General features: G+C 41.2%; 2 protein-coding genes across 4 annotated transcripts; one reads left to right on the forward strand and one right to left on the reverse strand.

Annotated features, from left to right (window-relative positions):
* The first annotated feature begins 1,021 nt into the window (after positions 1-1,021).
* Positions 1,022-46,386, forward strand: KAT2B (lysine acetyltransferase 2B). 3 transcript variants are annotated; one of them, XM_063325167.1, is made up of 18 exons: positions 1,022-1,262; positions 9,926-10,052; positions 14,631-14,776; positions 15,276-15,365; positions 17,116-17,297; positions 19,600-19,791; positions 22,321-22,427; positions 24,183-24,308; positions 26,660-26,796; positions 28,203-28,411; positions 31,427-31,553; positions 35,033-35,143; positions 36,796-36,939; positions 39,757-39,871; positions 40,626-40,662; positions 41,013-41,076; positions 41,174-41,258; positions 44,358-46,386. In XM_063325167.1, exons 1-18 carry the CDS (start codon positions 1,038-1,040, stop codon positions 44,549-44,551), a joined length of 2,418 nt encoding a protein of 805 aa, XP_063181237.1. In that variant the 5' UTR covers positions 1,022-1,037; the 3' UTR covers positions 44,552-46,386. The 3 variants fall into 3 exon arrangements, with proteins under 3 accessions (XP_063181237.1, XP_063181240.1, XP_063181238.1); XM_063325168.1 differs by having other exon boundaries at positions 1,124-1,262; positions 14,608-14,776; XM_063325170.1 differs by lacking the exon at positions 41,174-41,258 and having other exon boundaries at positions 44,358-44,522.
* Positions 46,387-46,412: 26 nt separating this feature from the next.
* SGO1 (shugoshin 1) lies at positions 46,413-53,357 on the reverse strand. The gene is made up of 9 exons (XM_063325171.1): positions 53,254-53,357; positions 52,130-52,272; positions 51,852-52,048; positions 51,407-51,511; positions 50,842-50,906; positions 50,530-50,681; positions 49,071-49,937; positions 48,412-48,583; positions 46,413-48,170 (listed from the first exon to the last, which is right to left on the reverse strand). The coding sequence occupies exons 2-9, from the start codon at positions 52,263-52,265 to the stop codon at positions 48,029-48,031; spliced, it is 1,836 nt and encodes a 611-aa protein (XP_063181241.1). The 5' UTR covers positions 52,266-52,272; positions 53,254-53,357; the 3' UTR covers positions 46,413-48,028.
* Positions 53,358-71,241: the final 17,884 nt, after the last annotated feature.

Below are 71,241 nucleotides of genomic sequence, written 5' to 3' on the forward strand. Positions count from 1 at the left end.
AAACCACAAAAAAACACGCCTCAGCCTCATATCCCAACCTTTTAAACCCTGGTGCCGTACTATAGAATTGCCATTTGTGGTTTCCTTACAGCTCAACCGCATTTTTTACATACGTGCAGCGGAGCGTAAACCGCCTCAAAACCGAAGCGCTTGCTCCTGCGCACCGCGCGCACTTTCTGCGGCGGGACCATTTATTTAATTTTAGCTTTCCATTAAACGGTAATCCCTGTAAGGCCTGAAGTTGACCTGCTGTCAACATTGTTCCTGTACCAAAAAAAACCCCCCAAAACCCCCAAAACCAACCAAAAAACCCCAGCCAAACCCCAAAATAAACACAACACAAAACAAAAAAAATAAAAACCCCAAACAAGTCCCAAAACCATGACACAAGGAACTGAGCAGAGAGTCTTTGAATTCTCCTGGTATTTAAAACTGGTTGAAATTGGCTGAAATAGAAATTATCTGTGGGGGAAAAAACCCAAACGAATCGTTTAAAAGCGGCTGAAAAGTGCATAACGTGGAAACGCAACGGTTAAGTCAAGACAAAGTAGTGCCACTACGAAGGGGATCGGTGCCCGTGGCCCCCACCGCGGCCTCGCCGGGACTCGGGAGCGCGGCCGGGGCTCCGCGCCGGCGGCGCGGACCGCGCAACCCAGGCGACACCCCCTCCTTCTGGGGCAACTTTCCCCGCAGCCTCCCGGGATGGCTCCGTAGCGGCTTCCCGCACGCAGCGGGCGGTGCTGCCCCCCCCCCCCGGCTTTCCGCGGGGGCGCAGGGCACCGCCCGCCCCCGCGCAGGGACGCGGGCGCGCGCCCCCCGCGGTGCGCAGCGGCGGGAGGCGGGGAGCCTCCCCCCCCCCCCCCGGCACCTCCGCCCGGCGGGGCAGGAGCCGCCCGCGGAGCGGCGGGTCCCTCCTCCCGCCCCCCCCGGGGAGCAGCCGGCGGCGGCGCGGCGGCGAAGGGGAGGGTCTAGGGCCGGGCGCACCGCACCGCACCGCGCCGGCCGGCCGGACGGGCGGCTGCCGCCGCGCCGCGGGCATGGCGGAGCCTGGCGGGGCCGGGGCCGGGGCGGCGGGCGGCGGCGGCGGGCCGCAGCAGGGCTCCCCGGCCGCCGGGGGGGTGGCCGCCGGGGGACCGGCCCGCAACGCCGCCGAGAGCCCCGGGGGACCCGGCTCGGCGCGGACGGCGGGGAAGAAGGCGCAGCTGCGCGCCGCGCCGCGGGCCAAGAAGCTGGAGAAGCTGGGCGTCTACTCCGCTTGCAAGGTACCCGGCCGCGGGCGCCCACCCGCCCACGGAGGGTGGGGATTGACGGGAGGGAGGGAGGGAGGGAGGGAGGGAGGCGGTGGGGAAGGGCAGGGCCGTGCCGGGCGGGGGAGGCGGCCCGGCTGCAGCCCGGCGCTCCCCGCGGAAGTGGCGGTGCCGGTGGATGCCGCTCCCCCCAGAGCTTTCCGGCCGGCGAAAATAAACCCCAAACGCGCCGAAGACCGGGGGGGGGGGGGGGTTGGACACAGCGCCGCCCTCCTCCTGCCTGAGCCCGGGGAGGCAGCGGAGGTGCCCGGCGTCCCTCCGTCCTTCCGCGGGAGGCGGCGGCGGGCGGGGCGGCTCCTGGTGCCGGCGGTGAGCGCCGGGTGAATCGCGCCGCCGCGGCTGCCCGGCGCGTAAACATCTCGGCGGGCAGCGGGGACACCCCCCTGCCCGGGCTGCTGCGGCGTCCTCCGGCCCCGCTCCGGGGGCAGCCGGTGGGACGGGGCGCGGCGGCGGCGGCCTCGCAGCCCCGGAGCTTGTTGACACGGCAAAAGCCGCCGGCCGGAGCTGGCACCGTCGCCAGCCGCTTTCGGGCGCGGCCTCTCGGCTTGGGAAAGTTGTGTCCCCGCCGGTCACAGAGCGCCGGGCCGGTGTCCGGGGGTCTCCTCTCCAGCGCCTGCCCTGCGCTCCCCTCTCCGATTCGGGAGAGCTGCCCTGGGTCTCCCTTCGCAAGCGCCTTCCCTCCACCTGCGGTTTTCCCCTGGGTGGGAGAAGCAGGGCTTGCCTGTTTGTCGGAGGGAGCCAGGTCAGAGCTGTTGCTCTGGGACAAGGACTGGGACAACTGGTGTTGCGATGGGGTGCGCAGAGCAGGACCAGCGCTGGGCTGGCAGCGTGGGCCACTGGCTGCGCGGCTGCTGTCAGGGCAATTCCTGGATGCACAGCGGGTCTGACATGTTCAGGTTGGCAGTGCTGATGTCAAATCCCCCAGGAACACTTTCAGTGTTGAAAATAGCTGCTTGTGAGAGATGTCCATTTTATTTTCTCTGTTGCCTTACTTTGGAGCCTCAAAAGGCCAAATAATGACTGAAAGGCCAAACTAAATGCTAACGTACATGAGGAAGCACCACAGCATGGCTTGGCAGCCCTGTCTGCTGGTGTGAGGATCTTTAACTGTGTGCTGGAGGCATGGCGCAATGCTGTCATGTGAGGGCAAGTTAAGGAAGCTGCACACATTTCGATTTCTTAGCTGCCTCCAAATGCGCACGCGCCTCCGTTTCAGCCTTGGTTGCGTACGCAGGACATCGCAAGATGACACAGGTGTCCATAAGTTAAAAGAGCAACTACTGTACTTGAAATTTGCGGCCCACACGGCAGGCTGGGTGACACGGTTTGAAGCTTTCCCAGTGCTGAGTCCTCTTCACACCTCCACATTTTAATGTTACCAAGGCTGGCTGTTAAATGATACTGGATGTGGCGTGGGTATGATTTTCATGGGCTGTTAGGAGGGTGTGCGTGTGTGTGAATTGCTTTTTTCATCCCTGGTCAGTTCTTTATTCTTCCCCTGATGTATGTCCAGATGATCTTTGTGAGGGCAAAAGCCTTCTTCTGAGGTGCTTTGTCCCACAGAGGTAGCTGTGCTGTGAACAAGTGCAGGCAGCCTTGTCTCTTCACAAACCTTTTGCTTTTTTGGGGACTCGCCAGCCCTACGTGTGCACTGCCGCAGGTGTGTTGTTGGAAGGGGGACGGGTGCCATTTGGGAGGGCAGGAGTGCACGCCGTGGCCTGCCATCAGCCCTTCTTTCCCTCTCACAGGGCTCTCAGTGGTGGGGTATGGTGTGATGACAGCTCGTACTGCCAGTGCTCCGCTGGGGTGTCCTTGGTGTCCCTCTTCTGTGGGAAGTCCTGGGTGCGTGCCCCGTTGGCACTCCAGTGATGGATGGGAGCTGGACCCATGGCCAAGGGCATCCCAGGGCCTCTTCCTCCTGCCAGGATCTGGGACAGCTGCAGCGCTAAATGCTGCTCTGTGTTCAGATTAAAATGCAGAACCCACCTTTGCTACTCCTCTTCAGTAATTCAGCGGCAGGCAGCTTGCTTTCAGGTCTCAAAACAGAAGCAAGTAAGCAGACGGGAAGCTCCTTGTGAACTAATCAAGAGGCTTCTCCTGTGGGATAAAGGGGGAAGGATGGAGCGGGGTGGAAGAATGTGTTATTTTTCTTCCTGAACACCTGGCAGGTGCTCCAAAACGATGCTGCTTGGCTTGTAACATTAGCGGTTTGCAATAAAATGTAGCAGTGCAGAGTGTTAACTTTGAACTTTTTCTTACTTCGGGTTGCAATTTCTCTCTATTCCATTTATTTTGTGTTTCTGGGCGTGAGTGCGGGGGAGTGAGAGAAGGCAAACACACTCACACCATCTCCAAAGGGGACGTCTGTGTTCATTCAGGTAGTGGCCATACATGAATCCTGTGTAGGTCCGCATAGAGCTCTACAAGTTGGAGTGCGGAAAATACCTAACGGCATCCTTAGCCTTGATCGCCTTCTCCCACGTAAAATTCACTGCAAAATTCACCGTGCAGGACTTGTTAGGAATAGGTGGGAGTAGCAGGGGCAGGGAGCCTGCGTTCGCTGGGGATGAAGAGCAGCAACGCAAGAAGATGGAGCGGTCAGTGGCTGTGTAAAGGGCGAGTCTCACTGGTGACAGCAGAAAGGCCGAGCAGAAAAGGGTGGAAGCCGCTGCTCTGGGGTAGGGTGCTCAGTCACCAAGAGGGACCTCCTGGTCCTTCTTCAGCAATCCCTTTTCTTCGCGGGAAACTCGTACAAAGGCTGCTGGCAAAGACATCTTCGGTGTGAGCGTATTCTGAGGCGAAAGAGAGTGAAGTTCAGGGAGCTAAAAGAGAAATGTGGGATTTGTTCCTTTTTTCCTGATAAAGGATTGGGACAGGAGAGTTGTAGCTGTTGAGCTGCTCTGCTTGACTTTTTCCCCTGTGAGAAAAGGTCGGGGTGGAAGGGAGAGAACAGGCTCCTCTGTGTAAAAAAAAAACCAAATCAAAACAAAAAAAAAACCCCACAAACAAAAAAAAACACACCAAAAACCAACCAAAAAAAAATCCCCCAACCCAAAACCTCATTAAATGCCCAAGTTTGTGTGTGTGTGTGGTGGGGAAAAGCATGTACTGAACAATAAGATATATATTAGGAATTGGCACGGTGTTCACGACTTTTGGAAGTGCGCAGTAGTGCTGTGTGGGGTTTTGTATTTGGCAATTGGCGGTATCTGTGCACATATGAATGGCCGCATACATGGTTTTGGTTTTGTCCAGTGTGAAACTGAGCATTTAGCCATGCGAGCCTGCAGCACTTTTTATATAAAGCAGCACTGTGTGACTTACACACATAAATATATTTAATGAAGATGTAGGAGGAAGTCTCCTCGGCTTTTTTTCCCTATTGGTTTACAGTATGTGAAAATACAGCGCTCTCTCTAGTCCCACTGGGAGTTTTTCTTATAAACAAGCTGAAATATGTACTGTTTTAGTACACCAAGTTTTCTGTAAAATTGGTTATTTCTCATTATATATCTTACAGTAATGTCTGGATGCTTATAAATATAATTAGAGCCCGGTAGCCTAAGGCGTTTGCACAAGTGACAGGGCATAAGTCCTCCTTCGAGAAAGACCTTGTGCTTTAGATCCACAACATGGACAGGGAGTGAGGAGGGTTATGACGAGATGACGTGGCCGAGGCCCTGCGGCAGGTGAGCGAGTGGCAGAGGTTGAAGTAAAATCTGGGTCCCGGGCTCCAGACCAGCTGCTGACCCTTGGTAGAGGCACTTCTTGCCACGTCTCATCCTGGAGTGACCTCTGTGGAGTTTTCCTGCTCCTACACGTCAAAAAAGAGTTCATAGGGTAAATATGTACCACCATTTCCATAATGAAGTATTTTTTTCCCTGACAAAATTTTATAAGGCAGATTAAGGTGAGGCAGACTCGGCCCTATTACTGCTGGACTCTGCGTAGTGCGAATGCAGCTCCTTGAAGCTCAACTGGAAATGTATTAAAGTTACTTTCTGCAGAAGCGTATAGGAGACATAGAAGATGTCTAAAGCTTTCTTATCATCATTTTCGTAATGGTGTGAATCTGTTTTACAGTGTCTTACAGGCCAAATTAGAGCATCTTCCTTTAAATTAATTAGGAAATCTACTATTACCTTTACAAGGTAGGAATCAGGCCCCTATTATAATTAAAAGCTTTATATGGTAGCCTACATCTATTCTCTGAGCGAAACTGGAAAATACAGGCAATAAAATACTTGGATTGATCAATAAATGAAGAACATGCCCTTAGAGCTGAACATTGAACTGATTATTTTGTATTTAGTTAAAGACAAATGCGTCAGCAAATTTCCTGATGCGTATGAGTGTCTCTCCAAGCAGGGTCCAATTGTCTGGTTGCTGGGGACTGGATATTTGAGTAGGAAAAACATGTATTTTAAGTTCACCAATGTATTTGTTGTGGTTTCTGTGATGCCGTTTGTTAAAAGCATCAATTTGAGATTATTGCTTGCGGGAAGAAACATGCAGGGTATTTTACACGGCTTCGGTGTCGGGAGGAAGAATATTTTTTCTAGAGTAATTACACTTGCTGGAAATAGAAAGACCTGTAATGTTGTGTATGTATCATCTGTTGAGTCTGCTTTGCATCTCCGATAGCAGGCAGGGCAACCTGTAGGATTTTGAGTTGGAACGAGAGCCCAGCACAACAGCTGTTTTGAAACTCAGTTTTAAGACTGTTGGGTTTTTTTACTTCGTGGTTAAGTTAGTTTGAAGTTTGCACGTTCCTGTGCTCATCTCACTATCCAAAAAGGGGAGGAATGCTTTGGTCCGTAAGTTACTGTGACATTCTTTGTTTGTTTGTTATTATTTAGACACCTGAAACCCGCTTAAAAAGGGGACGAGATGTGCAATGTTGTAACTCTCAGGTGCTTCCTTGTTAAATAAAAATGCTAACAATGCATGCTGTATTTTTTTCACGGTCCATTTTTGATCTGCTATCAGTATATTCAGTATTTTAAAGGAAACAGTAACTTTAGTTTGTCCAGAGTTGCAGTTTTCACTGCCCAGAGCTACCAGACAATTTGATTTCTCACATTGTAACACTCCACCAAACATGGAAGGGGTCAAAAAAATGATCGAAATTATATTGTACAGCGCAAAATGTACATAATTTCTGAACTGTTGTTTGTTGTTTTTTTTTTTTTTTGGGGGGGGAGGGGACAGGCAACAGTGTGCAATTGTTGTGTTTTATTATACTGCACTCATCCAATTTTATTAAAAACCACCAAGGAAGATGCAGTGTTTGTGATCCCCGGGCCTTCAAAGATGAGCCTTCAAGTAAGGCAGAAGTCCCCAGCTTTCTCCAGGGGCTTTATCAAGGCTCAGCAGATGTCCCAGAAAACAAGGCTCAAAGGACTGGATGTACTAGTTCAAATGCTTCTTTTCCTTCCTCCCCTCCAAACAATTTTTGATCTTAAATTAAGTTTTTGCAGAGGTGAAGTCATACTTTATTTTCTAATGAAAAGCAGATGAGTGATGTTAAAAAAAAAAAAAAAAGGAGCAAGAAAGGAAAAAGCTGAAGATAGTCAAAAAAAGGATTGAATGAAAAAAACACACTGTGGAAGACTGAAAACAACTCAGCAATTTAAGCCACTGAGGAATGCACATTGCGTATTCACTGCAAAATACTTGCACTGTCAACACCTACAATGAAAGCTTAGTTTTAAAGAGGACCTTTTCGGGTTGTGTTTCCCCTTGGCTAACAGAACGTTTATGCTGATTCTGGTGTTTTATCGAGAGATTAACGGGGAAAAAAAAAAGCCACCCTAATAGTTGTTTGAGAAAGGTCTCTGGAATAATTTGACAATATAAATTAACAGCTGCTTCAGAAAGATCTGGCGAGGAAATACTACCGAGGGCAGAAAAAATCTGCCGTTGAACACGCTGTTTTTATTCTTCTGTGGGTGGGTTGATATTTATTTTTGGCAGTTTAACTGAGCTGTTACCACGATTTGTACATCTGTTTGTTTGCATCTTTGCTGTTAATTATTGTGTGACACTAAAGTTTGTGTAGTTACTCACTGTTTATGGTTTTTAGGCTTGATAGTAAACATCGTGTGGTGAGCTTCTGTGAAATACTGCTTCCAATTGGGGAAAAAATTCTCAGAAAGCTTGTGCCTAGTTGAGGGGTGGGTTTTTTTGGACATGTTAAATTGTAGTATGATTTAAGGCAATTAATGATAAGCATGATGATATGTCGGTAATTTACAGTGTTGAACATTTGTCCAGACAGCTGCATGGGAAGGATCAAATCTTGCTTCCCTAATATAATATTCAGTCAATTTTTGTTTGAGGACTTCTTTGTGATTGTCTCTTGAATTTTCTTTGGCAATAGTCTTATTTTCTGACAGTTTTTTTTTTTTTTCCTGTGGCAGTTTCTCTATCCTTGTCATAACTGCAAAAACTTTCATGGCAACGTTGCCTCTCCCACAAAGCAAATACGGATAGCTTATTTGGCGTTGGTTTTGTCTAGCTCGAGACGCTAATTGTGAGTGGGGTTTCACATCATCTCACCGATGTCCAAAGTCCCTGCAGCAGGGCAGTCCTTGGTTCGCAGGTGTCACTCAATCACTGACTTCTCTTTCTGGTCATTAAACTTTAAGAGGTCCCGTAGGTTTGGATAACGAACAAAAGTAAACTGTCGCAGTGCCTGTGAACGTGTAAGAGGCGGTTTCTGCTGTAAAATGACACTGGGCCTTCTTCATTTTTCGTGGTAGAAAAGTAATATAAAATTCACTGTAAATCTATCCAGATTACGTTTTATGAGACTTAATAAAAATAATGTTTTAATTTTCTCCACATACCGTACTGAAACCTCCCTGATGCCACCCTGATGCCACGTGCGGTGGCAGGGAGTCTGTGCCCCCGCAGTGGGTTTGCAGAGCCAGGGGCTTCAGGCAGCGCAGGTTGTCCCCCTTCCAAGGGACATATGTGGAAGTGGATTCGCTGGGCACTCGCAGGTGGATTTCTGAGTCATCCTGGTGGCTTTGGCTGCTGAAAACACCACTCGCGCCCCTTCGTACCTGCCAGAGCCCAGGAGCCCAGCCGGATAAAGACTTAAGCATTAGAGATGGTAAAACCATCACGTGGTGCTCAGCAAACTGCAGGCAGCAGTTTTCTTGGTGCTCAGATTGCTGAATATTGAAATTAGTTTGGAAGCACGATTTACCATCAGTCGACAAAGCTGTCAGTCTTAGGACCTGTCAAGCTGTGATCCTTTCTGCTTCTCCTGGGTGCTCCTTCCTTAGGTAAGATGGGATTTAGAAACATAAAAGGAAAACGAAATAGGTTCCTGAAATAGATTGCGCTAAATATATTCAGAATCGGGTTTGAAAAATGACACGTTAGTGCTGGATGTATTAACATCACAATTTTTCCTACTAAGGTTGTTTCACTCATAAATATTATGCAGCAGTTGGCATACTTTCCTCAGCGAGGTCTTGGCATGGCAAATTCTGAGTATCTTGTTACAGCCCAGGGCGCAGATCTCTCTGAACAGTAGGAAAGCACGCTTTTCTTCCCATTAGATCTTCACGTAGGGATATGAATGCTGTTAGAAGAGCTTTACCATCAAAATAACTAAGATCTTTTTTGGATATGGCAAAGAAAATCCCCTCCTATAAAGCTGCTCTTTGGATAACGTGAATCAGGACTTCGAACTTCTGAGTGATTTGAAACATGATTACCCAAGTCGTGGCCGCTGCCTTCATGGTCACCCCTTTTAGCTGCAGTCCGTCGGTGGTGTTTCACAGTCAGAGAGCGTAAATAAACTTTCCAGGGTGAGCAGGAGGTTCCATTGGTAGGGAGGTTGTGGATGCCCCATCCCTGGAAGTGTTCAAGGCCAGGCTGGATGGGGCTTTGAGCAGCCTGGTCTAGAGGGAGGTGTCCCTGCCCATGGCAGGGAGCTTGGAACTAGGTGATCTTTAAGGTCCCTTCCAACCCGAACCATTCTGTGATCCCTTGCTTTTGCGGCCAAGCCTTGCTTTAGGCTGCATTCTCCAATAGTGCAGCTGTGGCTTGCTTATGCCAGTATTTTGTTAACCTTACTTGGGTTGTCATGGGCTTGGATTTAATTGTGTGATTCCTTGTTGGTGTAGCTGAGAAGGCAGTGATAAACGTGTTTCCCGTTAGATAACCTGTTTGTGTTTAAATCATTAAAACTGTCGTGGTGGCAGGATCCGTACATGTTGAGGTACCAGTAACTGTTTGAATACTTCTTTCATATAGGAGCTAGAGAGAGGGCTGTCTGTAAAGGAATTAGCCAGAGTTTGCGTATGTATTTTTCTGAGCTGTTTGCTTACCAGAACTATGCTAGTCTCTCTATTTGGGGTGCTGTTCTATTTCTGATTATTTCTTGAAAATAAGGTCTATCTGTGTGGTAGATAAAAAACTAAAACCAAAGGAAAACAACAAAACACACTGAAAATCCTGCCGAAACATAAAAATATAACAAAAAACCCACCAACTTACAATAATGTTACTTTTAATCGCTTTTGAAATAATGCAGCTGCAGCAAGTTCCTGTGTTTTTTCCCCGCTCTTGATCGATCTATCCCTTTGCTTTGATTTCAGGCTGAGGAATCGTGTAAATGCAATGGCTGGAAGAACCCCAACCCGCCTCCCACGCCGCCCCGGGCAGAGCTGCAGCAGGCGGCTGTCAGCCTGGCCGAGCCCTGCCGCAGCTGCAGCCACCCCCTGGGTAAGAGTTTGCCCTTCTCCTGCAGCCCACCTACCCGGGAGACCCCGCTCTGGCGAGGCGAAAGTCAAGGTGCCATGCCAAGACCTAGAAAGGGGAGGTTACGATCGGACATAAGCGTCCGTAACTTAGATTAAAATATAGGGCTTAAAATTGGATGTCAATAACAAACACTAAAATATGCTGGAAATATCCTAAAATGAGTTTTGAAGAAATTGAACCAAGGTACAACTTCTAACAACCCCGACATCTTAAGTTGTTGAAGTGCAAAAGCGCTTTTAAGCTACCGATAACAATTTTAATACTTTGGGTAACATACGCGTTAACCTCACATCATCTTATATGTCAGCCGCCTTAGTTACAACGTGAATGACTCTCTCCTGTAGACTGTATTATATTTTCTTACTACAGAATAAACTATCAAATATTTTTCAACATTGCTAAAGCAGGTACTCTCCTCTACAAAAAGAACTGTGCCTTTTCTGTGTCACAGAGAACAATACCGGGCTTGTACAACTTAGCATTGCCTAAATTATTGTGCAGACGGCTTGCATATCTTGGAAGCATCTGCTCAAAATCCACTGTTAAATGCTGTTGTGGGGATTTGGTTTGTTCTTTTTTTTTTCCTTCTTCAAACAAATAATAAATAATGATTTGTTACCCACATAGCCAGAAAGAGTGGTGAGTCACTGTAGTATTTTTTTTTAAGAATTTGTGCTTATCCAAAATAAAAGCTGATGACTCTGCATACATTAGCAAATATTGATTAAAAATTGAGCTAAAATAAAATTCAGAATTAATTGAAAAGAAGCAGTCGCTATTTAATTTTTGTTGATAGCGAAAACTTAGGACAGTGAAATAAGAAAAAGGAAATCTAAAGCCTTCATAATGGAATTGCTTTTGAAAATAATATTATACTTTATGTGGAATACTTTTTTCCTTTTTTAATCGGGATTTATTTCTGTTTCTGCTCTCTTTTCTTTTTATGCTCTCATTACTTTTGATCTATTTCTGGGCTTTTCAGCAGATTCCTTTCCTTTCCTGATATTCCGAATCTCTGGGTTTGCTTGCAGGAGAAGACTAACAAATGCACAGTATCACAGAAAGTTTGGTGGCTTTAGCCAAGTTAGTTTCAACCTTTCATCACGCAGCTTCTCTGTGCTGCTTTTGGTTTTGCAGTCGGGGTAGCTTGTGTTACCTGTCCCTTTCATTCCTGGCCTTTTTTTTCTTTTTTTATTTTCCCCTTTTTTTTTCTTTTTTTTTTTTCTTGTTGTCTCTGTCCATTCCCTATTTTTCAGCAGAATTTTGCTCTGTATTTTGTAGAAAAACTCAGCTCTTAAGGCTGAGACTGTTTTGCAATAAGCAAAAACCTTATATTGCTCATTAGCTAGGGAACCAGGGAAAACCAGTACTGTAAAACCAGTACCAGTGAAATGCACCTTATGGAACAGACTGTATTTTTATTCATTGCTGTTTTTAGAAAAGGTAAAGTTTCTTGTTCTGCTGGCTGCAGCTAATGAGGATGATGTGTCATTTGAAATAACTGGAATGAGTTGCTGTCTGCTTCCCCATACTACTGGCAAAAATATGTCTTTCAGTGGTGTTTTCCAAGATAATTTTCCTATTCATCTCCTCTAAATTAGTGTGTTCCTCCTGAATGCCTTTAAAGCCAGACTGACCACAAGGTGTGCAGGCTTCAGATTATCATCTGTGCTGCATTTTCTATTCCTCCGAGAGCCATTTAAATAGCGATGTAGAAATTCTTGTACTGGTTAAAGCCATCCCTGGTATAAAATGTAGGATGCTTGGGGTTTTTGCCTTTTAAAAATTCATTATTTTCTTCCAAAGGTAATTCTAGACATTAGCCTTTCTTGAGACATCTCTTTTTGGGGGTATGGTTCGATCTTCAAGCCAGTGCGGTTTTTGGTGCATAAATTTGATTGGCAGTGCGCATTGGCTTATCAAGCTTATTTCTATCTACTTACTTACAACTTATTCTTTTCTTGCATTCCTTTTTGTATTCTTTTCTTGTATTCTGTCTACTTACCTATAACTTGTATTCTTCTATTTGTGGCTCAGCCCCACAGCTTGTCTCTACAGCAGGCTTTTAATGAATATTTATTTTATTTGGGTGATATATTGGGTCACTGCCGTAACACTGGGAAGTGGACACTGAATTGTGAGCCGGGAGAATTCCCTCTCCACCAGCCTCAAGACCGGGTGTTACTCAGTCAGAGGCTCTTTTCTCTTTTATATTTAATTGGTTTCTCCTGTGTTACAGGGTGCATTTTCCTGTTGGTAAACCTTTTTGGTCTTGAGTCTAGTGCACTTTTAAAACTCGTTAATTAATGTGCTAGTACATTAAGTACACACTCAGGCTCTTTTTTCCACCCCCGGCACTCTCTTCAGTTCCTGCTATGCACTGTTAGGTAGCGTATCTGCATATTTCTTGATTTGCCTGTCCCATATACATTACTAGTGTTTTTACGTTCACGCTGGTTTTGAGATTGACCGTGGCCCCGTTCCTTATGAGTCTGTTTTCTAACTGCTCCTAATTCATACACTCAACTACTTGCTTATTGAAGTTGCACAACAAAATAATTAACTTGCTGTTTTTCAGGTCTTCATATCATTGCGTTGGCCTTGCTCTATCTGCTTGCTTTCTTCTTCTGGATGCTGTAGCAACCTGTACTTGTCATTTATTTTTTTAAACGTTACTATTTTGCAAACACAACAGCAGCTGAGGAAGGATGTCCCAGTTGGGCAATGCAGTTGCGTGGGACTGTGTAGCTCTAGTCAAGAGTAACTGAATAGTTGATGTCAGGGTACTAAAGCTTTGATTTTAATAGAACATTTACTAATGGCCACAAGAATCTGGGAATGGGCTGTGAACATCTGAAAAAAGATTGTTGGGCTGATGTACAAACATTGGTGACTCTATAGTAAATGGTAACCAGTAGTAAATACGTGGTGGTAATACATTTATGTTACTTTTAGGTTCGCCTTATGTGTAATAATTCTCTAGTTTAATAAAACATTTAAATACAGCCACTAAGTAGTCAAGGTAACTTCAGCATTGTTATGGAAACTGTGTGGAAATGGCTTGTTATGCAGATGTTTTATTCATTTGTTAGCTGAGTGCAAGGTTTCTTTAGTGCATTATCGATTTCTCATGCAATGCTCATCTAGGATGGAATTTATTACTTTTACAAGATCAGAACAGACAGCTGGGCATATTAAACCTTCATATCTGGCTCAAGGACAAAAATGAAGTTGTTTTATTCTGCCCTGAATGCTGAATATTTGTCTTTAAAGAAAGCCGATGGTGACCATCCCTCTTTCAGTTCTCATCGTGTGCTCAGAACTTAAGACACCGTATTGTAAGAGTTCATTTCCATGGAAATGATTGCTGACACTTTCTAACGTTCTGAGCCACAGTGTCCCTTTTTCTTGAAGCTGCGCAAATTTATTGCACTTAAATGGCAGGTGTCGTGCCAAACTTTCTGAAACAAAATGTCTTTGCTGAATGAACAATAAATATGATTGATTGTTTTCAAGTTGAGTTTTATTTATTATTTACATTAGTATATCTAAGATAATAATTATCTAAGACGTAAAAATTAATACAAGCTATTAAAAGATATAAAAACTAATATGCCCAACCTTTTAAATAATTTTCCTTTTCTTGTAGAGGGTATTTTCTTGTCCTTTCAGAGGAAAGGATATGCATTCCACGTACATTGACCCGGAGTCAGTGAAGATCATTGCTTTTTGTAATGCAAATATCTTCTTTCTGGGAATTGACTTTTTGTTTTAAATTGCCTTCTTTCTTCCTGGGGCCAGTTACTCAAACCAGCTTGAAGTGAATGCCCTGCTTCAGCTGTACAAACCTCAAGCTTTTGAAAATGACAAACGTGGAACTGTATTTGCCTTTGAAGATCATAAAAGGACGTTTGCCACTTGGAAATTATGATACATTGAAAGATGCTTTTTTGTAAACTTCTGAACAAATGAGCATGTACAGTCTTCATAAGCTTTGTTAATACAGTGCGCACAAAGCTTTGTTTGACTTTACGTGATATGAAATTATGAGACTTAGCCAGTAATGCCCAGTTAAAAACAAAAAGCCTATTTACAGAGCTTTTTTTTTTCTTTAATCTTCATGGAATAAGACACAACTTGTATCAGCAACTGGATTACCTAATTTATGGGAATTCTGGATTTATTTTCTTTAGTTGAGAAACCTTGTCTCAAAAGCATAGCTCTTGGACAAAAATACATGTAGTTTTTTTATATATTGCAACATATTAGTACAGATAGGACTTGCGTGTTAACAGATACTGTGATTCAACCAGCCATCGTTCCTCTCCTGTGGGAATTAGCACCCCTAGACTACCTTTACAAGTTGCTCCGATGTGACACGTATTTCAGTTACCTCTGATAAGATATTCTGATTAGGTAGGTTATTACAGGATCAGTGCCTTTACCGTTAGGGCTTAGTTTGAGATATCCTGGGGAATATCTGTGCTATCGGTTCTCTCAATAGGTTTTTTTACAGGTTCGGATTTTTATTTCGTTTAGCTGCTCATGTTTCTCACCTGGAGAATGTGTCTGAAGAAGAAATGAATAGGCTCCTGGGGATTGTGTTGGATGTGGAGTATCTGTTCACCTGTGTCCACAAAGAAGAAGATGCAGACACCAAGCAAGTTTATTTCTACCTGTTCAAAGTAAGCTGAAGTGAGGTTTTTCACTCTCCCACACACAAGCTGATTTCACTGCCCCTCCTCACGCATGTGTTGACTTCACGTGGTGCGAGGTTTTTTTTTCTCTAGCGTGATGCTCTAGCGTGGGCGAGACGTTGTGGTACTTGCAGTGTACCGTACCGTATTCCAGAAGACATCCGGATGGTTCAGGAGCTGACCCTGAGTCCCGTCCATAACCACGACATGCAGCCACCTGCAAGCCTTACCCTTTTCCCTTACACAGGGGGAAAAGTCAGTTGACAGAGATGCTGCCTACACGTTCTCAGAGAAGCCTCTTGTGCACATTTCAAAGAAGATATAAAGAAATTCACAGTAAAGTAGTTATAAATTTAGACGACTAAGCAAGCAGATATCTAGCCAGGAGTTTTTCAACACTGCTTGCAGTGTGTTGCGCACCTGTGACTTCCATTGACCCTATGTATGCAAATGTGCTAATTCTTACAAATTTGTGTATTTTTAACAGCTTTTGAGGAAGTGCATTTTACAGATGGGAAAACCTGTGGTAGAAGGATCTTTGGAATGTCCCCCATTTGAGAAACCTAGCATTGAACAGGTAAGCAACCAACACGTGTGTTTGGCTGGTGTGGGTTTTTTTTTTTTTTATTTGGTGGGGGTTTTGGGGGGTTTCGTTTGTTTTGGATTTTGCTTTTTCCCATTTTTTTTTTAGGTCAACGTAGGCACTGGTTTTGAAAACGTGGCGTTATAGGCAGTTTGGAAATGTTTCTATATATTACTTAGGACAGCGTAGGAGATCGTAGGATGCTTCTGCTGCTGCTTCTCCTTTAGCATTGGTAGAATGGTTACATTATTTGATTTCTCTCATCATTCATCTTATGCTTTAATGAAACAGACTTTTTTTTGTGGTTTTAGAAAACGAACTTAAAATGCTACTTTTATTATTGGTAATTCTAATCTTTCTTTGTTTGAGGTGATGAAAAATGCTGCTGAAGTTTTGAAACCCAATATCAAAATGACACTTGTCTTCTGTAAATCAGTGAAAATGTTACGGTCCAATTCAGTGAGATCATAGCCTTCTCTTTCAAAGGGTGCACACCGGAAAACAAAGCTGAAACCAAAGAGTAACTGAGGCTTTTGTGACTCTCAGTGGATAAAGAACATATGACAGAGGCAGATTTTGGTTAAGCAAGCTCCTGAGAACGCACTTCTGGCACACAAGTGGGCCCATTAGCTGCAGTGAGACTATGCAGAGGCTCACATACCTTGCAGAAACAGGAGCTCGATGTTTTCCCACCAGTGTGTGAATGGATACTGTGTTGTTAAGCTGGATAGTTTAAATATGAAGACTGTTACATGTAGTAATTATTTCCTTACAACTCTCACTTCTTGTAATTTAGGAAAATCAAAACACTTTGTTGCTGAATTTCTGTGAAGTTTTCACCTTAAGTTCTCCTTTAGTTTGAGTCTGAACAAAGAGTGAGTGTGTGTAATCCCCATACACTCCTAGCCCTTAAAGTATACTGTTAAAAAGGTTTTGTACAGTATGATTTTTTTTGTCACATTCTTCATACAGTTTAATTTGCTCCAGAAAGTAAAATGTAGAGATGAAACAGTAGTTCTTGCAGTTTATTTTGAAATAATTTTCCCTAAAAATAGACGACTATTTTCAACTCTGTTTTTAGCACTTCAGCAACTCAATCACACAAAATTATTTGCTAAGCAGCATTATTAAAATTGACTTATGTATGTATTGCAGCACTTTTAGTCATACATTTTAACTATCTTCAGTAGTTTGTTGGTTTTTTTTTTTTAAAAAGTAGGCAGTATACAAAGCACAATGAAGTGACGTACTTGTGAAATACTGGCACTTCTTGAAGAAATAATATGATGTGTAGCCATAGTCTACTATTGAAAAGTGGCTGGAGAGGATTTTTGGTGATGCTTGATTACAGAGGAAATATGGCATGCAGCATGGTTATCAGCAAAATTGTGCATATTTGAGCATATAGAAGGAGTCCCCCTGGATCTTTCTCTATTCCCTGACAAAGTTTTTTACTTTGAAAAGCAAGGAAAAATAAAGAATTTTGCTTCTCTCCCTTTAAGTCAGCTGCTGGAGGTGGATAGAATAAGAACATCTGGATGTACCTGCTGCTGTGTACAGGGGAACCGGCTTGTGGCAGCTACACGAGTAGCTGAGCACGGAGTTCATGGTCTCTGGTATTTGTTTTCTTTCCCGTGTAATGCAAGTTCAGGGTTAATAAACATAAAGTGCGGAATGTCTGAGGACAGACACTCCTGCAAAAATGATGGCTAACTAACTGAACATCCTTCTCTTCTGTTTTAAGGGTGTGAATAATTTTGTGCAGTACAAATTCAGCCACTTACCCTCAAAGGAAAGGCAAACGATAGTGGAACTGGCTAAAATGTTTCTGAACCGCATTAACTACTGGCACCTGGAGACGCCTTCTCAGCGAAGACTAAGGTCACCCAATGACGATATCGCGGGGTATAAAGTGAATTACACCAGGTAACGCTGCTTGTCGCTTGTTACAAGGCTTGCTTACAAATATGGTGTGTACGTGCTTCAGGAGTACACCAGTGCCTGTGTGCCGTAGGTGCACCTTGTGAATTCTTGTAGTCATGGAGTTTATATGAAAACCTGAGGATTTTCATGAGACCGTGCCAGAGTTTCACAGGCATCCTTGTGTCTTGAGAGGTGTGCTTTATCAGCCAAGAACAGGGCGTAGAGGTCGTGAACATCTGTATCTAACAACGCTGCTGCACGTCCTGCGTTTGCAAAGTTGCTCTTAGTCTTCTTAAGGTATAAGCCTCCTGTAAGATCTTTATTTCGTGTACTAAAAATTCAGGCAATTTGTTATGCAATTTAAAAAAAAAAATAAAGAAGATAACATTAAGCATTGTAAAGCGTCACAGTTTGAAACCAAATCATGAAAGATTTGAAAAATTAGAATAACTTTGTAAGTGCTTGAATGCTAAAAGGTGAATAGATATTATTAGGTTCCTTAAAATGATAGTTCTTGTTACGACCTTTTAAAAAGTTGTCAGAATTCGAAGGAATAACTTAGTCACTGGGGGAAGAAGAGCTAGGAGAAAAAGCCGCGTCTCTCTCAATTCTGCTTTTCTCATAGCAGGAGTGCAGTGCCTGTTTCAATTAGCACAGCGACAGCAGTTGAGGTTCCTGCAGGCAACAGTTAACGTGCCACCTGTGAGCGCAGGCAGCAGTTAGCCAGCGTCCCTGTTGGCCCGCCTGCCCCCAGGAACGGCCAGGGACACTTTTCCCTGCTGAGGATGAGCACCGCCTTCTGCCTACTTTCCTGGTGGCCTTACCTCTGACAAACCTCAGCTCCATGAAGGAGAAGAGCAAACCCTGGTGTGAGTTGAGGCTGTGGCTGGTGACACAGCAGACTGCGCTGTGTCTGCGTCCCGCCGGGATGCTCTCAGGTGACCTGTGCCCTTGAATAACAGCCTGGTGTAAGGAACAGGTACTGGGCTTCTAAGACCATGTTTGGTGGGTCTTTGACCTCTGTTTATTTGTGATACAGATGTCAGATAGCCCGGGCTGGTTGGAGTCAACTTTTATTAGGAATCAATAGTTAGCATTGGCTCTGCTTGGTGACTTTTGTTGCTAATCATTTCGTCATTTGTGGTTTCTCAAACCTTCCTGCCCGCAGTCCCTAAGGTTCCCTCTGATCCTTTGCATCTGATCTAACCTGTCATTGCAAGCTTCTGCCCTCGGCGGTGTCCGAGGCACTGCTCGGGAGTCAGAGGAAGCCTCTGTGTGCCACGGGTGCACCTCGTGAATTCTTGCAGTCTCCAACTTCGTTTGAAAGCCTGATGATTTGGGTGAAACTATATCAGGGTTTCACATGCATCCTTGTGTTTCGAGAGGTGTGCTTTATCAGCCAAGAACAGGGAGTAGAGGGCTACGAACAACTGTATCTCACAACTCTTTTGCAATTCTTGTGTTTGCGAAGATTAAGAGACAAGAGTTCGGGAGAGCATTTTGAGACAGGCTGTACTTCGGATGTGGATGAGAAAACCCATGCAGGATCCAGAACAGGCTGTTTGCAGCCAATTCTTAACATTTTCTTTTAACTGTTGGAGCTTTCGTAATGTTCGTGGCCTGATTCTGCTAAAGCTACAGATACCGCATCGTGACCTACATAGTCAGCGTACTCCTAATTTACCTCTTCAGTACCGTGGTCCCTTTTTCAAGAGGAGTAACACCACATGCTATGTTTTAATTTCTTGATGCAAAACTCATTACAGAGGGAGCTACTGGTAAACGAGAGCGTATCGAGTCAGAGTGTGGTGGGACGAAGCCAGCTGATGGGGGAGCAGGGTGAGGAGTCCAGTGGGATCGGGGTGGAGAGAGTTAGAAGCGTCGCCCCTTTTGCATCTATGTGGGGAAATGCAGAAGTTGAAAGAGGGGGAAATGTGCCAGGCGAAGGGTCTGGGGAGTCGCAGGCAGGAGATGTGGGAGGCTGAATGAATGAGCTGTGGAGAGAATCCCTGACATCGATACGAATTCTATGTGATCTATGATTACTGTCTGGAACCAAGAGCACTTTGTGGAAACTAGACTGCAGAGAGAAAGAATATATGGAGACTTAAAGGTACTTGGCTGTCATTTCTTTAAAAAACGGGGCAATATAAACGCTGCTTGACTCTGTCCAGACTTGATATGGAACTGATTTATATGGTCATATAGCTCTCAGCTGCGTTATAAATGATGTAGGTAGTGGTTTTATTGCATTAATTCATGTATTAGGTGGTGAATAATTATCTGGCTTTTTTCCCCTTTACAGGTGGCTTTGTTATTGCAATGTCCCTCAGTTCTGTGACAGTCTACCTCGGTATGAAACCACCCAGGTTTTCGGTAGGACGTTGCTTCGCTCCGTTTTCACTGTGATGAGACGGCAGCTGCTGGAGCAGGCCAGGCAAGAAAAAGACAAGCTTCCTCAAGAGAAACGAACGCTAATCCTCACCCATTTTCCAAAGTAAGGAGTTGCAATGTGCCTGCAATCAAGGTTAACCAGTAGTATGCAAATTTGACATGCAAATGGAAAAATTACCCGCAGCTGAAAATCATTCCTCCTTTTATTCAGTAGCAAGTAGATACTGCAGGTTTCATTTCTGACATAGTTCGAACGAGTGTATTTTATGTACACAGACCCTTGTTATGCTTTGTCCTAGGACTTGGCTTTACAAAAAGGATTATTCGTCTTGCTGGGGGATTGTGCATATTGCCTGTTAGCATGTATTGTTGGTCACTTACTTTCTTTTCTGTAGTCCTTAGAAGCAACATAGGTCCAGATCTCCAAAAACATGCTTGCTTTTGCTTTTGTGATGGCGCAGGAAAAAGGGAGTGTTGTACTGGAGTTTATATACACCTAAGAATTTCAGTTTAATTCAATGTTGTAATAGGGAACAAAGTAGTCACCCCACCCCCAGAAGGAATATGTTCATTTGACAAAGAAGAGAGTAGTTAGAATAAAGCTGCATCAGTGAATCCTAAACTCATGAATTTCATATCGACTGCCTGTTCCAGTACTGGAATATTGATGACGATCGCTCACAATTAAACAACAATAATTACATCTTGGGGTATGTGGGAGAATGACATGTCGCGAAACGTGCTCATCTTTGACAGTCCTTAATTTCAAACATTTTACTGGTGGTTATGGGTGGTGGTGGTGACAGGATCATTCATTGTACGTTTCTTGTTGAGGTAGTGTCTCACTTCAAAAATACCCCTATTTTGTGAGTGCAGCTTGGCTCTCTATCCCATGTTTTAAAAGTCAGTCCCTCCTAACAAAAAAGGAACTGAACTTACAGGAGAGCTGGTGTCACTGATGCTACGCAAGCTGCTGTCTGAGGCGAGAGTTGGGTTTAGTGCTCAGGGGAATGAAAAACAACATGAGCTTTCCAAAGCTGGGTAGAGCCAGGAGTTGTTGCTCCTACTAATATTAATAGTGCCTTTTACCACTTTGAAGAATGTAAACTGTCTCTAGGGTAGATTGTTATGGATACAGAAATGTTTGTGTATATCTGGGAATAAGATCATGATCTGGCCCTGAAATAGGTATAAAAAAGGATTTAACACCGCATTGATCCAAGGAGCAGATTTGCGGAGGAAGGAGGTGTGCATATGCCCCTATGTTTCCACTGCATTTTGCAGCCTAGATAAGTGATTTTAAAAGCATTATTATTCACTGCAATTCCTCTTAATATTCGCCTGGGAAAAAAAACAAACAGACAGACATGCACTGTTTGCTCGTGATCGGTGGGGAAATACGAATAGTGTTTTAAATCTCTTATGGGCTGTACTTGTCTGAAGCATCTGTCGCTCTGCTGGCGCTGGGCAGAGGGAACCCTGTGGAGGAGCCGAGGCTCGGAGCACGGAGCCGGTGCCTGGCTTCAAGCAGGGCTCCTGGCTGCCCCGGCTGCCCCTTCCCGGGCAAAGGGAGCACCCACAGGTTGTGTCTGTGTCTACCTAGGAAATAGTCACCGAGGGGTCTGAACGCAGAGTCTCTGTGCTGCCTGTAAAGGTGGTTATGGCTAAAGTGTCATTTGTGCTTCAAGTAGCTGTTACAAACATTTTTGGCCGTTATCACAGATAGCAGGAAGCACCGTGCATTGCTGCGCTTAGGTATAAATGTCCTATGTATAAAATGCAAGATCCTGAAAAACCTTACCCTGTTCAAGAAAGGCTTACTCAGCAGTCCCGTTGGTTTCAGCTAGACGGTTTCTATACATACCCACGACCCTGGACAGCAAAAATGTGCTGTGTCAACTTCTGGTCTGAAAACCTCTTCTGTGCAGCATAGGATATGCAGCTGTCTGGCTTCTGAAAGGGAACTGATGTATTAGCCCCATGAAGGGAAGCCTGCTGCACAGTCTGATCTGTGGAATTTCTCGCACATATAATAATACCAAGAGAGGTTTAAAATCACGCTGTTTCTCTGATTGTACCAAAATAAGATTAAAAATACTCTTATGCAAGCCCAAACATGCCATTAAGTGTTACAGTAGCACACTTAAAGAAATGAAAATATCTTCCTAAGAGCATTGTTCATAACTAACAGTGTGATTTTATAAATCTGTAAGAGGCAAAAAGCAAGTGCATCTGCAAAACACCAGTTTATCAAAATAGACATTTTTTGTCATCGTTGTATGACATGAGTACCTTGGCATCTGTCAATTCATAGCTTTCTTATTAGTGCAGTTTTGTTCTGTAAAAGTAGTTTGTAACTGTTTCTACGTTTTCAAATGAGATAAATGTTGCTTATAACCAAAGATAAATCTTCATAGTTGAAAGCACTCTACTGAATTAAGGTACTTAATGCCTACTCTAACTTGTGATTGTGTGTGTGTTTTTTTTTTTTTTAAAGGAATTGGCCAACAGCATTTTCTTACCATATCATTAAATATTTTTAAATTAATAAAAGTTGCAAATACTTATTCTGAAAAAGAAGCTGGTTTGAATGATTCTGTTAAGTTAATATTTCACCTGTTTTTGTGCCTAGGTTTCTGTCGATGCTGGAAGAAGAAGTGTACAGTCAGAATTCTCCCATCTGGGATCAAGATTTCATGGTGTCTAGTTCCCGAACTGGCCAGCTGGGAATCCAGACAGGTAATTTGCATTTAGTTACGGGTAAGGGAGCACCTGAATATAAAGATAAACCTGTACAAGTGATGAATTCTAATTCTCTAATGAGACTTAGATATGCAGCTTTATAAATAGCAGGCTATACCAGAATCAGTCTACCTCGAGTAAGCATGGCTGTCCGACACTCTGGTGCTTCCTTATGTAAAGATCCCATTTTAACGATGAAATCCAGCTAATGGAAGGTGCCAGTGGAGCAGGCTGGGTGCTGAGGCAAATCGCCCGAGTATTCAAGCAGCAGAAGTGCACTCAGTGTGGGCAAGTGAGGATGGCCAGTGGGTAAATGGCCGTGGTGGGTCACCTACCGGACAGTGGTCCCCTGGCGTGAGGAGCCACGCCAGTCCTCCGACTCCCTAGCAGTAGGGATGTAGGGACCTTCCACATCACACGTCCCTTTGCCTTTGCACACGTGCCTTTTTCTTGGTTACGTACAGCTTTTCCTTGCTTTGTTTCTTATTCATGTGCCTCACTGGCTATGCTGCAGCTTTATTCACTTTTCCTCAGTCAGGGCACTGAGGTATAAGTCATCCCTAAAATTGTAGGGAGATGCCGATGATGGTTTTCTTTCACTGACACCTTCCCCTCTTCCTTTCTGCTCAGAAGTATTTAAAATCCATTTACGCAGCTCAGGGCTTGACTTAAATTTTCAGTATTTTAGGAAGTGAAGACTGGAGGTATTTAGTTCAATATTTTGTAACCATACAGTATTTTGGAACAATTGTTGATTGTCAGTTGACAAAACCATCATGTCAGCACTTTATCTGATAGTGAATTTCCTATAGAGTAGTAGGGAAATTCTACTGTGTCAGGCTTTTTTTTTTTTTTTTTTTTTTTTTTTGAGAAATTCCTGGTCTGCACCATGAACTAGCAAATTATGCCTTAGGCACAGGTTCATTGTGACTCTAAAATCACGTTGCTCTCAGAGTTCCCTCTATCATGTACATTTCTGCAGCGCTTCATTTTAATGTGTGCCTCTGAAGCACTGTGTTCTTGGCATGAATATGGCACAAAAGAGCTGGTGCTGGCGATGACAACAGGATAAAGGCATGCAAGGAGAAAGGCTGCAGGTGTCCAGGCTGCGAGCTGTCGCCTCAGCCCCCTACCTGCCTGCCAAAAGTCCTGACGCAAATGAAAAGTGGATGATTTGGGATGAGTGTTTTGGTTTTTTTAAAAGAGAGAGAGAAAGGTTAGCCTGTGGCTTTTTAAAATAATAATTTAATCCTCTTGACTGGTGCAGCAGCTTCTTCTCCCTTTATTGAGTTTGATTTGTCCGGCCAGTCCTTGAACACTGTTAAAGTGGACAGCTGAAGCTGAATGATGAGATTTTGCTTTTCAGTAGAACCCTACAAAAAGCCTTTTCATGAGGTTGAACGCCAGCAGGCTTGGCAGGTGTGTGAAGGAAGTTTTGTTTTCTTAGCTTGTGCTCAGCACTGCAGAATAATAAAGCCTGATATTTGCAATGAAGTAAAGCTAACTCTGTGGCCCAGCAGCAATACAGTCCGTCATTAGGTAGAAATTTAGGAAAATATGTTAAGATAAGGCTCTAATGCTTGTGAACTGGAGGCATTGCTCACTTGCACAACATTAGCTCTTACTTCTCAGGTGGCGGGTCTGAAGTTGGGTCCCTCGTTGTGACAGTCCTTCAGTCAGCACCATTCCACGTCCTTCAGTCACAGGTTCCATGTCCTGATTTTTGTGTGTTTGTCTTTTATGTCATTGCAGTTATCAGTCCTCCTCCTGTTGCAAGATCTGTTTCATACAGCGCAAGTCCTTCGTCTCTGGAGCAACCCAACAGTGGAAATATGAGTCCTGCTTGCAAAGTTTCTTCTGCCCTTGACCCAAATTTAGGTAACGAAGAGGGAGACTTGCTTTTGGTCCTCTGTCGATGTTATCAGTAGTTGCAGTATATGGTGACCATTGCCTTCCTTCTGCAATAGCGGCCTTGAGGTGTTTTTGCTAAAAGACGTGCACGCACACGTGTTTCTTCTCCACTACGGTAATGTTTAACTAGCTGAAATGGCAACTGTATTTGAAGAAAAAATATTGGTTTGTTTAAATTCAATTAAAATAGGGAAAGGTCTGCTGGTGTTAGAGGCTGTTGAAAACCGCTTTACTTGGAGTACATGTATTATGAGCCATGAAAAAAGGTTTCGTTTAAATAAAGGCCAAGTGGAAGGGGCCATTGCATTTATCTTCTTTTAATCTTTCAGGGTACTGAAAGGCACAAACACACCAACCACGTTAAATTTAAAACCTGAATGAGGTCAGGTTAAAAAAAAAAAAAGTTTTTTGGGAAAAAGAAGTTTTTGAATGCTTAAGTTATCCTAATAAATCCTTTTCCAAACACCTCAGGATTAATGAGCCTGTCAAGAGAGTTTGTAGGTCAGAGAGATGATCACGAGCTCATGTAAAGTAAGTCCTCCAGGAAGCAGAAAAAGCTAAATGAATTCTTACCCTCGTGTTTGCTACAGATGAACTTAAAGTGGCTCCGATAAACTGTAGTTTTCTTTGATGGACAGGTTGGGAAATGGTCTTAAAAATGGGAATGAGTAGAAGATTTTATTTTCTTTTTATACAGATCAGCAAAATGAGTAGTAAGTAGTCACTAGATATCTGTATTGTTTTGAAAGTGTGAAAGGAAATATGGACTTGATGAACTAATTATTTAGTTGTGCAGCTGAGCTGTCATTGGAATTGCTCTCAGGGCTGCGGAATTGAAATAGACAGATGCAAAACTAGTTTTTAAAGGGGTTTTAAGAGAATTCAGGAAACTGTCAATTTTAAGTATTTCAGACAATTAGAAGAAACAGTAATAAAGTGATTAAGAATGGAATGAATAAATGTGTGAGTAATGTGATGTGTGGGAATTCAGTGTGCCTTTTCTAGAACTCTCAAATTGTAAGTATCTGTGAAAGAAGCGGTGAGCATTTGGAAAGGGTTTTGTGTACCTCGATTTCCAGAAAGGTTTTGACAAATTGCTTCAAAAAAAATCTGTTTTAAAACAGGAAATTAATCCCTTGGGAAACATGAAGGAAGGTTCGTTCATGTATGAATAACTGTTTAACACATACGAAATAAAGAGTAGGAATAAACTATTTCCACAATGAAGGGAGGTGTACAGTAAAATTCTGTTGTTAAAAGACCAATTGTACCGCTTGAAAGTCTGACAAGGGGAATGAACAGTTTGATCCTCATATATTTAGAGCGCGATAGCTGTGGAAAAACCATCTGTACAATGTATGTAAAACAGTGGGCACAGTGGGCCCTAAACTACCTGTTTGTTTCAAAAAGATGATCTTAAAGCTACTGTGGATTTTCCTTGGGGGGGTGGGGGTGGGGGGACGATGGACCCAAGCAAAACCAAACCAACTTATCTCACTGCTAAGTGCTGATGACAAAGGCAAAATTCTGCATCCTGCCTCTGACAATGACCCATAGCAGATCTTTAGGGAAAGAATACGGGAACATGGTAACCATGGAGTGATATTCTTGTTTGTATGCTTTCCTAGTGTTTGGCAGTTTGCTGCTTGGATAAATCCTGAGCTAGCAGCTGGCTCTATCAGTGTTATTGTACCCACTAGTCCTTGGTGGGCTTTCCTTTCATGAATTTGTTTAACTAGTTGCTTTTGCTGTATTACATGTCGGTCTGCAGTTAGAAGGGCAGTTAATAATTAACATGGTATATTTTGATTTGGAAACTTCATATGGATTTTCTAAGTCAAATGCGTGTGACGTGTCAGACTGTACATACTGGTTCATTTACAAAAAAGGGTGAAAGAAATCTATAATGGATACTTAATTCTAGTGAATCCCAAAATGGGATTTCATGCTATCCAAAAGTACGTACTATAATTTGTGTATTGAGCACTGACCTTCCAAGACAGCAGCCCAGAGGTTCACTGCAGAGGATGCTGAAGCAGAAAGAAAAGCAAATAGTTTCACTGTGAATTTGCAGAGGTATAGTAGAAGGAGAGGTATATTCGTCCTGCTTCATGCTAATATTCCAGCACAAAGACAAAATTGCAGCAATGATAAGTATTGTTCAGATTGCATTCCTTTCTCTCTTTCCCTAGGGATTAAAAAAAAATAAATCCCCAAACTTGGCATGCAAATTAAAGAATGTAGCAGCAGTGCTAGACTTCACAGTGCTAGTCTGTGACAGTTTGGTTGTTCTAATTTGTCCTGGTTTTGTTTTATAGGGGAAAAGAGAAAAAATAATGAACCCTATTCTCTGGAGGATTCAAAAAGACCAAGGGTTGTAGGAGATATTCCTATTGAGTTAATCAATGAAGTAATGTCAACAATTACAGATCCTGCATCAATGCTTGGGCCAGAGGTGAGAAATATAGGGGCCTGGTCTGTTTTCAATAAATGTTCCACGTGGATAGAGTAGGATAAGCTGAGTCCACAAAACTTACCATGCTGTCAGTAAGAAAAGTAGAGACTTTCAAAGAGTATGATTAGGTAAGTAAAAAAACCACAGATGAGATGCATCATTAACATGAAGAGTAGTTCTGCAGTTTTTTTAATGTGTTTTGTACTGTTTGCAAAGAGACTTGGAAACTACTGGTAATAAAAAAAAGTAGATCCCAGGTTATTTTGCAAGGTACTTTTGTTACAGAACAGTTCCAGAGTATGCTTTTTATTGTTAATTATAGATGTAGCTCATAAGACAAAGTAAATGGGGTTCAAATATTGCAGCAGAATGAAAGATCCAAAGTTAAAACCTCTGTTTAGTGCAGAAGGGCTGATCTAAACAGTTATTTGCTCTGTTTTCCACAGTTGCGCTTTTTTCCTGCTGGAAAAGGAAAACAAACAGAATTGCAGAACGGTGCCATGTACAGAATTGCACTTTTTTTTTTTTTTTTTGGCTGGCTTTTCCTCCTTCTGTTCCCTTCGCCAGGCTATGTTTTGCCAGCAGCTCTTGTTTGCCAAGGTTTAGCTTGCTGAAGATTTGGAATCACGTACATTTCTTACTCAAACTATATACTGTGACTGATGGCTCTGCGTATTACAAATGCTGTGCCAGCCTGGCTGTTGGGGCTGGCAGCGACTAGAAACCCAGCAGCCAAACTTTGCTCTAAAAAGTAAACAGTATGTGCATGCAGAGTTGTTTTGGCATTGTAAAATCATCTTGAAAAAAAAAAAAGTTAAATAAATTGTCTGTATTAATTTCATCTCCATTGAAATGTATGTATGCAATTGCTAGATACATAACAGCAAAATCAGTAGGAATTAAAATGTTCTTTTTAGGCTCTTACAATGGTGGCATAGATAGTGGAAAGCAATACTAAAATGAAAAAAATATGACTTTGCCTGCACCACCATTAAAATATGTGATTTGTAGTACATATAGTACTACTAGCGTACGTAGTAGGTTACTTTTGTCCAAGCTGGCTCAACTAAAGAAAATATGAAGACTTAGTGGCATAGGCTTCTACTGGATGAGTGCTGTCCCGTGAGAGATTTTGGAACTTGTTGAGTCATAACCATTGCTGTTGTTACCTAATCTTTACCAAAAAAAAGTTTGAATAAGCCTTTGTACGCTGTAGTGTAGAATTATATCCAGCTTATTTGACAGCGTCACTTCTGCTAAAAAAAGATCAACGTTGTCAGCGCTGTTTTTGTAAAAAGATGGCTTGGAAAAAAGAGGGGGTTTCGTTTGTTTGTTCCTTAAGGCTGTTACGTCTGAGGATGTGAAATCTCCAAAATGTGATTTTGTTCCTCTCTTGTGCGGTACAGACCAACTTCCTCTCGGCGCACTCGGCCCGGGACGAGGCGGCAAGGCTGGAGGAGCGCAGGGGGGTGATCGAATTCCATGTGGTCGGCAACTCCCTGAACCAGAAGCCCAACAAGAAGATCATGATGTGGCTGGTTGGTTTGCAGAACGTGTTCTCCCATCAGCTGCCTCGGATGCCAAAGGAGTACATCACACGCTTGGTCTTTGATCCGTGAGTGCCGCTGGAGAGGGTTTTGGTGGGTGAGACCGAGAGACCCTGATGCTGGTTGCAGGCAGTGGTGTAGGAAGGGGCCAGCTGTGGTGGCGTGGAGGGCAGCTCTGCCCGTGCTACCCTTTTCCCATCTTTTAAAGCCCCCATAGCTTCTGGCCGGTCTAATTGGATTGTACCCAAATTCCGTCTTGGTGGCGGTATTAATGACAAGTGGCTTTAGTTGTGGGAAGCGGGCCTGCAGGGAAGGCACCAAACTGTCTTGTACTTTCGGATGTTAGAACTGAAAGTCGAAAGTTATTATGGTGCTTATTAGTGGTTTCCAGGCCCACACTAACTTGCAGGCTGCTCCATGTGCGGAGACTGTGAACGAAATAGCAGCAGAGGCTGAAGTTTTTCAATCAGAAGAACTTGTGGGATTTATAAAGAGCAGCAGCATTTCAGTCAGCGTGGAACAAATCACTCCTCACCCAAACACATTGTTTTTCTGTTTATCAGTGCGAGTTTCCTGTCTTGCTTTGGGTGCAACTCTACGCTGCAGGCACTTGAAAAGAGACACATTGGCTATAGCAGCATCCACAGGTTGCATGTGGTCCTCCACTACCCTAGTGTCCTGACTGAATTGTGCCTTAGCTGCTAAAGCACGAAGGGAGGTTCTCCTCAGAAGTGTCCACTTTTCTACCATTATGTTTTCCTGCAGAGCCTGCTTCTTCTTGACCAAGATGTCCCTCCCAAATTTCTGCCTCTGAATGATCCATGCCCAAGAATAGCCTAGGGGCCCACCATACTGACTGCAGCACATCACAGTGGAGCATGCCTGTGGGCTCATTGCATGTCAATGGAGACCTTGAGGAGCTCTGACTGAGCTGACCGCAGCCAACTGCCCAGCTTGGTTTGTGGAAGAACCTTCCTCCACCACCAGTGATAGAATAGTTTGGGTTGGAAGGGACCTTTAAAAGGCCGTCTAGTCCAGTCCCCCTGCAACGAGCAGGGACACCTTCAACTAGATCAAGTTGCTCAGAGCCCCATCCAACCTGACTTTGAATGTTTCCAGAGATGGGGCATCTACCACCTCTCTGGGCAACCTGTTCCAGTGTCTCACCACTCTCATTGAAAAAAATTTCTTCCTTACGTCTAGTCTAAATCTGCCCTCTTTTAGTTTAAAACCATTACCCCTTGTCCTATCGCAACAGGCCCTGCTAAAACGTTTATCCCCATCTTTCTTATAAGCTCTCTTTAAGTCCTGAAAGGCTGCAAGCTCTCCCTGGAGCCCTCTCTTCTCCAGGCTGAACAACCCCAGTTCTCTCAGCCTTTCCTCATAGGAGAGGTGCTCCATCCCTCTGATCGTTTCTGTGGCTCTCTTATGGACTCAGATACCAGCTTCTGTCTTTGTGCTCGGTATTGCAGCTGCAGCCGTTGCGAAAACATTTCTGGAACCGTTTTCTCTGCTTTTAGGCTCACTGGCTTTCCCTCGGCAATACACTCTCGGTGCCAGCAAACACCGCTGCTGCTGGGTCTGTGTGAAGCACAAAGAGCCCAGTGCTGGGAACTGTTGGGCAGGACTTCAGTATCCTGCCCAGAAGTCTGATCTTGGGGCCTTCTGTGTTCTCACGAGGGCCAGCACCAGTCTTTTACATCTCTACGTGGCGCAAAAAACGCTTCATTGGGAGAGAGAGGCAGCACCAGGATTCTGTCTGAGTTTAGGAGCCTTAGCAGCGCTGTGATTGCAAACAGAGGCCACTGGTTGAAGAATACAGGTTCCCTCAGAACCAAACATCAAAGCAAGATTGTGAAGTAGTGGTGTTGAGTCATGGCCTTCTCCCATATTTCTTTAGGTCCTCCCTTATTGGGAAAGACTCTTCTAGTAGGCTGAGAGGAACTGCTGGTGATTTAAGTGCCTTTTAGTATAGATATCCATCTAGAGAGCAGGCTGTGCTTGAGAAAGAGGTATGGGTATTGCTACAGGAGGAAAGTTCCCTCCTTTATGTGCCTGTGGCAAACGGTTGACCCAAAGGAAGCGAAGTGTGTCGCCTGGACAGCTCAGAGAACCTCAGCATCTGCTGTGAATCACTGAATTACTGAATCTTGTTGCTTAAACAACTCAAACATGAGTAAACAAAATGAAAAGCTCAAGCTTCTACATTGCTGTTGTCATTCTGCAAATAAAAGCACCAAAATAAGTACGAGAAAAATAAGACTATATAAAATGTATAAAATCTCCTTCCATGATGGCACATAAAATATAACTACTCTTCAGACTACCCTTTTTTGGAAGGAGCTCACTTTTGGCACCAACCTCCCCCTCCCCCAAGATGTGTTCTGTAAATTTGAGGTGGTGTTTATACAATTTATATGATACCATGTGTTGAGTAATCTAGGGAGCAGGTGCAGTGCGAATCTTTGCAGACCTTGGGGATTACACTAAAATTCTTAATCCTTGACAGAAGAGTTCAGATTGCTTCTCATTATATCTTTCCTGGCAGTCAATGTAAGTGCAACAGAAATGGGTATTTATTCTGGTCTTGATTCCATTAGGAGTGGATAATTAGAAATACAGAATATCATTTCTTGCTTCATCAGCTGCATTTGAAACTGATAGCTCAGCTATAGAGGGTGCATGCAGGGAAACAGGAATCCCTTAGAAAGGACTTGCTGTCCTGTAACTCCATTAATTTCTAACTTAGTCAGGGTAAAATCACCCTGAGAACTGTGCAATGGCATAATTGTCAGCAGTAGAGTCAATGAAAGCAATACGACTTATTTATTGGGCATTACCCTAGTGTCTAGGAGTACTTGGCAAGGCCAGGACCTTGCTGAGTGAATGATGAATTTATGGTAAATTCAAAGCATAATGTTAAAATAGCAACTCTTCTGTAGATACAAGCAGCTAACTTAACAGAGGCATATACAATTGCATTAGCATCATGGAAAGAAGTGAATCAAGTTTCTGAAAAAAGGAAAGTAATGGCACTTTATGTACTATGTACATGAATTAAAGTGACATTTTTGTCTACTCAGGAAACACAAGACCCTTGCATTAATAAAAGATGGTCGTGTTATCGGTGGTATCTGTTTCCGGATGTTCCCCTCCCAAGGATTTACGGAGATTGTTTTCTGTGCTGTGACTTCTAATGAGCAAGTCAAGGTAAAAATAATTCTCTACTAGAGTTTATTAAATGTATTTGAGTCCCGTTCACTACTGGGTATGTTCCTAATTTTATTAGTCACGTTGAATATATTGCTGAGTTGCCAAACAGAAATAGAATTTGAAAAATACAGTGATTCTGAATATAATACACAAAACCTAAAGAAACGTGCAGATTTGGAATCATCAGCATAATAGTAGGATTACTTGTAACTAATGAAATAAAAAAAAAAATTCTCGACATAACAATAGTGGCCAGTAGTTCCCCCTTCTTGGACTATTGACTCCTCTGTCGTCAGCAGTTGCCTCTCTGTGTAGCGTACCGCCTCATGGGTGAAATCAGTATTGCTTGTGCGTGACAGTAATTTGCGTTCAATCACTTTGTGGCGTTACGTGACTTCAATCAGAGTGAGATACATCAAAAAAATGAGGTATAGTTTTGCGTCTCAAAATAAGCACATGGTCTATTCTATACATCCTTTTTTGAGTTAATCTCACAAGATGTTCTCCGAGTGTTGAGAATTAGTGGCTGTATTGAAAGAATATAGAGCCCTATGAATACAGGAGGTTCCTCCTGCTTTCCTGGGGATTACAGGTGGATCGAACTATGACCATTTGATTCAGGATTTTGCCTTTAGATGGTGCTGTAGCTTCGTTTTTCAGTTGAAACTGTTAGAGCTGAGATGAGGGTTAATTCGGAGTTTGTAGCAGTTGACTGTGCAGAAATTGTGTGCCCTGTTTTGAAGGGAAGAGCTCTGGCTGTGGAAGGGTAAGACGGTGGGACTGACAGCCTGCGACGGCTGTTAGGACTTGGGTTACATTTGATTTTAGTCAGCTCCGTTGTTCGAGGGGAGCATTCCCCTGCACTTTGCGGTGGCCTGTCATAAAAGTATCCAAAGTGTTTTAGCAAATGCGAACGATAACGGAATTTGCTTAAGTCACGTCTGTTCTAAGCTTGACTAATTCATAAAAGGTGTTTTCATTTTACTAAACCAACCGACTGCCCTATATGAATTAGGCTGCCAAAAGTGTATGTTGTGATTTGCTAGGAGTAACCTTTCAGAATATAACAGAGCAAACAAATCTGACCTCTCAGAGTGCCTCCTAGGATGCATATGCACACATAACGCACAGTTTCTTCTGTTACCCTCTGGGTGCCTCGCTGTATTACTTGACTATTTCTGAAAATTTGCCTTCCCACATTTCTATCTGACTAAGGTAACCCCTACCAGCAGATAACTGAGGAAAAACTAAATGTTCACACGTGTGCGAACTGCCTGCTCTTGGGAAAGATAAATTCCTATTTTAATTCAATTTGCGGGTAGAGTAAGAAATATGGGTACTGTTTTCCTTTATATGTCATATTTAGAAGTTGGATTGTTTTTGAGATAGTTTGATACCATGTTACAAAATTAGTTAAAATTTTACTGTATATGGCTTAGTTTCCTTTTAGGATTGTTAGGCTTTGGCAAGTGTTCGTGAAAATTAATAAATCCGTTGAAGGTTATAAAAATAATAGGTCAGCAGAAAATGTTTGTGGTAATCGCCATCATCATTGCTGGAATTTCTTCGAGACACAAAGTTGACATTTTTTCTCAGAGATGAGATGCTTTAGAATTACTGGAATGAATTGCAATGTTTCAGGTGTAAGTAAAATGTCAGTCCCTCATACCCTGTTCCCTTCACCCTGCTGATGAGAAGGGAAGCGAGGAGCTTGGCTAGCTGACGTACTGCTAGCTTGCATTTAAGGAATACATTTTTCATTCAAATTTTTGGTTCAGGATTTTCATCCTCTTCAAAGAATTTGAGAACTCAAACTTGCAATTAGAAAGTATCTTCATTATCTTGAGCACTTCTGAGTTCTAAGAAATGCAGCACCCCTTAACATGTTGTCAGTGGTCAAACCCCTTTGTATTTGATGCCGTGCATGATGTGTGCCACTTTAACAAGTGAACATACGGCTTTAAGAGCTTCCTCAAATTCAGAAGTACTTATTTTTTACATATGAGGCCTTAATTTCAAATATGAGGTCTGAATATGAGGTGCTTCAAACATTCATTAGCTGGAAAGAAAGGACTAACGCACAAAATTTTGTACCTAGAGAGGTAGTTTTTTAAAGAAAACGTGCCACTACAAAATTTTTTGTATCGAGCTTTGGCAATAACCTAACTTGCTTTCATCTGGCTATTTCTGTGTTTGAGCCTATTAAATTGTGAATTAAATCAGAACTATCTATTTTCTAATTTATTTTTCTGACTTATGTATATAACTAGAAATTCCCCCAGTTTCCAAGAACAGAGTACCCAAAACCATTCCCTGTCTATTTCTGTAAGCGTCCAGTTATTCTGCATGCTGTTAAAACTGGAAAATATGCAGGAGCAACACATTATTATTGGCTTTCCTGTCTGTTTTATATTTCTTCATTTCACAGCAGAAGGGGAAGCTTACTTGGAACTGTGAATAAATGGTACCTTTTGTTTACTTTGGGGTTGAATGAAAATGGAAATTATTCCTGTGTGCAGTCAGAAGGCGTAGCTGTTTATTTGATTGGGGACTCAGTAGTTTTCTGATGCTTATTATGGTAATAACTTTCACTATTCCCTTTTATGCCCTATGATAAGTTCAGATTATAAATCCCTCGAGGCAGAGGCTGTTTCTGCTCCAGGTGCACAGAGTGCAGTAAAACAGAGATCTCATCTCAGAATGGGTTCCTCTAGATGGAGTCATTTTGGCATTGCTACTGCTTTGCAGTTTTGAAGTGATACGGCTAAGAAAGGATGCCCTATTATTACAATATATGTAGTTTTATTATTGGGGAAATATGTGACTATTAATAGTTAATATCTAACTTAAAAGGAAGAAAATAATGGGTGCACCTTGAATTACAACTTCCAGGACAATGTACCTCTTTAGAGCTATGCATTACCCCTAGAGAGAGTCTAGGTGTTGGTCACTTTTAGATTAAAAGTCAATCAGACGCTAGAAGCCTCAAGGAAATGGCCTCAAATTGCGACAGGGGAGGTTTAGATTGGATATTAGGAAAAATTTCTTCAGCAAAAGGGTCATCAAGCATTGGAACAGGCTGCTCAGGGAAGAAGTGGTTGAGTCTCCATCCCTGGAGATATTTAGAAGACGTGTAGATGTGCTGAGGGACGTGGTTTGGTGGTGGTCGTGGCAGTGTTAGGTTAACAGTTGGACTTGATGATCTTAAAGGTCTTTTCCAACCTAAATGATTATAACAGTCTAAGCTGTGATATTTTGTGTTCCCTGATGGGTCACAAAGATACCCTTAAAAGGCTGAAAAAAGTTTGGTCTTGAGTACACCTCACCAAGTTTGTTATGAGAAAATCTTTAAAATGGGATCTAGATCAAAGACTGCATTTTGAAAAACAGTCTGTAATAACCCTTGGTCCACAGTTTCTAGTACATGCAGTCCCCAGAGGCTTTGTAATGGCTTTTTCCTTGTATGTCTCACACAGGGTTATGGGACTCACCTAATGAACCATCTGAAGGAGTATCATATCAAACACAACATTCTCAACTTTCTCACATATGCAGATGAATATGCTATCGGCTACTTCAAAAAACAAGTAAGTTGATGTAAGAAATTACTTGGTGCAAGAAGTTAACATCTAGCAGGGATGAACTAAACAACTAGACTTGATAAAGTTGTTGGATAAAATGTATACTGCAGTTTTATGTGTATATCTACAGAATGTGCTCTGTCTTCATCTTGTGTAATGATATTGGCTTATAATGCATTTTACTTTGATGGAATCATCTCGGTATAGGTGCATAGCCTATAATTTGTCAAGTCTAAAAACCAGTTGAATATGGGTTGGTTGCTCCATCATTCATTCACTTCCTTCACTGATTCTAGAAGAAGTACCAGAAGAAGGTAGAAGGTCCAGAAGAAGGACCAGACATACCTTCAGCAGACTAGAACTTACCTGACCTGTGGTCAACAGCTCCTCCTGATTTGAAGCATGAGGTTCAAGTTCAGGAAAGATTGTGATGTCTAATCTGTAAAATAGATGTGATAAACAGTTGTTAACTATCTGGTCAAGATAACGTAGCGAAGATAGAATTGGACTCTTCTCAGAGGTGTACAACAATAGGACTAGAGGCAATGGACACAAGTTGGATCATGGAAAATAATAACTAGATATAAGGAGATTTTTTAAAAAAATTATTTTTTTTTAACCATAAGGCTGGTGAGATACTGGCAAATGTTGCCCAGAGAGGCTGTGGAACCTCTGACCTTGGCAGTCTTCAAGAGCAAACGTGGCCTTGAGCAACCAGATCTGATGAGACCTGCTCTGAGCAAGGACAGAGTTAGATGAATTTCCTTAGTCCTTCCAGCCTCAGCTGTTCTATGATTCCAAATACAAAACTGGTACAATTTGCTCTTTGCGCATTCAAAATGAATAAAACGTGGGCTTGAGATATTGCTGTCAGATCTGTGCAGACAGTCCCTTTTCACTTCTGAAATCACCCTTCCCCGATTTGAAGGTGCGGTTCTCCATGTGAGCCTTCTCTCTCAAGTCTTTGACTGTAAATTGTGAAGCAGAAGTCCTGGTTGGGTTCCTTATTTTTACTGAGGTTTCATAGATACCACTGTAACAGAAGAATGAAACAGTGGGAGTCCTGCACTGCTTTTTATTGTCTTCGTTAATACGTTTGTGGGTTTGTTTTTCACTTAACTTCTGAACTGTATGAAGGCTCTAATGTAACTTTGGAACTTTTAATAGGACTTGTTATCTTTTTTTTTTTTTTTTCACTTGAAATATGGAAATAAAAGAACCAACAAGAAACATTGGGTTTTTTGGCTATAAAATTACTGTTATCTTTGGACAAAGGCCTCCTAAACTTGAACAGTAATTTTCCTTCACTAATGACTAAAGGACTGGCATGCATCAATGTTAAAACATATTTTTTTTTTTGAAAAATAACCAAACAAACCCAGTCAGTTTGACTACAGTAAAAATCTTTTCCTCCATCTCTTTGTCTTCCTTATCTCCCTTCTCTTCCTATACGTATAACGAATTAACTATTCTTGTGTTAAGTGACTGCCATCAGAAGGTGTTTGTAACACAATGAACCATGATCTGTTACTCTTTCCATTGTATTGCCTGTGTTTTAACATGCTGATGAATTTGGTCATAAATCGTCATCCCATTTCATTTAAAACAAATGTAAAAGCAAAGTGGTGTCATGGCAACTTGGGTTTTTTCTTTTTTAGGGTTTCTCCAAAGATATTAAAGTACCAAAAGCAAAATATGTTGGCTACATCAAGGATTATGAGGGTGCCACGTTAATGGGATGTGAATTAAATCCAAGGATCCCCTACACGGAATTTTCTGTCATCATTAAAAAGCAAAAGGAGGTAAAGGCTGAACGTTACAATCCATTCAGATATTTAGAAACACAGTTCAGTAAGTGCAGGTTGGCTTTCTTCCTTGCTTTGGAGCTTAAAACATTGGAATTTATATTTTTATTAGTTGGAATTGTTCTTTCATGCAATTCTCAGTGCCATAATATTGCAGTTGGGGCATTCAATTCTACCTTAATAACTTTATGATAAAAGACGTGTTGAGAAGTACTGATATTTTGAGCAGTATTTCATAGATAAATTTTATCATTGTAGATGATAACTAAGCAAAATTTTGTGAGATTGATTTGTTCTGCAGCGTTCTGAATTTTTTTTCTCTCCACCCACCCTTCCAAGACAGTAGTGTTCGTTAGGTTGAATTTTCAATGTGGTGTTTGTACTGCATGTCCTGTATTTACTTGAGAGAGAGATTATTCCTTTTTCTGCCAGTGTTTTAATGTACAAATCAAGGGTGGGCTGTCTTAAATTCCAGCCTGTGCGTTTTTGGAGTTTGTGGGATGTTCTTTACTTAATCCATCATAACATTCCATATAATAAGGCGGTTTATTAGCAAAATAATTAAGATGTTTCCAGTTGTGTTTAAATACCTTCCTGGGTTCTTAAATAGAAATTACAAGGATGATTTGTTCTTTCAAGGTTGGTCAAATCTCATGACTTCTTGTTTTGTTAAAACGCTTCTTTATGGAACAATCATTTTCTTTCCAGTAGAACTATTTGGCCCATGCTTGCAGAAAGACAGACAATACCTGAGTGCTATATATTTAGTTTACAAGGTTTCTTAACTTATTGGGAAAGTTTTGATATGTCCATACAGCATAGATCATCATTTTTTTCCCTTTCATTTGTGCTTGGCTGGGCTACTCTTCAGATCACAGTCTACCTTCCCCCCAGGGATGGGCTATTGTCAGGGTGGGCAGATAATGGACGTGTCTCTTGTAGCCTGTTACATCTCAGGCGTGCTTAACTGCAGTAATGCAGTTCTAGGCCCAAACCGTCGACATGTCATTTCCAAAAACTTAAGTTAGATTTTAACATAGTCATTTTGGGACTGCTTTATTAACATATGTTATTTTGCGTTCTTCACTCTCTGATTTGGTGTGCTGTCCATTTTGTTCCAAAGCACTTAGAGATGCTCCTCTTGGAAGTGAAGTACCTTGGTCCTCCAGGCATCCCATATATATATAACCATATATCCCCATATATATAACCCCTTGTTATAAAGCAAGCTGTTACTACACACTGATCTATGATTACTGGTGTATCTTCTCTGAGAACAAATATGTACACTTTTGGAAGTGCCTCTTAGGATTGCCTGTTCGGCACTCGGAACACGGGTCAGGCTTTTCATTCTCCCCGTTCCAAGTAAATATAGAAATAGCCCTCACGGTCTGCAGTTCTTTGAAGAATGTTCACCTGTCTGCTCAAATCAAAAGCAATGAAGATGATACCTGGACATAATTAGAATTTTGCATGTTGACAGTATGGGTTATGTACTGATTTGTTTTGCTGCTGGTATTGGCCAGACTGGACTATTCTAGTCCTGTCTTTTTAGAAGTGAAGCTTTTCATGGGATCTAAGCTTTTATTTAAAGAATTAGAGTATGTGCCTATAGCTGCTAAGACCATGTCACCCAAGACTGGGCACGAGTCACACAGACCACCGTTTGTGAGTTTGCACTGCCTGATTGGTAGCTAATTTACAGTCATTCTGAAAAATATGAAAAATCCCTTTATGCAAACTTTGTGACCTGCTGACTTGTGAGTAGTCAGTGTTACTGATTGAACAGCTTGTTTTAATCAGGAAGAGCCACTAGTTCCTAAATTATAAGAAGGGTTTAAGCTGGATTTCACAATTAGTTTGAAAGTACCTGGAATCTCACCATGGTACTGTCGTGTACTGTATTTCTCTTAACATTTGTAACCTCTATTGAAAGTCTGATTTTCTTCTTTTCCTCTTCTTTGAGAGAAAGTACTATGTGTGGGGGAGTGAAAGTCCTTAAAGATAAAAATATATCCATCTTTATTATTTCCAAAGAAAGTAGTCTCTCAAACTGTGGTGGTCTGAGTGGCTGCACATTTGTTTACTCCCGGTAATGAAGTAAGCCATTTTGAAAATGACATATTCAGGACACGCAAAGCTTAGGTAAGCGTCTAAGTGTGTATCAAAAGCACCAGAGAAAATTACTTAGAATTGAGGTAATGAGATTGCAAAGCAGAAGAGAATGGGAAAGCCTTTTCTGGCATTTACAAGCAGAGCAGACTATCAGTTCCAGAGTGGTGTCATTCCGACTTCCTCGAGGGAAAATCTTCAGTGAGAGCAGCTCTGACTGATATCTGAGCAACTCCTACGTCTCCTGTGGAGACCTCAAAGTGAACAGATATTTCTAAAATTTTGGAATATGAACATATACGTGCATTGAAATATGTGCATTTAATATATGCCTTGAAATATCTGACCCGCTGTGCTGAAGCAGTTCGGAAACACCAGCTATTGGAATTAGAGTCAGTTCCCAAACCTACTTCCAGGGATTTTCCTTCCCTACCTCCGCTGCCATCTTCCCAGGAGCTGTGCAGCTTGTGATGACTCTTTTCTTCCAGATTTGTGCCTAAATAGGCAGCTGAGAGACTCGGTAGCCTCATCCGCAGAGTCCGTGCTTGGCCAGGTAGCTCACCCCTCTTACCAGCTTCAGTGGATCTATAAGGACCATAAGATTAGGAAGCGAGAGTGTTTCTGTTCATCACAGTTTTGCATTAATCCTCTGGGTTACTTTTAAGAAAGTCAGTTATTGTTTTCTCTGCTGCTTTATTACAGATCATTAAAAAGCTCATTGAGAGGAAACAAGCTCAGATACGCAAAGTTTATCCTGGCCTTTCTTGCTTCAAAGATGGAGTACGGCAGATTCCTATAGAAAGCATTCCTGGAATTAGTACGTATCAACCTCTTTTAATGTAGAACAGAAGCAGAACAGCCCAAGAGAGGTCCAAGACCTGAAATGCTAATGTAGTCACATATTTCTTTTTGATTAAAATGTAATTGTTTTGGTCTGCTGATTAGATTTCTGTGAAGATTGTTGTGCTTCTATTACAATTACTGTCTTCAAGACTTCCCCAAGGCATCCTACGCTGATCCTCTTTTATGTACATGTGTGTAATTTTATTTATATGTGATCCCTCTTTGATTTGTATCATGGTGTAGTCGGCAGTTGCCCTCTGGCACCACTGTCGTGCACTGCACTCCTGTACAAGGATGAGTTCCATGCTCAACATGGACTTAGAGGACACAAAACAGAATTAGAACGTTTGCCATCTTTTGGGGGCTTTTTTTTCAACTGTGCTTTTCTGCAATTTATTGTCTGTCCCTAGGGTGTCAAATTGGATGACTTCAACATCATAATTCTTTACAGAGGTTGTGGTAAAATATGTATTGAATTATGGAAAAAATGTGTATTTCATGTAGGAACATTTTAGAATCTTTTTGGCAGTCTGGAGGGAGGCATGTAGGAAGTTGAATGGGGCTGTAGGCTAGATGGTTGTGTTATTTATTAGGAGCAGCTTTTATTAAAACAAACCCATTTTGCTGCAGCAGTGCTGAAATGGCTTATCTTTTAGAGTTGCAATAACTCAGTTAATGTTTTGACCTGCTGTAGTTCCCATGTAATCTCTCATCTTGTTGGTGTGCAGGAGAGACTGGCTGGAAACCAAGTGGAAAAGAAAGAGGGTAAGTGCTGCACAAAGCAAAATGACGAAGCAGTTTGGAGATTCCTTTGAGAAAAGTCTTGAAACGATGTCATTTGATATTTCCTTCCATCCATTGGAAAACATAAATAATCCGCAAAGGATGGTTCTTAAGTGGATTTGCTTGGTTTTTTGGTTGTTTTTTTTTTTTTTTTTTGGAGGGGTGGGAGGTGTTGGGGTTTGGTTGGGTTTGTTTTTTTGTTTATTTGTTTTAATTTTGTTTCTTCCATAAAATGCTTGAAACTTTGGAGTTGCTTTTAGGTAAGAAGCACGTCATAGGAATGAAGATACGGGATTCAAGCTAATCTTTTTGTATTCGTATTTTCTTTCAAGTAAGGAGCCCAAGGATCCAGATCAACTTTACAGCACGTTAAAAACCATCCTGCAACAGGTGAAGGTGAGTGCTAGTTCTAGTTTACCTTCTGTAAAGATTTTTAAATGATTTCTGATATAGAGTTTCCATATTAGATACCTTACTTTTTTCTTTACCAAAGAGCCATCAAAGCGCTTGGCCCTTCATGGAACCTGTGAAGAGAACAGAAGCTCCTGGATATTATGAAGTTATAAGGTTTCCCATGGGTAATGCCATTAACATTTTTTAAGTATAGAGTTTAAAAATCTTTATAGTTGGAGACATAGCAGATAAATTGTAATTGGATTGTTTTATGTTAAAAGGTAGATATTACTTGCAGCTGAATAGCTTGCAGCTCTGAAGTGCCAAGAGTATGATGCTGTCGTTTGAAATTTATGACTGCTTTGTGACCTTTGCGAAGCATCTACAGTGTGTACATGTGAAATCTTAGTATGCCCGAGGGAGCCCTAGCGAGCTCTTAAACAGCGCAGCCAGCTGGAAACGTTCTGGGACCGAGCTGGTTTATGTGAGTTGTGCCAATGCGTTCTTGTATGTGGTACCCGGTCATTGCAGATCCTACTGCTATGTTAAAAAAAAAAAAAAAACTCAAGGCAAACTTTCAGGAACGCCTGAGCATTTTAATTGCTTTGAAAAAGAGGTCTAAGCTTTCTAAATCACACAGAGAAAACCTTTTCAAAAGTACCAGGGTTTTCTAATTGAGTTTTAACGGTTTGCTCCATTTTAAGTTTAGGAAAATGCTTCGTGCAACTGATTGTAAGATAACTTTTATCTTTGTATTTTAGATCTGCCAAAGTTGTCAGAGGTGGTTTTTATTTATTTATTTATTTATTTTTATTTTTAAGTCATGCAGGATTACTTGCAAAGGGAAGTACGCAACTACTAATAACGTTTTTCTTTGCTTGTGACTGCTGGGTCATATAATTTCGATGATGATTCAGTGCTGTTCCAAATAGATGCTTGTTTTGATTTGTATTGCAGCAGATTTGAACCTGAATCCTGCTTACTACTTCATTGTTTATGCAATACCCACCGCCATCTTTCTGATTACAGTTTCCGTACCTTTTAATGTTATTAGAGAATGAAGTACAAGTTCATTGCAGGCTACGATCAATCAGTTTCTCAGAGAATAAGAGACTTTGCATAGGCTCCTAGCCTGTGCGTACCAATTTGGCTTAATGATTTTTTTTTATAAACAATTTATAATTTCCAAATAGTAAATATACTTGTACTTTATAAAACAGCAGACGGCTTCCTGTATCCGTGACACAAATGTATTTTCTAGCAATGAAGAAAAAGAATTTTGACATCCTCCCGTGGAGTTTTCTCTGCTTTTCTGAGCAGAGGCTGGATCTAGATGGCCATTTAATCTGAACTGTGGTTACAAAGAACTTAGTGTCTGGGTTGGCAAACCCGCAGTAGGAATGTTGCCTGTCCTTTCCTTGTTCAGATGTGTTCCATTGGAGGTGGGGGCAGCAGCTCTCATTTTAGGATTAAGCTGAGGTCTTTGGTTTAGTTTTGCTTTGTTTTTTCAGCTCCGGAACCCAGCACAACTAAACTGCGTTTTGATTCATGGCCAACTTCTCCTCTCTTCCTCCAGCACGCTGATACTGTACAAAAATCGCTCAGATGTAATTTCAATTAAAACGAAACAGCATTGTCTTTTCTCATGCTGTCACATGCAAGATACAACATTTTTCTTTACGTTTGCACACAGCCTAAATTGTACAATATTTTAGAGGTGTGGCTGTAGGTTTTTTTGGCTACGGCTCAAGGTCAGTTCTGATGTGTAACAACTTTTTTCTTGGTTTAAGTGCTCTTTCAGCTGCTTATTTTCAAGAAATACTGTTTGGGTTTTTTTTTTTTTCCTTTTCATCTGCAATACGAAAGCTGTACAGCTGAGTGACAGATGGAGCCAAGCTTTCACTGTAGTTAGAGGAGAGCAGTTTAACGGGCGATGTTTGCTTTAGGGTGACCTGAACAACTTTCTCAGTTGGATAATATAATTAGGCTATGGACATCTAGTGTAGAGGTAGCACCTAAATTGCGGATTTAATGGGAGCTGAATGAGCTTTTGCTTTTGGAAAATATTGTGCAACGTTAGTGAATGACAAGCTATGTATCATTGGAAGAGGTATTTGAGAGCATCCATCAAAGTTTTCTTAAATAGTCCCCTCTTGGCAGTTTGGCAGGTATTTTCTCTGTTTTACCAAAGTCAAATCTCCATTAAAAAAACTAAAACAAAACCCCCAAACCAAACCAAAACAAAAATACCCATAGCTGTATTTTTAAATCTTAATTTTTAAGGTTTAATGGCTTTGCATTGGAGGTCTGTGGTCTGTGCTTTCCTTGCAATACTTGTTGGCAGTAAGTCTTCTCTGTTTCAGCTGTTTCTGTTGCGGTTACACAAAGGTGCTGCTGAAGCCTGGCTCAAGCAGTGCTTAAAAAAAAAATAGTTGTTAGAGCATCTGAGGTGAGAAAAGTCAAGGCACCCAGCACCCCTCCCACTACTTCTGTTCCTGTACTCACTCCTGGAACACTTGTAATGCAGACAGAAGTTTTAAATGCCTGATAAGAATTACTGGGAAAGTGACTGTGTGGAGAACACTGAGGTGATTTATGTATTTTATGGATGATTGATTTTAGTATAAAGGAAGGCATTTCTTAGACAATGTTCTTGTAAGTAAAGGTTTTGTGTGATGCACTGAAAGCAGGAGAGATCTGTTCTCACGTGACTTAAAAAGGGATACATAACTATAAACTTTGAAGATGTAATTAAAATATATGTAGAGTGTGGAAAAATTTAGTCTTTTTTCAAAGCTGCAAGTACTGCTTGTAGTATAGACAGATGTCTCTGCTCTGCTCTGCTCGCACAGAAGTGGAGTTTTTAGATTAACATACGTGTTTTGTGATGTTTGAATCCTTTGCTTCTACACCCCTAAGGCCCCCTCCAGCAGAGCTGACAACAGCTTTGCCTCACGGAGCGGTGAGAGGAGAGTTAGGGACACCTGATTGATACCCACAGAAAATTCAAAGTACCATAAGAACACAAAACAATGATGCTTTAGTCTTTTAAAGGAGAAAAAATAAACTCTACACAAAATCATTCTTACAGCGAAATATTGCTTAGTTCCAGGGGCTCAGTTGCTGTTGAAGCTAAAAAAGGGACTGCGCCTTAGAGGAAGGCAATTAGGAATTCCAAATCCTGGCTTTGCCAGTTCGTGTTAGACGACAAATCAGTCTAAAAGGATATTGCATACAAAAAGTATTTGAATCAAACGCTGTTAATCTATTTTTCTTCTGTACAGATCTCAAAACAATGAGCGAGCGTCTCAAGAATAGGTACTACGTGTCTAAGAAATTATTCATGGCAGACTTGCAGCGAGTCTTTACAAATTGCAGAGAGTACAACCCCCCCGAGAGTGAATACTACAAATGTGCCAATATACTGGAGAAATTCTTCTACACCAAAATTAAAGAAGCTGGATTAATTGACAAGTGACACTGTCTTTTTTTACAACCAAACAGTGTGCCTACTTTACGGGCAGGGGAAGCCGTTATATATCTGAGTTGTGGGACTTTGAGGTTTCAAGAAACTTCTGTTTAATACTTAGCACTTTTAAAAACCCTTTTAGTTTTGCAAACATGTATTATACTGAAGTTACAAAAATTATTTTATTAAAATGCTTTATAATGTATTTAATTACTGAAAATTTCTTTGGTGTGCCCATTACCGTATGTTCATGGTAAGTTTATCAGCTACAGCCTCAGAAACCCCACACAAAACATGTGGGAAATTGCACATGTTTGGGAATATGAAGAAAATTCCCAGACAACAGATGTTATAGCTTACTTAATGCAGTACCTATTTGATAAAGTTTTATTATTTTTTTTTTCCAGTAAAAAAGAAAACAGTAAGGGAAAACAACAGTTGGGGAGGGGGGTTCTGAAACACTTGTTTCTTTGTAGAATCTTTTTATAAGATGTTATTTTTTAAAAGAAACACTCAGCTGGTTGAGAAGCTGTGAGAGCGCAGCCAGTTCTGAAAAAGGACTGCCTGTAATCTTTGCTAGATGCAAGTTTTTCTATTCCTTTTGGGTTTTGATAAATATTTTACCTGCAAATTGTAATCTCATAACCACTATTTAAAAAAATTAAAAAAAAACTGGCTAGATGTGTAACGTCATAGTGACTTGGCTTATGCAGGACATAAGTACCCAAAATACCTTCAGAGAATCTGATTTGCCTATACTAGACAATTTTAATTGGCTTAGTAGAGTTAAGGTTTTGATGCACTTCATGATCCACCCTATTTACTACTCTTCCCTGATAAATTCTTTAGATTATTCAGCAGAGATAAGACTATCGTATGCAAAAGAAATCAATATATGACAGCTTCTAGCTTTATATACTTGGCTCTGTGGTAAACTGGATTTTCTACCAAGCTTTATTGTAAATGCTTATTAACTGTGATTATTTAGACCCAGGAACATATTAACATTTTACAACTCGTGTTAGTATATCTTCAAATTGAGCATTTATATATATATAAAATATATATATTTTGCTGCTTACACTACATTTAAGAGGTACACCTAACTTCCTAATGGAGAACAGAACAGGCCAAAAAGTTGTCACTTGACATTTTCTAATTAGTTTGTAACTGTAACTTATAATTGCTTTTGTGAAAAACAGATTTAACTTTCATTCCTGGTGTTTTATATTTACAGATGTTACACTGGTAAAATTCAATAGTTATAAGACTGAAAAAATAAAACCCAACCCAATCCTGTGCTGTGTCAAAGAATATTTTCCTGCAGAAATGCCTGTGCAACGTTAATTCACAAGTTGATTCAGCAAGTAGATGTCAGGAACTACCTGGAAGTAGTAAATGTGGTACACAAAGTATTCAAAATGTTAACACTAGACTTGCCATAGTGTTTTGTATGAGATTAGTCTGACCTACATTTGGATCTATAACAAAGGTACAGTGAGTATTATTTTTTTTTTTTTTTAAATAGCCAGTACTGGATGCTATAATCCTGTTTTGTAGATTGGGCCGACAGATGCACCTGTTAAGCTTGGTATCCTGTGAAATTTTGTTATTTTTCAGAGTAGATTTTCTTATCGTCTTTCAATCAGATTGTCTCTTCTATATTGAAACATTTGTTTTCTAATTTAAGAATTAATATTTTCATAGATACTGTGCAATAAAGTTATGGTAGGATATGTGGTTTTGCAAATGCTTTAACAGCTGATGAACTTTACATTTGTAAAATTAATATATTGTACTGGTACAGAATAGTTTTAAATTATATATGTACAAAATCCTACTTATTTCGGTCTCTTTTGTCATTAATTAGTTCTTGCACTATAAATATATACACTGAAGCAATTTCACAATGGAGCACAGTGAAGGTACAAGGATGCTGTCAGCGCATCTTCCAGGCACACTAGAAAATATGCAAAAAAGCCTTGGGAGTTCACAGGGAGCATGGTGTGCGGAGCTGAGAATTCAACATGGAAAGCTGCGACCATTCCAAATAGCATTCCCAGCTCCATACTAACTGAGCTACAGTGCTGTTACTCCCATCTCCTCAACAGCGCAAACAATTCTTTGATTGAGCTGTTCAAGTTTTGATTTATCACCTCAAAGCACGCTCGTGCTGTTTTCTCGTTTTTGTCTAGTAGAGTCCCTTTTTCACAAGACACCATGTAGATAGATAGGAGCAAACTACAGTCCACGTTGAGCTTGTACGTACCTACTGTCACCATGAGGTTACTTAGATGAAGGCAATTGGGAATTCCAAATCCTTTTATTATTACTGTTGAGAGAGCCATGTAAGAAATTATCAGTAAAACTGTAATTACACTATACATTTTTATTACAGAAAGGGAGAGCTCTTACACCTATTGAAGTGAGACAGGCAATCTCGCAAGACAATGAACCTGTATTTTTGTAATTTCCCGTTATTTATTTTCAATGTAGCTTTACTTTTTGCATTCATGTATCCATTAATACTTCTTAAATGTTTGTCTAGCAAAGAAAAGCGAGTTTGAGTGCTCTACAACCTTGAAATGTTGCTGGACCATTTATAACAGGATTCTTCCAGCATACTGCCCATTGTGGTACCAGTTCAGAAGCGGCAGAATACTTCCCCTGGTAAAGATACTTGGCAAAGCAGAGCCAAAATAATTATGAGGTCCTGTAATAGTGGTTTATTTTACACTCCACCAAAGCAGAGCACTCTTTGCAACCTTCACTGATAACCAGATAGGAACAAAGGAAATGTAAGTTTAGTACCAACCAACCCTAAATTGCTACTTCTAAGAGCTCCAGCTACATAATCAAATTACAACTGGCAATCTTGCCTCTAAGCAATGCTTATGCTACATAAGGTGGGGGAAGGAGTACAGTGGCTTACAGTATGGCCACAGCTGACACTGCTACCCTTGAAGCAAACATGGAAACTGTGCAAAAAATAACAGCCAACTCCAAGCTGTTTCCAAACACCAAGACATTTATTATGAGCTTCAATATGAAACTACAACCATTACATAAACAAGATCTGTACAAACATTGTTACTAAAAAAGCCACAAAAACATTTCATCCTAAGTGCCTGGAGTTCACCTTTGCCAAACACTGTGAGATCGAGCAGGATATAAGTCACAAAATTACATCCACCACCTTTTTCATCAGGTATTTCTGATATACTCACAGATCCATGATGTAGGGATGTCTCCTCTCAAAAGAGCTTGTATGAATCACCTTAGTTACAAAAGTAGTCCTGTGTCTTCCTTATCATTAATAACAAGTCACTGGATTAAAACCAAGACACCTTAATTTTACATCCTTAATATTAAACATGTAGAAGTAATTGCACATTTGTATAAGATACTGTGCAACACTGATTTCCTGGATGAAAGATTTCCTTTCTTCACGGCATGAGCATGGTTCTGCTATCATGGCTGGAAATCTCAACGACAACCAACAAATTTCTCATTGTATTTTGACAGAGATTCTTTCTTAAGAGAACAGCGCCTAGTATCCTTTTTCTGCTTGAAAATTGGAGAACTCAGAAAATTCATATCTGTAAATGGATCTCCTCTCCTGAGTTTCCTGTTAAAAAAACACCAACAAAAAAAAAGGCAAAATTGAGTTTTGTTCCCCACATCACTTAAAACATTAACTTTCACCTAGTAAATTGAATTTCACATGAACTATTTTGTATTACCAACATCAGACCCCTCTTTGAATGTTTTGCTAAAAACTTATTTCCAGTATTTAAATAAACCCCTCAAATCCTCCATTTGATTGAATATCATGAACTTGATATCAAACTGGAGAGTAAGACACCTACCCTGCGATACTTGGTTCTTTATAGCTCACAGTAAGAGTACAGCGTCGCTTGCGTTTAGGAGATTGTGGTCCTTCACCTTCTGGTACAGTAGTTGCATTCCCAGTGCTGGGGAGCAATGAGGCGGTATTGGTAACGTCACTAAGATGACCACGAGATGGCTCAGAAGGCTGCCCTGGGAAGAAATTAGGCACACTTAAGACAATTCAGGCAAGCTAGCTTAAAAGAGAATGTCAATAAACATACTAGGTGTGAAGTACCTCTCAGATATAACTATTATCTTCATCTTTCCACTTAAGAATACGTAAGAGGGTCAACATGTAGTCAGGATTTTAATTTGGAAAACTAAATTAACACTAAGCAGTGCCAGGCAAAGTGTGATTTGTTATTCCACTTCTCTATTTCTACTCTTGTTCTCCTCTTTTTTTCTCAGCTTTAATACATCATTAAACACATCTAAAATACAGTATTAATTCATTGTTGTCTTTAAATTCCAACTTCTGCTGCAGAAAAAAAGGCAGACAGAAGAATTAATCTAATGATTTTTATAACATTATTCTGCCTGTATTTATTAAAAACACGAAAATAAAAAAGTCTAAATGCCTTAAACAGTGTTATCTCTCGAGGAAACAAAACCAATTACAGAACACTTTTACACTTACTAATAGACTTGTCACTTGATTTATTGCTTTCAGTCTCTTTTTCATTATGGAGTTTCTGCTCACGCTGTGCCAAACATCTTTTAGACCTTGGCCTTGCATGGACTGGTGATGTATCTTTGTTGTCCACTGAACTTTTCCTTTTTTTCGATTTACTCTTGTAAGGCTCGTAGAGGCTATCATCTGAATCTTCAGTAGCACTTGATTCGTCAGTATTAGTTTCAGGTAAGTCATCTTTGTCATCCACATGGGTATCTGTGTCATTCACTGGGTCATTCACCTTATTTTGTCGAAAAGGTGTAAGATGGATACTCTCTTCAAAGTGAAAGTCATAAGCATCACTGGAGCCACCCAAGAACTCCAAGTTTTCTTTGGAAGCCTCTTTACCCTGTCTTTTTTTTGGTCTTTGTTGTCTGGAAGAATTTTTAGGCCATTCCAGTTTTCCCTTCTGATGCTTCTTTTTCCTTGCTTGAGAGGTTTCTCTGCTTTTACGCTCATGTTGTTTAAGATCAGAATTATTGCTTAAGTTGAACTGTGCAGTTTCAGAATCCATCCGCCTGAACACCAGCTCTAAGCCTAACTTGTTTTCATTCAACTGAGAAATATCTGAATTTATGTTTTCTACAGTACACTTCTCTAGACTTTCCTCAAGTCTAACTTCATCCTGTTTAGAAAGCTCTCGTGTTGAATCGGGTGCTTCCGAATGGTCCAAGACACCAGTGCAAAGTTCATCGTGATTTCTCATCTTTGAATAGCGACGCCTTGTGGACACACTTTTTGGTAACACTTTACCAAATCCATTGTCTCCACTTAAAGAAACATTTTCCAGCTCTGACCCTGTGTTGTCCAGACGAAAATCAGATGTTTGCCCTTGTAATTGAAGAGGAAAAAGTCATATTAAAGCTAAACAGTAACAATCTAGAAAGGTTTTAAGCAAATTCTGAACATGTCAGAAATTAAGACTATTCTTAGAATTTTCTCCAGATTTGTATAGACCAGTATTTAGCAATGAAGATAAAGATAAGCTCTTTTCAATACAGCTTCCAGACAGAAAGCAGTTAAGTATACTATATGAGGATTTTCCTCTAAATGGTTCTGTTTGGAAAGTTATCTTCAGGTCATTTATTTTTCTGAGTATTTTTCTTTGTTAACAATTGTTGATTTAATAAACGATAATAAACAACTGAAGATGACTTTACTCTGTTTAACCTTTTGGTAGATAATGAAACTAGATTGCAGGTATATAGAAGATAAAGCATTTTCAAATTCCTCCCCCATTTTGCTAGGCATCTTCATCCAAAAAGTTTACCAGTTATCAACTTTAATTATCTAACCTTTCTGATAATAAGTGGAAAATTACTTGACAGTTACTTCAAAAGTAGTAATTACATTTTAAACTTATACTCACACTTTTTTTCCCCTGATTCAGACTAAAGCAACATCTAATAACTGATTCAGTTACCTTTGTCTGGAACTATTTTGATTAAGGAAACGGCATTGTCAGATTCCTCGCAGATCTCTGACACAGAATGTGCCAACTCATTTCTATCGCTATCAGCCTCCGTCCCACTTGGAAGTACTTGATCATCTCTGTCAGCACACTGTAGAAGTCCTCTAGAGAAAATACCAAAGGTAGTATTTACTGAATAGCAATATATTTTATGACAATGAACTACTTCATTACATTGTATTTCTTACCTTTTTCCAGACAGAAAATTAAGCTTACTATAAAAGAAGTTTCAGATATAAATAGGTATTAATAAAAGATACTTACAATGAACGTATTTGTCCTACGATAGTGGAACTATTTTCAAGAACTGAAGAAAGCACACTCCGATTCTGTCAACAAAATAAATCTTACTGTGACTAAATAGCTGAAACAGTCTTGCACCATATATAAGTTTTAGACATCAGCCAAGTTACCCACAGAAAGGCAAACAAGGCCCTTGACTGAGGGAGACACAGAGAGGCTGGCTAACACAAAGTGCTGTAGGATCTCACATACTCAGCTCCTGCAAGTCAGCACATTCATCCACCAGCCCAATTTTACAGAGAGCAGACAGGGGAAGGAACGGCAAGGATGGTACAGGGAACAAGACACATATCCATAAAAAATCAGGTTGCCCCTACCACCTCGTACCAGAGCCTCAGTCCCACTAACAACCTACTACACACCCCCAGAGTGGGACCCCGTGTCATACTGACAACTATGGGACTAGTCATACCCCCAAATTAAGGCTCAAATCTCAAAAGCTACAAAAGCTACATGCATCTCTGTTGGAAAGAGTAAGGGAAAGAATTAATAGAAATCCTGATCCCCAAGAGAAAAAGGTACTTACTACGCTTGTGGAACACAAATTCTTTGCTGGGACAAGGAGATCGATTGAGTTCAGTAAATTCTCAGAAACTTTTGAAATTATCTCATTCAAGGCTGATAGTCGATTCTAATGGACAAAAGAAGAAAAACACTGTTGCTGTTATATTCTGGTATCAACTACCAGTATAATAGCTTCTCAACAGCATTACGAGATGAATAAATTCTGAGGATACCTGTGTCAGGTACCTTCAACTGTGATTAAAACACATAAAAATCACAGAATATAGATTTTAATTAAAGAAGAAAGTGTAGCCAGAAAAAAACAGATTAGGTGAAAATATGAGACAATTTGTTCTATATCTTGAGTTATTTTTTTGTGAAACATTTAAGATCATAAAGAGATCAGTGGATTGGCACAGATTCTGATGTTCAGCTTCACTAAAAAATAAAGTTATTATTAAAAATACCTCAATAAATCCTTGTGCTTGCTTGAACCTAAGATTTCTTTGCAAGTCAAACATCTGAACCTTCAGATCTTGATACTCTTTCTTTAATTGAAGAATGGTAACCTCAGCATCCCTCAGTTTGAGCTTTTCTTCTTGCAAAGCCTGAGCTAGAGCTTTGTTGTTTGCTTGGATGCTCTTCATTTGCATGGAGCTGTTGGCTGCAACATAACAGTGAGTATTTCAACTTGGTTTTAAAAAAAAAATATTCTGAAAAATATTAAGATACTCAATCATCTTACTTGCTATTTTGCACTTTGCAGTGGAGATCTGGCTAATTTTACCCAACCTTGTCCATTTCTGATTTCTTTTTTCTTTCATTCGTTCTTTTATATCATCCAGAGTGTCTTTGAAGGGCTTTTTAAGGTATTTAGCCATCTTCTACCTTTCAAAATATAAACGGTGAAGAACTCATTAAGCTAGTGTTGCACAACGCTCCCCAATGCAAGAAAAGGCACAGAGAAACAGGAGTAAAGCTTATGGCATTTTTAAGTTGCATATACACACACAGAAGAGACTTACAAATACAAAAAGACATACAGCTGTAGCCATTTTCAAAACAGTTTTTGCAGCGTGGCTACCATCGCTATTTCCCATTATGTGAACCGCAAAACACATGGTGTCCACGGCGAAGACCAGGCCAAGGCCTCCAAGCGCCGGCATCGGGGCAGTGCGGCGGTTAGCGGGAGGGTCCCTGAGGCCTCAAGGAACGGGAGGGTCCCTGAGGCCTCAAGGAACGGGAGGGTCCCTGAGGCCTCAAGGAACGGGAGGGTCCCTGAGGCCTCAAGGAACGGGAGGGTCCCTGAGGCCTCAAGGAACGGGAGGGTCCCTGAGGCCTCAAGGAACGGGAGGGTCCCTGAGGCCTCAAGGAACGGGAGGGTCCCTGAGGCCTCAAGGAACGGGAGGGTCCCTGAGGCCTCAAGGAACGGGAGGGTCCCTGAGGCCTCAAGGAACGGGAGGGTCCCTGAGGCCTCAAGGAACGGGAGGGTCCCTGAGGCCTCAAGGAACGGGAGGGTCCCTGAGGCCTCAAGGAACGGGAGGGTCCCTGAGGCCTCAAGGAACGGGAGGGTCCCTGAGGCCTCAAGGAACGGGAGGGTCCCTGAGGCCTCAAGGAACGGGTCCCCAGCTCCTCTAACTCTGAAGACCCTCAGGACACCCACTCCTTCCCAGCTCTGCCGCCCCCCCCACGCCCCGCATCGACCAGCGGTCCCTCCTCAGAAAGGCGTACGCACCCCCGGGCACCTCCCACAGACGGCCGCGGCTGCCCTAGCCCCAAGCAGAGGCGATACCGCCCCGGCCGCCCCCCCAGGCCCCACCGGCAGCAGCCGGCTCTCACCCGGCGCCCCCCGACAGAGCCCCGGCTTACCTGATAACGGCAGCAACGGCTGCTTGCGCGCTCAGCCTCAGGACAGGAGTCGGGAGGGTGGGCCGCGGCAGAGCGTCCCCGCGCGCGGCCGGGCGGTTGGCACCTCTCCGCCGGCGTTCAAAATCCACCGCTGCGCCCGCCCATTGGTGGGGCCGGCGCGTGGCGTCACGTCCCGGCCTCCGCGCTCATCCGGGCCTCGCGCCTGGCCCCGCCCCCCTCCGGGCGGCACCGGAGGCCCCCCCCCCCGCCCCCGGCAGAGCCAACAGCTGAGGCGGCGGCGGCGGCTACGCTGAGTTGGGGCAGCTTTTCGAGGGTTGTTGCGGCCGTTAGCGGTCACGGCTCAGGGCAGAGGCGCCTGCTGGGCCCTGTCGTGTCTCCCCCGGCCAGACCCTCGCCCCGGGGAGTGCGTTCGCCGGCACCACCTCAGCTGCTGTAGTAGAAGGGCATAGAGGAGCCGGTTACTAAACAGCAAAATCAGGAAAGAAAACCCATTCGTTTTAGGTATTGTACATCCAGCAGTTGCCCGTGCAGCAGGCAGCAAGATGAGTCTTTCCAATTCCTCCTCGAAAATGCTTCTCATAGAGCGTTCCTAACCCCTTCTGTTGAGGGAGCTGGGGATGTTTAGCTTAGAGAAAAGGAGGCCAAGGGGAGACTTTATCGCTCTCTACGACTACCTGCAAGGAGGCTGTAGTGAGGTGGGGATCAGCCTCTTCTCCCAAGTAACAGGCAATAGGGCAAGAGGAAATGGCCTCCATTTGTGTCAGGGGAGGTTTAGATGGGATATTAGGAAAAATCTCTATACCAAAAGGATTATCAAGCACTGTAACAGGCTGCCCAGAGCAGCGGTAGAATTGCCATCCCCTGGAGGCATTTAAAAGATGGGTAGATGTGGTGCCGAGGGACATGGTTTAGTGGTGATTTTCGTCAGTATTAGGTTGATGGTTGCACTTGATGATCTGAAAGGTCCCTTCCAACCTAGATGATTCTATGAAATGAAAATTCTATAAAGGCTGCAGGGTTAAACCTATTTTCCAAACTGTTCCAAAAGTCTCATCGATAAGATGGTGGCGACTACTGCTCTGTGCAGTTTACGTGGCCAGGCCATGAGGCATAGGACAAGCATGACTGAGGTGAGGCTCGTGGCCTGGCTGCGAGGGAAGCTCCCTCCCTGTGGAGTGCCAGGCTTGAGGCCAGTGTCCACCTCCCTGCCACCCCATGAGCGTTTTCTTTGATTATGTAATTTTTGTAACAACTGTAACTGATTAGTATATGCTAATATCTATGCATATTGAATACAGAGTGCTGAACTTTGATTAAACACTGCTTTATGATGGGAGAAGAAAAAAAAATCAGCTAAGCAGTATCTTATTAACAGTAGAATAAATAGTATTCTTGTATCTGAGAAATTAGCCTTTTGTATCTGCTACATTTTTTCTCCTCTAACAGCTACTCCTGCCTACTTGATTTTGTTCATTACAGCTTGGATGTGGTGTGGCAAGCTGATTTCAAACTTGAAAAATTCTCATAGATCGTGACAGAAACTGTCGTCTGTGATATGTGTGCATTTATCCTTTCCCACTCCTTGACAGATTATATATATTTTGTTTCTACAGTTCAGAATAGCTGGTCTCATTTATGTAGTTTTTACAGTAGTGTAAGTAACTATCGTTTAACTTACTCTATTACTTCATCAATGGATACTGATAAAATTGGGGTTGCGTTTCCTCTCAGCAAATAAGTTGCACTGCAAATACAGTTTAATTTGCAGTGTGAAGATCCCTTTTGAAACATGAGATCATGTCAGAAAGAATCACAATTCCTTTAGGATTTGGCATGAGAAGTTATGAGCAAATTAATGTGCAAGACCTTACTTAGTAAGTAAGGTCCTCCTTAGTTAGTAGTGCTACACAAAATGAGAGCAACACAATTTTAATTTCTCTTCACATTTTTTTTACTTCTTTCTGTCTGCTTGCTGAGTCTACCAAACACCTACTAACTCACCCTTCCAGCCCCCAAACAACCCTCCCAAAACCAAATAAAAAATGCCATAGGCCTGAGGAAAAAAAGAAGAAAAAGAAAAAAGTACTGGCGATTAAAAATCACATACCCAGTAGAAATACTGGTTTTCTGATATTGTACAATTAACCTCCTATCCACTTCCTACAGGCCTCTCACTGTTTTACAGGGAATAATTGGGCACACTCCTCCACTCGACAGCAGCTAACAGCCTCATCTGGACCCTTGCAAACAGCTCTCTCTAAACATTAGATGACATTATCTCATTGAACTCAACTTCTGGGAGCTTGGGGGGTTGTTGTTTTGGTTTTTTTTTTTTTTTTTCAGCTAAGCACCAGCTGTTCTAACCAAAAGTAATACCTCTCCCTACAAACTTTGTCTCCCTTGGAGCTAGCAGGTGTTTTGCATTTGGCCAAGTAGCAATTGGTAGTTCCCAGCAATGCTGGTAAGGTCTTTTAGACATTAGCCATTCATTTGCTTGACACAAATACACTGATTGTGATTAAATGAACCATGCTTTGATTGAAAAAGAATGCTTTCCTTATTGCTATCTAAGTGCTACTCTTAATTACTTGTTTTCCCTGAGTATATCTATATCAAGATTAAAAAAACTCTCATTACCTTTTTTCTTTCTTTTGTATTTAATGTTACCTACCAATTTTGTTACACCTCTCTCAGAAGCACTTAGGGATGTTTTTGCAGATTATCTTTTGTTTTCTAATGTTGAATTTCTATATCCTGATAATCTCATTTTCACTGTTACCAAGGTGCGCTCATTTCTGCATTATTCTCATCTCAAGACAGTCGTATTTCTATTAGGTTATTGCAGGTTACACCCTCTGCATTACTTTATTTACTTATAGTGTGGGATTCCAACTAGTGGATTTTTTAGCTCGACTGACTCTTTGCTGTAAGCAATTTCACATTTTCCTCTATGAAGATTGATGCTGTGATTGATGCCAGAGGTGCTCTAGATTATTAGTTTATTTCTAGCGGGTGTGCTTGTGTGGCAAGACAGCTGCTACTGTGACTGGAGTTGGTAGCATATTAAAAGATTTGCTCTCATCTTAGATTTACTGACATATTACATGGAAAGAGTTGCTTCATATAATTACAGCAAATTACAGGAACTGGAGCTGTGATTCTGGGAGCATTTGCGATATTGAGCATTGAACATTTGAGATTCAAGTCTGAGTGTGATGTTACACGCTGATGTCCAGTGCATTCTGTTGGTGGTGTATGTAAAGGGCACAAAGTTAGTAAGTTGTTTTTCCCAACTAAGCAAGCCAATCAGATATGAAATATCTTACAGAATGTTAATTAGTTACTTTTATTGCTACCAATGTCAAAGTCTTCAAATAAATGGAACATTAGCTAGCTTTTTTAGTGGATGCTCATGAGAGGTCTCGATAATCCAGCCCTTGCTGGAAAATGTTTTTAAAACTCCCATTGGTTTCAATAACAGGATAAATTTATATGTCTCTATAAGGACAGATGATTAAACTCACTTTACCTACTACTTCACTCATTTTTGCTGATCACCAGTAGGGGACAGGAGAGCAGCCATGATGTGGTGACCGATGGCAAGCTTTTGTTGATGCAGGCAGCTGGATAACCTCCAGATACCCAACTTAAATACCCCACCCATCTTTTCAACTGCCTCATGTCCAGCCCTACATCAGGTAATGGTAGTGATGATGTTTATACCATCCGGTTTTAACTGTCAAAGTAGCTCAGTTAGGTTAAGGTAGTAGATGTGACTCATATTTCACTACCTCTGTCAAAACAAGATACTGAGGTGGAAACTCAAACATTTGCAACGCATTGCATGCTGTGAGGACAAAGAAAAAGTATTTACGATATGTGTAATACCAAATTAACACTGCAAAGTGTTCTCTGTTAGAGGACATCCTTAGAAGTGGCTCTTATGCACTGCGAGTATTTCCTTCCTTTAGCTGGAGAGCGAGACTGGTGAGTGACACACAGGACTGTCATTCTTTCCATTACCTCTGGACGTGGGGAAGATCATTTACGCTCCTATGGCTTGCTGAGTCAGCTTTGTTCTAATTTCTGGTGACTTGCACACTCATGCTGCCTTGCAGTGCTTTTCTCCTTGACTATCAGGTGTCTCATTTATGAGCTGCCTTCGAACTGTTCAGTTCTAATCAGTTTTGAGTAGGATGTGTGTACCTATCATCAGCTTGGAAGTGTCATATCAGAAGTCTAGGAATATTTGGTAGGTGAGAGCTGTGGGGACTATAAGATGCTGGTGCACCCACTGCTTCCCCAAGAAACAGAAAAGCAGCAAACATTTTTTGGAGAAGCTGGCACAGACTTACCTGAGCAAAAAGGTCATGTACTAACTTGACCAAGTTTGGCTGAAAATCCTGTAAAAATAATGAGCTGAAAAGATTTTCACAACCAGCCAATTGATGTTTGTCCGTCAAGCCCACAAGCTGCTAAATTTCAGGCCACTTTTATTTTGGAATATATTATTAGTAGTGTATTCTCTATTCTAAGTTATCAATAAACACTTTCTAATTACAATTTTTATATTTTTCTTTCTCAAAAATACTTTGTTCTACTTATAACTAAAACCACATACATAAGAGGAAAGCAAGCATGAGTTAATTGAAGCGTGAGACAACATGTGTTTCATTAAGCTAAAATTAATAAGCTATAAATCGGCATACCTACATTAATTGCATCAGCGTCTTTTTGATGTACATGTATATTCTAAAATGTTTTCAATTATTAATCAGTTTAATATAAGTAAAGAGGTGAAAGGTTAATAAGTATCTTGATCTGTTCATGAGAGAGATTCCAGAGAGGAAAATATATGCAATGATTTTTATATGGGTCAGATAACAGCTGTCTTTTCCGCTACAGACATAATTTATTCTATGTAATGTGATATATACTCGTCCCGAGTTGCCACAGAATCTTTCCTTTCAGTGCAAGGGAAGATCCTGAATCCCAGAAGGGTGTCTTGATCCCATGGCACTTTTACAACAGTATAAGTAGCAATCTGAAATATTGAAACTACATGGATATAATAAGCAAAGGAGGAATCATGAGTCAATAAAGTGTATATCAACATTTAATGTTTTATCAATGTTTCCATTGAGTATGTATCTTAATTTCATTATACCATCTGTCAGTTGACTGGAATCCTGACTTTCTCCACTATGCAGCAGTTACAGAGCATGCAGTCAGAAGCAACCTCCTCCCCCTCAAATTTTCTACCTCAAAATCTCATACCAGCCTCTGTCTCACATTACTGAAGTGAGAGTTAGAATCATAGAATCATAGAATTGCTGAGGTTGGAAGGGACCTTTAAGATCATCGAGTCCAACCTTTAACCTACCCTGACAAAAGCCACTTCTAAACCATGTCCCTAAGTGCCCCATCTACCCTTTTTTTAAACACCTCCAGGGATGGTGAATCCACCACCTCCCTGGGCAGCCTATTCCAATGTTTAATAACCCTTTCAGTGAAAAAATGTTTCCTAATATCCAATCTAAACCTCCCCTGACGTAACTTGAACCCGTTTCCTCTCGTGCTATCACTTGTCACCAGGGAGAAGAGGTCAGCCCCCATCTCTCTACAGCCTCCTTTCAGGTAGTTGTAGAGGGTGATAAGGTCTCCCCTCAGCCTCCTCTTCTCCCAGCTAAACAACCCCAGCTCCCTCAGTCGTTCTTCATGAGGTTTGTCCTCCAGACCCCTCACCAGCTTTGTAGCCCTTCTCTGGACACACTCCAACACCTCAATGTCCCTCTTGTAGTGAGGGGCCCAAAACTGAAGGCAGTACTCGAGGTGGGGCCTCACCAGTGCCGAGTACAGGGGGATGATCACTTCCCTAGTCCGGCTCACCACACTATTCCTGATACAGGCTAGGATGCTGTTGGCCTTCTTGGCCACCTGGGCACACTGCTGGCTCACATTCAGCTGGCTGTCAACCAACACCCCCAGGTCCTTTTCTGCCGGGCTGCTTTCGAGCCGCTCTGCCCCAATCCTGTAGCGCTGCATGGGGTTGTTGTGACCCAAGTGCAGGACTCGGCACTTGGCCTTGTTGAACCTCATACCATTGGTCTCAGCCCATCGGTCCACTTATCACTGATTCTGGGTTTCCAGGTAGTTTTAAGTAAGTAATTTTTTTTTTAAAAAAAAAAAAAGCTTTAAAGTTTGTTTAACTATTGAATGGCATATTTACTGACATATTTACTTTCCTTATAGTGTTTGCATAAATATGTGGCTTTCCACTAATTATTACCCATGTTTTCCTGATAGATAAGTAGCTCAGAGACACACTAGTAGAACAGTGGCATAAAGAGACAAAGGGAAAAATGTGCTCTCTTATCTGTGTAGTGGATCTTGATGATGATGATGATACCGACATAATGGAAAGAAACTCATTCATGGATACAAGAGCATATCTTAGTGTAGCTTTCTTAATGCTAAAACACCTGTTATAATCTGAGAGGTCAATATTAACCAAGTAATGATATGCGCGGAAACCCTGGATCCTGATGGAGCAGAGTGCCACCAACTTCCTGCTCTTATATACCTCCCCTCTATAGATTTTGCAATGTCAGTGGAGAGGGTCTTGGTTTATTTGGGCAAACCTAGGATTAGAACTGATCTCTTTTCTTTTACTTTTCTTTAAACACGACTATTCTATAGGTACATGTTAAATACAAGTATTTATTTGAGGCCTTAGAGCAGTAGGTACGGTACAATCTTTACTGGCTCCTAAAGCCACTGCTAAAACACAATGAAGGATGGAAGGACAGAAGAAATTACTAGCAACATTCTGCATGCACATTGTCTAGAACACACTGGCATTGGGCAGGGAAAAAATGTCTAGACACCATCACTGCTTCTAGATCAGAATATTCGGTGAAGGAGGATTTTTATGAAGTGTGGAAAAGCAATTTTCCTTCCTGCTGGGGTTGTATTGCTGCAGTCAGCTCTCAGGGGTTTGGGTCATGGGTGAATGACTTTCAAAGAGCTAATCATTGCTCACACGTAGAAGACATAGATATAGATTGACTATTTATTCTCTCACAACAGGCCCCGCGCAAGCACTTTTTAATGACTTCAGTCCACCACAGAGAACAAGGGAGAGAAGGTAGGGTATAATTTATAACCAGGGATACACAGAGAAGCAAACATCGTTACCCAGTAGTAGTTCATTCGGTTCTGCTCTAGGTACTCTGCCCATATGAAGATAAGTGGGTTCATTTTATTACTTAAACACTTTGTGGGAAATAGTGTGGGTAATACCAGACAGAAAACAGAGGCAAAAAATGAGTGGTCAGTGCTTTAACAAAGCAATGCACCCCAGCCATCATTCGGTACTTCTGTTGATAATTTAGCTCAGCTCACGCTAAGGCTCCTGCTTCTTTATAAGAAGTGAGGGACTTGAAAGAGTAGCACTCATGAGAACGCTACTATGGCCAAATAGCTATATGGCCAAAATGACATTACAAGGTTTGACATTAAAATGGCTTATAAGAGTTGGAGTTGTTTAGTTTCTGTAACTTACCCTGCCACTAACATTCTGATGTTTATTTGAAGAGTTGAAGCAAATCTGTCACCAGAGAAAGCTGTAAGTGGCATGGCAGTGGTAGAGAGAGATGGAAAGGCAACTGAACTGCAGCTGATGTGAACTTCAAACATGACAAGCAAGATTTTTGACTGACAGAAAAGCATAACAGTGGCAGAATTCTCCAAGCGCTGTTATCTTTGCACTTTTCTCTACTTCTGCTGCTCTGTATCTCGCTACCTTTTATCATTCTATTATCTTACTTTGCAACTGTATTATAGTGTCCAGTGTTACAGCTTTTCATTCCCACAATTTTGTCTGGTTTTCTCTCCTTTCAGAATACTCTCCCACAATTTTATTGGAGAAATCAGAATAAAAAGATATTTTCTATTTATATGCAGATACACTAGTAAGAACTAAAGATTGTATTAACAAAGAGGAGGCACAGAAGCAGTATGTTGAAAAAGACTGTTTTAAATGGATGTTCCATGGGTCTTTTAGTTTATTTTGTGTGACTTAAGTATTTTAAAATTTAAGAACGTTTGAAAAATGAGATATTGTGACCAAATTTCCTTCAATCTTAACAATATTTAAATCAATAGAAATAGAGCATAGGCTGTGTCATGATAAAATCATTGTGAAATGCTTGAATATTAGTGAAAAAAAGTAATTAAGCTTTTATGTCACAAATTTTGACGTAATCAGTATGTTCCCAGAAAGGTTTTCACTGTAGTTAAGACGACAATTTCTGATATAAACAGGTTGGGAGAAGACCCAATAGGAAACTTTCAAAATGCTTTAGTAACAAAGCAGTTTTGTAGAAATTTCATGAGAGAAATTAGAATGAAGTAATTGTTTGCTGAGAAATAAGCACAAATCTAAACAGAGTTGCTCAAATGACAGTTTTCTGTGCTTATGATGTAGAGAAAATGAAAGTGCAGACACTGAGCCCACTCAACATTCAGTCACCTTCCTACACATCTCTCCTGGCTTTTTTATTTTGGAAAGAGTAGGTGCAGGACTGTCACAGGACAGACAGTCTGCCTGGGTTCCTGTTATGTACATCTAGATAAAACTACTTATTTCTGGCTTTCCTAGTTTCATTCCTATGGATACTGTCTCTCCTCATCAGATATGCTGGCTGTTGCCCCAGTCAGAAGAGGAAATACAAAGCCACACGCGCACACACACTCTCTCGGTCAAGTTAGGCCAGCTGAGAAATGATAGGTAACCTGGGCCTTTTTTGGTTTTGGTTTTTTTTTTTTTCTTTTTTGTAAACTAGATGTAGAAATGGAAGTTACAGAACATGGAAGTTATAGAAATAGGAGAAAGGTACTGCTACACATGAAATAGAAGCTCAATGTGCACATCATATTTTATCTGATTGCCCATAGGCTGAATTACCCCATTTTACCCAGCTGCCAATCAATTTTAATTCTGTTATTTTTATTTAATATATCAAACTATGCATTATTTGATGGTGAAGAAGCTCAGGTCTTAGTCCATGGTCTTCTGTAGTCAACCAGAAAGTAATTACTAGTCAGGAAGTAGTGAGTAAGTCTGCATTCGCCGTATGTTTTTTTGCTAAAGATGATGTTTTGATGTGTCTGCTTTGGTACTGGCTTATTGTGGCTTCTTTGTTGCCTCATGAAAAAAAAAAACAACCCACTCTGGCTTTTTTCATCTTGAAATCTTGCACCAAAATACAACCTTAATGCAAAATTACCAGCTTACTCCCCAAACATTTCAACTGAGTATTTCTTTACTTCAGTGGATCCTTCAGCACAGATTTTATCAGGATCTACACTTTCTTCTTTTTATTTGTATTGTATTCTACCTAGCTGCTCCCTTCCTTTCTGTTCCCTGATTAAGCTGCTATTTGCTGGACAGTCAGTTTACAGTTTGGGGTAAATATGATTTTAACCCTAGGGTGGGTGTCTTCTTAGGGGCTAGTGGAATTTGGTGTTGCTAGTGTTTGTTAGAGACAGTAACACTAACACTTATTGTTCAACATTCCAAGTGTTCTTTTCCCACTAACTGATAGTTAAGTCCATATATCAAAAGTCCGTAAATCACAGTCTATAACTCCAAAAGAATAAAGTCCCAGAATGCTAAGGACAGAATCCTGGTCTGAATCTGGGAAAAACCCAAGACTTTTATTTTTCCCCGATCTTCAGCAAGGAGAGTAAGAGTTGTCTTTTTTTTTTTCTTTTTAAACTTTATGTGCAGTGACAGATTAACACAATATGACAAAGAACCCGAGTGAAAATCTGGCTTCAGGAAGCACCTCAATATGTTCTTCAAAAGGAATCGGTTCAGATTCAAAGGTGATTTCCCCTGTTATTTTATTCACAACCCCCAGCCCTTCCTCAGAATAATACCAGGATCTAGGACGCTGCCAGCTTCTATTGGTCTGCAAGGTTGTCTGTTCCCTCCTGTGACAAGATGCAGAGTGGAATACAGCTTTGATGTGGAAATGCCTCAGACTTTCATCTTATAATGAGCTCCCCCAAAAGACCAAAAAAAAAATCTAAACTAAAAAGAAGACACGCTCAATTTAAATGAAAAGTTGCACTTCTACTTTTTTATGTAAAGAAAACTTAAGGCAGCTTGAGGCAACACAACAGAAGTAAGATTTATGCACTCTTCTCCTCTTGCTGACCATCACTTTGCAGACAGATCCTGGGTTTCAGCTGCTGAAATTTCTCTCTTGTCCTGATCGGGAAGTTCTTTCCAGTCTTCCTGGAGCCAGGCTGTTCTTTTTTTGAGAATCTCCTGTTCTATTCCTTCTCGTGATCCCTCTGACTTTCTCTCCCTGGAGCATGCTGAGTTATCTCTCATTGTCTTGAGGGGGCTTCCTCCTCACCCAGTCTTTTCGAAGGAACAGAACATGAAGCTGGGAACACAGAAGTAGAACAAATGCTGTCTGTGTTGTTCTATAGCCCATGTACTCTGTAGCTAGGGACAATGGCAGAAAGAACTAGAATGCCGAAGACATTGATTTCCTTTCTGTACGCCCCATATGTGTGCGCACACATGCATATCTCTGTGCATGAGTTTATGATAGTTTCCGATAGCTGCTGACCCATTTTACTGGTATCTCTGCTAATAATTAATTGAAGTAGAACTCTGAGCTAGCAACAGATAGCTTCCTCACCCTTTCCATAGTCTTCCTCACTGAAAATAACAAAACTGCAAGTAATAATGACGATAAAGGAAATCCTACTGTTTATGGTAAAATTTACAACTTTCTAACAATGATATTTAAAATGTATCAACTGCCTCGTGGTAGTTTCAAGTTTCAGCAGATCTAATTTTTAGTGCTGCTGTGAACTTGCAAAAGCTAAGCCTGGGGTCTTTGAGTGGGTTCACAAAGCCTATGCAGGCAGAATCCAAAACAATATCACTTTCACTGTCTGGCTGTGCGTGGTTTGTCCCTGCCCTTCAGCCTTTTTGCTCTTGAGTGCTTTAAAAAGCTTGCAGAATATCAGGTCATTCAAAAACAGTATGCAGAAAACATATTAGAATAGCCTTCTTTATACCTGTGATTTTCAGCGAGATTCTCCACTTTGTTTTGAGCCATCTGAAGCATGTTCTTTCAGACCTTATATTAAAGACTGCATAGTAACTTCATTCACACGCGTTCCTCATATTCCAGCAAACTTTCTCTAGTTGTCTACCTGCACAGCATCTGGAAGCTGTGGAATGAATTTGAGGGAGATAATTTACTCTCCTGCCGCCCTTCTACCCTACTACAGTTATTCTCACAGGTATTATTGTTGGAGTTACTAATAGTATGGGTACTTTTTTAAGATAAAATTTCAGCATCATCCAGGAGAAGCAGGGCACGTAAGTTCTTTACAATACTTTGGTGTTTTTATTTACTTACCATCTACACTACAGCAAAATAATCTGTTTAAGATGTATGAATTACTGAAGCTCAAAGCTCTCCAACAGAAACCGAATGTTACTAAATTAGTTTAATATTTAATGGCCATTTGTGTTATCTTAGGTCCAGGTGTTGACTAGCAATCACAGCAATCGTCACTTGGTGGAGCCAGATTACTCTGCAAATTGAATGTGCTTTGCAAATAGCTCGCATAAAAGGTCTCAAAGGCAGGATTTATAAATAGTATGTTGGAGAAAGATAATAAAAAAATATGTGGGATTTCAATAAATCCTTGGAGGAATTAGAAGTTTTACGGCTTTGCTTTTAATTACTCTAGCACAGGAGAACTAAAGGACTTGCTGGCTGAAGCAAAGGCTATCTCCTTTTGCTGGAATAAAATGGGAATACACTGTAGCTATATTTGGGAATGTACATGCAAACCTGTGAGGTTGAAGCGATAGCTGTCAATCTTGGTACAATTTAAAGAAATTCAGGTTGTTAATGCTAAGCTTATTAACAGTTTACACACTGTAGGGTTTTTTTTATGCCATTTTTGTATTTCTCTTTTAAATATTCTTCATAAAATCCAGAAAGGCACCTAATTTATTTCTGATGTTGAGAATAGAGAATTCTTAGAGGGGAAAAAAGGAGAGGATACCAAACTGTAAATACCTTCTCTATACTCTGCTGAATATAGAGAACTCCCAGCAACTTTTCCTCAGTTTGTTTATTTTCTATATGTATGCGTGGGACAGTATTTAAAGAAGTGTCAACAGTAGAAGCACATAGTGATTCTTACTCTGTGTTGTATTTAGTGTGCACACTGTAACAAAGAACTCGGGGAATATAGGGCGCTCTGCCATCATGATACTCAATGATCAGAGGTTATTACTGGGAGTGTGTGTGTACTCGCTGGCATTTTTTTTCCTTCTCGTTATTTAGTGTTTGTTTGCATTGAATTCCTTTAAGACAGATGGATAAGGATAGATACTTTTGAGGAGTTGCTCTGACTAGCATATGAATAAAGTCTTACACTTCCAATACATTCTTTAGACTCGTCAAATCTCATTTACTGGGAACAGATAGTCATTTAAGCTCCAGCCTCGTATTTTATTTCTATATTGAGCACATGGCTCTTTCCTGGTTGGTGACCCCATGTGCCAGAAGAAGCCAGTTGTCCCAATCAGACAGCTGTTGACAGATGAATCTGGCAACCAGGGTTATAGAATAGAAGAGAAGCCACAGCACTGGGGGAGTGGAGTTTAAGATTAGGCAGGTAGAGGGGTCTGTGTTTTAAAAATGAAGTTAGAAGACAAAATGCCCAGTGACAGAATAGCATTAGAGTCCCAGACATTGTATGTCTTTACTCACAGCTCTCTCGTGTCCATTTAGAAGTGCATCTCCTCCCATGACCCACTGAATCAGATGTTGGTTGAAATTTTCAAGCCCTTGGGACACTGGCAAACCTGTCCCAGAGTCTTCCTGTAACTGTTCTATCCTGGTATGAAAAAGTCAGAACAATGAGGAAATTCTGGTGTTACAGCTTCCTAGATTTTACATACAAAATCATATTAGGGACATTATTCAGAACTACTAAGATTTTTCTAAATAATTGCATTTCCTCAATTATTTCTGCATAGAACCCACTCTTTCCAAGTGAATGAAAACATACATTGTGAAAACAAACCATATTTCTAGAATATCTGAATTTATAACCATGGGCAGCAACAAGACTTACATATTTTGTAGAATTAGAAACTACAGTATTCTTCCCCTGCAAGAGAAAAAAAAAGAAAAAAGAGGAGTATGTTAAACCTGCATGTAAAGAACAGATCACAGTTTATGGAAAGACCAGGATGAAATTACTGGTGAAAAAGAACAAAAGTCAAACAGAAGAAAATACCTGAAATACAGAAGTGACTTTCCTACCTACAGAAGGGCAGGGTGGGCTCTGTTTAATGCTGGAAGATGGAGTAGAGGCAGGATGGAAATGGAGCGTTGGTTCTGTGTACCCAGGATAGTTGGAAAGAGCCCTTGTGGTGGCCTCTTTCTGGATGATTATCCAGAACTGCCATTGTTTGGCCAAAATGATGGAAAGGGTTAAGTTTTGGATTTTTTTTTGCAGACACTAAAGGCTGTGGAGGTTTTTTGGTTTTGTTTTTTGCTTTTAACTGGGTGGCATTATTGCATTTTATACTTTTGTTGGTGCTCTAGCAATTTGCATTTGGTTTCACGCCTTTTTCTTAGGATAAGCAGTACTTACCTCACATTACACAGAATGTTTGACCTGCATGAACAGCGGAGACAAATTTTTCGTTACTTTCTTTTTATGATTTTCTGCTTTTTTTTTAGCTTTCTCTCTGTGATACCATTTGAACAGCTGTATCTAACTCTGGCAACAGGGAGAGTTCTCAGCTGAGGGGTTTTAAAAGTTCATTGATCTAATTTATTCTGCCTCTCCAAAGGAGATTTGCATTGTCATTGGAATAGTAATTCTGTTCGTTTTTTTCTTTTTCTTTTTTTTTTTCCAAGTTGAATTGAAGATTTACAAATAAAATCCCTGATTTAATGCATTTTCTAACTGGTATGCCTTGTTTCCCTCCTTCTGTATAAGCTACTTGATTTTATGTGCTCTTATTTCTATTCAATTTATTGTTCTCTTTTTTACTATTCTCCCTGTGGTTTTGTATCATCAGGAAATATCACTTCTTACTGAACGCATCTTCATCCAGGTTAAAAGGGAGAGACAGTCGATCAGTCAGTAAATCCCTACTCTCTGAAAACACAGTCAGCACCAGCTGTAGCTCAATTAAACTCAACACTTGAATAGTTCACAAGAGAACCCACACTTGTATACACACATTAATCAAATAAATCCATTTTCATCTGTAGTTGTATTCCAAATTTTCAGTTAATAGCTTGGACAGTAAAGTGTGGAATGGAGATATGTGATGGAAGTAACAGATAATTAAACTTCTCAGCATAATGTTTAAATTTATAGTGTCCTAATATGCACGCTAAACAAAGTATGCTGATAGAACCTAAAATATATGGGGGTTTTATGCTTAAATGTTGACAATCACTTCTGCTGATAGAAGCAATGCAGTTGTTCAGAATTGCTTGATGTGTTCCTTGTTTGAAAATACAGAAAAAATTATTTTAGATTTTACTTTTTTTTCTAGGGTGGTGAATGGAAGAGCATGTAGAAAGAAGGCCATTTCTGTATGTATTCTTAAGTCAGCTTTAAAAGCATTGCAAATGAAGTTATACAGTGCTATTTGGACTAAAGCCCCACAGAACCTCTTCCTGCATTTCTTAATTCTACACGTATTAATTCCCAAGGAACAATGATTTCTTAATCCATAGTTAGGACAACCTGTATATAATAATATGTGCTTAAGTCCCACTCATTTCATGTTAACGACACAATTAAGTGCTGCCCTGATCATGGGACTGTATTATATGGGCATCAGACCCCTAGTAAAGAACACTTTAGCTAAAAAAACAGTCTGTGGAGAACACGGGCCATGTCAGGCTGTATTCTAGCTTTCTAGTCATGTTAATTAAATCGATTCCAAGCAGATTTCAGACAAGGTCAGGCTGGCCATGCTGATTGCTATTTAGAACCTGTTCCAAAAGAAGCATTACTGCCACTGGTTGGGAATATTTTATGAAATTACTTTTATCATAAAATGACTAGTTGTCAAACTGAAGTATATTTAGCTTAGTATGGGACAACTATCATGGCCACATGCTGAAGAATGATAAAGATGGACAAGTAGATGTAGTCCCAAATCACAACAATCAAGTTCATCGACTCTGCTGGGATCAAGTCCTGGCTGCAGTAAAATGCTTGAGTGTTTATAGATAGCATATATATGTAACAGCTCAAATGGTACAGATTAATATCTGCCCCATGACAGCCTGGTTCTCTTCATAGTTTGAAAAAGGCTTAGCCATACATCCCTTGTTTAGACCAGGTTGTGCAACACGTTGAACCTGATCTGGGAGTGCCAGGGAAAGCATGCTTTCTCTTTGTGAAAACCTTCAAGAAGTTTTGGTTTCACAGCAACATGGGGTGAAAAATGTTTGAAAACTGGAATTACATGGAATGAGAAAATACTTTTTTCATTGCTGTAGTTGAAATACCTTGTTCTCTGAAGTGGTGAGGAACATTTTTGGTGATAGACTAGTATAGACACAGCTGGGAAAATGTTTTGCTTGTCACAGGCCATCAGCAATGATCCTCCCTCGGGCTGACAGCAATGATACGCACAGATCACTTCCCACACCCTCTGCAGTAATTGAGTTAGATTGCTTGAAATGAAATCATGTGCTCTTTCCCTGGCTGTTTCACCTTGCACCCAAACATTCTCAGTTCCAAGTAGGAAAGGTCCTAACCTGGGAACCTGTTAGTGACATCCTTTGGTATTGATGGCACCCTTCATTCTGTTGCCTCGTGGCGTGAGTGCGTTTGCTGGGTAAGACACTGAAGTTTGTTCTAGAGCTTAACTAAATGAGTACGATCCTTTATACTGGCTTTAATGTCTATGGATCAAGTCCTACCAGAACTTTGAGAAGAAAACCTTAATGCTTTATGCAACATTATTAATTTAGTGATGAAAAGATTGGCTATACAATCGGTAATTATAGAGCATTATAAAATCTCCTACGGTTGCTCTAGACTTTGAAAGCACCAGTGCATTCTCTCTGACATGCCTAGATATCTGCTTGCATTTGAAAGGCATAGAGAGTTCTGAACTCTGATTTAGGCATGATCTACAGCATGAAAATCTCGAACATCCTTAGGTATAAGGGAAAACTTTATAAAACCTGGCTTCAAAAGCTGTAGTTCCAGTTCTGAAACTTTAATAGATATATTACTTGGTTTTATTCAATTTAACTCTAAATAGAAGCACTGAAAACAGTGTTATAGGGTACAGGGTGGCACTGCTTTGGGGTGGCAGTGAAATAACTTGTGGATATTTAGAAGCACTCAATAAAGCATAAATTACAACAAGAATCAGAAGACAGGAAAAACTCAGATGCCTACAAATAACTGAATGTTTCCCTCGGGCATAAACATTAATGACTTTAATTAGATTATAATTGCTCATGGAAGCATGGTCTTGCACAAGATAAAAATACCTGACATTGCATTTGCAACTAGGCAACTGCATCAGAAGCACAAGGAGGTTTAATGTTAAACACAAATTATTTACTAAATATAAGGTATCTGGCTGTGCAGTATATGCTTGGTTCTCAAGACGTGCATGTGTATTTGTAAGCTGGCAGCACTGCTTCAGACATTTGGCACTGAGTTGTAGTTGTTAAGGGTTAAATTAACTGAATGGGTAACAGATGGAAACCTTGTATGTTTAATTGAGGGTCTGTGGGGCCCTATGTTTGTTTTCTATTTTCATCTTTGCGCTTGTGAAAAGACACCTCAGTGAGGATATTTAGAATACCCTATCCTTGTGTTGAGTGAGGATCTAGATATGCACGCAATATTTATAGCTCCACAAATTAAAATCCCGATTTAGATTCATGAACTGCATTTTGGCTAAAGCAGTCCTGTCCCATTCCAGGAGGTTTGATGCACCAGGTTATGAGGCACGGGTGCTGCCTGGTGACACCACGAGTATGTCCTTACTCTAGTGTTGGGATCCATACACTGGGTGATGCACCAGAGCGCAGCCAGCTTTTGCCCATTCTGGAAGCCTGTAAGAGTCACAGTGGGGAAGTAAAGGTCATTTAAAAAAAGTGACTTTATTCTTCATGTGGGAACTGGCAATCTGGCTAATTGATAAGGCAAACTGAGAAGATTTAAGCCTTAGCAACAGAGTCTTACTGAAACATTGCCTCTCAAGGAATCTGTGTTCTCTTGGCCTGCGCAGTGGCACAATCACACCGAGAAGAGTGCAGAGCATCTCCTTTACCCTTAACTTATAGTCAAGTGATTAAGTTTCCTTGCAAAGTAAGTTTTAATCCCCCAAGGTAAAGGAAAATTGGGTCCTGCTCTCTTCCACCCTATTTGAGCGGACTAGCTGCTAAGGAATTACCGAGAGAAGAACAGGGCCATAACAAAAACACTTAAATTGAAAAGAGGCAGTTGGTGTGAAATCCTGTGCAAATCAGAGAATCCCTGCTAAACCAAGTCATACGGGGAAGATATATGTCAGGTGTCCTACCTCTGGTTTCTCACGTAGCACACGGATCTTCTGTCCAGTAATGTCTGCTCTGCTAGAGGCAGAAGGATTCACCATTATTCGCATCTCTTCACAGTATGAACAAGATGGAATTATTTTGGTATTGATTTTCAGAGGAAGTAGTTACTTGACATGATGACTTCAAAATTACGCAAAAATATCGAAATGGTTCAAAATATGAATCTCTCGTTTATTTTTATTGGTGTTAAGAGCTTTCAGGAAGAGTAAAAATATACTATCCTAAAAACCTAATACTGGATCTGATTTTAAATTGTCTGAAACGTAGCCTGAGGCAGCAAACATTTTCTCATTGAGAAACATTTCAT

The sequence above is a fragment of the Chroicocephalus ridibundus genome, chromosome 2 (assembly GCF_963924245.1).
Source record: "Chroicocephalus ridibundus chromosome 2, bChrRid1.1, whole genome shotgun sequence".
Classification (NCBI taxonomy): Eukaryota; Metazoa; Chordata; class Aves; order Charadriiformes; family Laridae; genus Chroicocephalus; species Chroicocephalus ridibundus.

Bases quoted from the DNA above. Each gene is read 5' to 3' on its own strand.
- KAT2B (XM_063325167.1), top strand. From the start codon at position 1,038: ATGGCGGAGCCTGGCGGGGCCGGGGCCGGGGCGGCGGGCGGCGGCGGC. The intron at 31,554-35,032 runs GTAAAAATAATT...TGTCTCACACAG, and splicing joins CTTCTAATGAGCAAGTCAAG to GGTTATGGGACTCACCTAAT. The intron at 41,259-44,357 runs GTAATGCCATTA...TCTTCTGTACAG, and splicing joins AGTTATAAGGTTTCCCATGG to ATCTCAAAACAATGAGCGAG.
- SGO1 (XM_063325171.1), bottom strand. From the start codon at position 52,265: ATGGCTAAATACCTTAAAAAGCCCTTCAAAGACACTCTGGATGATATA. The intron at 50,682-50,841 runs GTAAGTATCTTT...TATTTTCTCTAG, and splicing joins GTAGGACAAATACGTTCATT to AGGACTTCTACAGTGTGCTG. The intron at 49,938-50,529 runs GTAACTGAATCA...TTCAATTACAAG, and splicing joins CAAAATAGTTCCAGACAAAG to GGCAAACATCTGATTTTCGT.